The sequence below is a fragment of the Equus quagga genome, chromosome 19, assembly GCF_021613505.1.
Source record: "Equus quagga isolate Etosha38 chromosome 19, UCLA_HA_Equagga_1.0, whole genome shotgun sequence".
Taxonomy (NCBI): domain Eukaryota; kingdom Metazoa; phylum Chordata; class Mammalia; order Perissodactyla; family Equidae; genus Equus; species Equus quagga.
In genome coordinates, this window is record NC_060285.1 from 101,414 (window position 1) to 169,306 (window position 67,893).

At 51.5% G+C, this 67,893-nt stretch overlaps 5 protein-coding genes and 1 long non-coding RNA gene across 16 annotated transcripts in view; 4 read left to right on the forward strand and 2 right to left on the reverse strand.

Annotated features, from left to right (window-relative positions):
* The first annotated feature begins 1,661 nt into the window (after positions 1-1,661).
* Positions 1,662-6,364, forward strand: ARSA (arylsulfatase A). 2 transcript variants are annotated; one of them, XM_046646915.1, is made up of 9 exons: positions 1,662-1,926; positions 2,159-2,409; positions 2,643-2,883; positions 2,987-3,205; positions 3,279-3,448; positions 3,752-3,876; positions 3,962-4,089; positions 4,357-4,459; positions 4,557-6,364. In XM_046646915.1, exons 2-9 carry the CDS (start codon positions 2,192-2,194, stop codon positions 4,874-4,876), a joined length of 1,524 nt encoding a protein of 507 aa, XP_046502871.1. In that variant the 5' UTR covers positions 1,662-1,926; positions 2,159-2,191; the 3' UTR covers positions 4,877-6,364. The 2 variants fall into 2 exon arrangements, with proteins under 2 accessions (XP_046502871.1, XP_046502870.1); XM_046646914.1 differs by having other exon boundaries at positions 1,662-1,860.
* An 8,000-nt stretch (positions 6,365-14,364) lies between these two features.
* MAPK8IP2 (mitogen-activated protein kinase 8 interacting protein 2) lies at positions 14,365-25,374 on the reverse strand. 2 transcript variants are annotated; one of them, XM_046646227.1, is made up of 13 exons: positions 25,097-25,374; positions 24,037-24,142; positions 22,401-22,700; positions 22,167-22,260; positions 20,864-22,084; positions 20,441-20,516; positions 20,143-20,315; positions 19,947-20,056; positions 19,169-19,273; positions 18,953-19,023; positions 16,092-16,190; positions 15,571-15,667; positions 14,365-15,498 (listed from the first exon to the last, which is right to left on the reverse strand). In XM_046646227.1, exons 1-12 carry the CDS (start codon positions 25,159-25,161, stop codon positions 15,595-15,597), a joined length of 2,493 nt encoding a protein of 830 aa, XP_046502183.1. In that variant the 5' UTR covers positions 25,162-25,374; the 3' UTR covers positions 14,365-15,498; positions 15,571-15,594. The 2 variants fall into 2 exon arrangements, with proteins under 2 accessions (XP_046502183.1, XP_046502182.1); XM_046646226.1 differs by having other exon boundaries at positions 14,365-15,667.
* A 14,540-nt stretch (positions 25,375-39,914) lies between these two features.
* On the reverse strand, positions 39,915-46,049 carry LOC124230307 (uncharacterized). Of its 2 annotated transcripts, none has more exons than XR_006886136.1 (3): positions 45,918-46,049; positions 45,186-45,433; positions 39,915-44,311 (listed from the first exon to the last, which is right to left on the reverse strand). It is a non-coding gene; the product is annotated as an uncharacterized LOC124230307 (long non-coding RNA). The 2 variants fall into 2 exon arrangements; XR_006886135.1 differs by lacking the exon at positions 45,918-46,049 and adding an exon at positions 45,820-45,898.
* A 206-nt stretch (positions 46,050-46,255) lies between these two features.
* CHKB (choline kinase beta) lies at positions 46,256-49,392 on the forward strand. Of its 4 annotated transcripts, XM_046646236.1 has the most exons (11): positions 46,256-46,526; positions 46,621-46,729; positions 46,907-47,020; positions 47,216-47,349; positions 47,635-47,730; positions 47,867-47,925; positions 48,011-48,092; positions 48,221-48,329; positions 48,473-48,576; positions 48,841-48,922; positions 49,091-49,392. In XM_046646236.1, exons 1-11 carry the CDS (start codon positions 46,303-46,305, stop codon positions 49,163-49,165), a joined length of 1,188 nt encoding a protein of 395 aa, XP_046502192.1. In that variant the 5' UTR covers positions 46,256-46,302; the 3' UTR covers positions 49,166-49,392. The 4 variants fall into 4 exon arrangements, with proteins under 4 accessions (XP_046502192.1, XP_046502190.1, XP_046502191.1 ...); XM_046646234.1 differs by having other exon boundaries at positions 46,621-47,020; XM_046646235.1 differs by lacking the exon at positions 48,473-48,576.
* A 141-nt stretch (positions 49,393-49,533) lies between these two features.
* CPT1B (carnitine palmitoyltransferase 1B) lies at positions 49,534-58,449 on the forward strand. 5 transcript variants are annotated; one of them, XM_046646228.1, is made up of 20 exons: positions 49,534-50,104; positions 50,424-50,583; positions 50,988-51,127; positions 51,420-51,597; positions 51,822-51,923; positions 52,109-52,246; positions 52,343-52,420; positions 53,384-53,491; positions 53,567-53,651; positions 54,316-54,511; positions 54,895-55,080; positions 55,162-55,267; positions 55,357-55,473; positions 55,916-56,080; positions 56,160-56,294; positions 56,433-56,585; positions 56,770-56,919; positions 57,221-57,334; positions 57,884-57,976; positions 58,118-58,449. In XM_046646228.1, the coding sequence occupies exons 2-20, from the start codon at positions 50,443-50,445 to the stop codon at positions 58,199-58,201; spliced, it is 2,469 nt and encodes an 822-aa protein (XP_046502184.1). In that variant the 5' UTR covers positions 49,534-50,104; positions 50,424-50,442; the 3' UTR covers positions 58,202-58,449. The 5 variants fall into 5 exon arrangements, with proteins under 5 accessions (XP_046502184.1, XP_046502185.1, XP_046502186.1 ...); XM_046646229.1 differs by having other exon boundaries at positions 49,534-50,034; XM_046646230.1 differs by lacking the exon at positions 56,770-56,919.
* A 3,686-nt stretch (positions 58,450-62,135) lies between these two features.
* The window catches only part of SYCE3 (synaptonemal complex central element protein 3), a 21,100-nt gene continuing 15,342 nt past the window's right edge, over positions 62,136-67,893 (forward strand). Inside the window, exon 1 of the mRNA XM_046645929.1 lies at positions 62,136-62,184. The gene's annotated coding sequence lies outside the window, so the exon portion shown is untranslated. The remainder of the gene's footprint in view (positions 62,185-67,893) is intronic.

Below are 67,893 nucleotides of genomic sequence, written 5' to 3' on the forward strand. Positions count from 1 at the left end.
CCGGGCTCTGTCCCAAGCTGACCCTCCTGCTGGCTCCCACAGCAATGCCAAAAAAGAACTCACATCTCCAAAAGACTCAGACACCTGCAGCGGCTTGGCTTTGAACAAACATAGCTGGCAGCACATGCACCCCCTCCCCCGTCCAGAGGTCAGGACTGGGCTGGCTCAGTTATCCCGTGTGCACACACCTGAGCAGCCTCCAGAAACCACAGGGGAAAGTGCCAGCTATTTGCATAACATTACAACCACAGGCAGCTCTTCCTGAGAAGAAGGGCAGGTCCTCCATCGCTTGCAGCTGAAAGGGAAGAAAGTGCTTTTGGTTGATTCCTTTTAAACTCCAATTCACAGCGCCAACCAGCTGTGATAGCTCCAATTACAGGTTCAAAGATTTCTGGGCCACAGAAAAACTTTCTGTCCTGGCCACCGACCCCATACCGCTCCTACGCACAGGCCCAGAAACCACACTGGAATGTGACGCCAAGGGGATGGCTCACTGGAGACTGGACCCTTCTCTTCCCCATGAGGTCAGCCTTGAGCACAGTCCCAGGCCCAGCCCCATCTCTGGGAGTCCCTGCCCTTCATATTTTGCTCCCCCATACTGCCCCTGTCTTGAGCTTTCATGTTTCATCAGGAAAATGCCAGCTCCCCAGCCAGGACTGGGCTTCAGTGGAAGCTGTGTCCTGGCCCCCACACCCTGCTCCCCAGAGGCCACTCTCCTACTGGCTCCAGGGTCAGTAATCATAGTTCCAATAATCGTGGCTCCCCAGTCAGGAGCCCAGGTTCTGCTCTTCCTGAGGTACCTGAGCTTGTGGGAGAACCTGAGGCCCTGGGCAGGGTTCCCTGGGCTGCAGGGAGTTGCCATAGGGTAGTGAGGGTATGAGGAGCTGCTCTGGGCAGCTAGTGACTGCACCCACCTTGGGGCACTCAGCCGCACTGAGTAAAATAACCACCGACCCACCCTCGGCCGACTCTCTCTTACTTGGAGATGGCTAAACAGACTAGGGCCCAGAAAGGTGGAGGCTATCCAAGGCTGTCCAGGGACGGAGCCAGGACCAGTCATCTCCTCTCCCAGTGGGTTCTTTCCATTGGTGTAACCCACACGCAGACCAGACCCCAGATACCTGACACATGCACCACACCACACACACGCACCACACACACATACCACACACATCACACCACATGACACACCACACCACACACACATTGACACACAAACCGACACACATGCACAGAGGGGAAAGGGTTTGAATTTGCTATCTCGTGTTTCACGAAAAGCACCAAAAGTAGTGCTGAAGGAAAACCTAGCAGTCCGTTGGCTGCAGGGTTTTCACTTCGACTTGCTCATTCACCGAGGGCGCATATGGCTCTCGGTGCTCAGGACCCCGCAGTCGGCCGTCCCCGGGACACACCCCGCGCGCCCCGCGCGGACTTCCGCGGAGCCCGCCCCCGCCCCCGCCCCCGCCCCCGCCCCCGCCCCAGTCAGGCCCCGCCCCGCGCTCCTGGCGCCAACGGCTCGGGGCGCAGAGCGAGTCCGCGCGCGCGCACGACCAAGACGGCGCCCCGCCCGGCCCGCGCAGGTCCCGCCCAACCCCGCCCCGCCCCTCCCTGCCCCTGGGCCGCCGCGCAGGGGTCACGGGACCACTGGGCGGGCCGGGGCGGGGCTGGGCCGAGGCGGAAGCGCCTGCGGAGGGCGCTGCTGCCAGGTCTTCGGCAGCGACGCCTGCTTGGCTGTATATAGCCTTCGTCCCACCGCGCTAGACCCGGTGGGTCAGTGTCATGTGACTTCTGCCCGTGACCAGGATCCTGGGCCGGGACCTCTAGGTGCAGCGGGTCAGATCTCCGCCCGAGAATCTGAAGGTGTTCTGGTCCCTGAGGGTCTCCGGGGAGTATATCCCAGGCCATGGTCTCCTGGGTTTTGTTGGGGTATGGGGTTTCTGGGTGCTGAGTCCGCTTGGACTTCAAGGAAGAGGGTTGTCGGGGTGGGCGGTATCTTTGAGTCTGGGGTCTGGGTTCTCAGGGGAGGGTAGCGCCCGGGTCTGAGTTTTCAGGGCAGGGTAAGTGCCTGCGTCTGGGGTCTCAAGAGAGGGTAGCGCCTGGCTCTGGGGTTTCAGGGTTAGGTAGAGCTTGCTGGAGCCAGTTTGCCTTGCCTCTCAAGGGTCTGGTGATAGGCCCATCTGTGCTGTGAGCCATGGTGGCGCCGTGGGCCCTCGCTCTGGCCTTGGCCTCAGGCCTGGCAGCTGCCAACCCACCTAACATCCTGCTGATCTTTGCCGATGACCTGGGCTACGGGGACCTGGGCTCCTATGGGCACCCTAGTTCCACCACCCCCAACCTAGACCAGCTGGCCGCAGGCGGGCTGCGGTTCACGGACTTCTATGTGCCAGTGTCTCTGTGCACGCCGTCCCGGTGAGTGAGAGTCAGGGGAGCTCGCACCTGCACCTCCACCCCACCCCACCCCACCCCACTCCACCCATCCAGTTCCTCCCAGAGTCACTCTGAGTGCAGTGGGGGAGGAAGAGGGTGTGTGTCCCTCTCTATGGAGAAGCTCGCCTTTCTGTCTTTCTCGCTGTCTCCTCTTCTTGTGTTCATCTCAGTCTTAGTTTCTCTCTGTCTCACGGACTCTGTGACTTGTCCTGTAGGGCTGCCCTCCTGACTGGCCGACTCCCAGTTCGGATGGGCCTGTACCCTGGAGTTCTGGAGCCCAGCTCCCGCGGGGGCCTGCCCCTGGAGGAGGTGACCCTCGCTGAGGTCTTGGCTGCCCGAGGCTACCTCACAGGGATGGCCGGCAAGTGGCACCTTGGGGTGGGGCCTGAAGGGGCCTTTCTGCCCCCCCACCAGGGCTTCCATCGATTCCTGGGCATCCCATACTCCCATGACCAGGTAGGAACTGCCAGGGCCCTCAGCTACCCTCCTGCCCACCTCCCATCAGTCCCCTTCCTCTTGGCCCCCCGGACCAGACACCTGAGTGGAGCTGCTCCCCCAGGGCCCTTGCCAGAACCTGACCTGCTTCCCACCGGCCACCCCCTGTGATGGCAGCTGTGACCAGGGCCTGGTCCCTATCCCACTGTTGGCCAACCTATCCGTGGAGGTGCAGCCCCCCTGGCTGCCTGGACTTGAGGCCCGCTACGTGGCTTTCGCCCGTGACCTCATGGCTGATGCCCAGCGCCAGGGCCGCCCGTTCTTCCTGTACTACGCCTCTCACGTGAGTGACCCTGGCCCCCTCTCTGGGCTGCCCATGACCCCTACCCAAGGCTAACTCCAGTCTCTGCCCTCAGCACACCCACTACCCCCAGTTCAGTGGGCAGAGCTTTGCAGGGCGCTCAGGCCGCGGGCCATTTGGGGACTCCCTGATGGAGCTGGATGCGGCTGTGGGGGCCCTGATGACGGCTGTGGGGGACCTGGGACTGCTTGGAGAGACACTGGTCATCTTCGCTGCAGACAACGGGTATGCCAGCCCAGGGCATGGGGATGCTGGTTGATCCCTCACAGACGTAGAAAGGATAAGAGGACATAGTGGGCTAAGGGGTCTTGGGAGATGCCAGAGATATGTTATGGTGACCCACAGGTGTGTGTGGGAGGCTGGGGGCCAGAGTATGTGGAAGTGCTGGTCTTGGTAGGACAGGGAAGGGACAGGCATATACTGGCCATTTCTGTGCACAGCATGTAACTTAGAAGTCTGGGGCTGGGGCTACCAGGTCCGATCAGAGTCCCTGGGCTCCTCATTGCTGACCACCTCCTTGTGTCCCAGACCTGAGACCATGCGGATGTCCCGCGGTGGCTGCTCTGGCCTCCTGCGATGCGGAAAGGGAACCACCTTCGAAGGGGGTGTCCGAGAGCCTGCCTTGGCCTTCTGGCCAGGCCACATCGCTCCCGGTCAGTCTTCAGGCCCTCTCCTTGTGGACTCCTGGCCCCACCTCCCCAACCCTGATGGAGTGACTGCACAGCCCTCTGCCCCCAGGTGTGACCCATGAACTGGCCAGCTCCCTGGATCTACTGCCCACCCTGGCAGCCCTGACAGGGGCCCCGCTACCCAACATCACCTTGGATGGCGTTGACCTCAGCCCCCTGTTACTGGGCACAGGCAAGGTAAGGCCAGCGACCCTGCGACCCTCCACCCTTGGCTCCCCCACCCCTGCTTACCCTTGCCAGTAGTGAGCCTGGGCAGCACCCGAGCCCCTAGGCCTGGGCAGACCCTCTGTTGAGTGGCATCCAGATGGTGCTGCCTCTGGGGTTCCTGAGTGGGCAGGGAGCAGCCACACATCCAGAGCTTCTCGCAGGCTGATGACTCTGGGTATGTGCAGATCAGTGCCTGGGGGCCCCTCCCCACCTCATGACCCCTGACCTTTTCCCAAGAGCCCCCGGCAGACTGTCTTCTTCTATCCGGCCAACCCAGATGAGGTCCGTGGGGTCTTTGCTGTGCGGAGTGGGAAGTACAAGGCTCACTTCTTCACCCAGGGTAACTGCCTCTCCCCAGCCCTGCCCACCCCCTCAGGGGCCAGGCCTGGCCCCTCTTCTCCCTCTTGCCCTGTGCACAGATGAGCCCCCCTCCCCAGGCTCTGCCCACAGTGACACCACAGCAGACCCTGCCTGCCACGCCTCCAGCCCTCTGACCGCCCATGAGCCCCCGCTGCTCTTTGACCTGTCTGAGGACCCCAGTGAGAACTACAACCTCTTGGAGGGTGTGGCCAAGGTCACCTCAGAGACACTGCAGGCACTGAAGCATCTTCAGCTGCTCAAGGCCCAGTTTGATGCTACCATGACCTTCAGCCCCAGCCAGATGGCCCGGGGCGAAGACCCTGCCCTGCAGATCTGCTGTCAGCCCAGCTGCACCCCCTGGCCATCCTGCTGCCACTGCCCGGAGCCCCATACCTGAGGGCACTGGCAGAGGCCAGCCCAGGGCCCCTTGCTCTGCCCAGAGACATGGTTCATTGCTGTGGCTTGGGTGTGTGGAGGTGGTTTGTACCTGATAATGTGAATAACACCAGCTGACACCTGTAGGTCTAATAATTCATCTAATTCTTGTGATAGCCCCGAGGTGGGGACTGTTCTCTGCCTGTGTTACAAATGAGGAAACTGAGGCACAGAGAGGTCCAGCGACTTGTCACACAGCCAGTAAGAGGTTGGGCTGGGATCTGAACCCAGGCGTCCTGACTCTGGAGCTGCCCCCCACCTAGGTGCTCACATACGTCAGTGCATGCAAGCCTGGGGCATGAGCATGAGCATATCCATTCACAAGAGCAGGACTGGTGCTTTTATGTGCCAGGAACAGGGTGGGAGGGCACGTGAGCATGGTGGACAGAAGGCCCTACAGATACAAGACGTGAGAGCCAGGTTTCTCCTGAAAGAAGCGTTCCTAGAGGCACAGGCTCCAGCCCGTCCCGGCTCTTACCAGAGACCTGTCTGAAGGCCAGCACCTTCCAGGTGGGGAGCTGAGCTGGGGGCTCCTGCCAGCTCCCAGGAAGGCACATTAGCAGCACCTGAAACAGCCCCCAACCCCACCCCACCCCCCCCACCTCTCCCACTTCCACAGCTCTGCATTTCCCACCTGCACACACATTTCCTGTCTCCTGGCTTCAGCTTTGACCCTTTATGAGCTATTCTCCACCCAGCAGACAAAGTGATGTCTTAAAAACATATGTCAGGTTTGGTGGCATTCCTACTGAAAACTCTGCAGCCTTCCCATCATGCTCAGAGTAAAATCCAAACTCCTTAGAGTGGCCTGCCCTACCCCCTGACCCGACACCCCTTGCTCCTCAGCCCTAGTGTCTTAGCCTGGCTGTAGCTTCATCCAGTCAACGTGCTCACCATTGGCTCTGCCTGGGGCCTCCTCTGCAGAGAGGACCTCCTGGCTGCCCGCCCACATCTGCATGGTGTGTTTAGCCCTTGTGGGGTTGTCTTCTATGTGTGCTCCCAGAGCGGTGGTCCTACACTACATGCTCCTTCACATGGTTGAATGAGAAGAGCACTGTCTGGGTGCTCTTGGCCTCAAAGTGGGTAGTCTTCATCATGGCAGACCAAACAGCCATCTCCTTCCTTACTAATGGACCCCCACTTTCCACTGGTAGGCAGTGGCCTCTTAACCTCAGGGGTGTAGCCTCTTCCTTCCCGAGGAGGGTAGTGGCCAGTCTGAACCAGTTACAATCCAATTAGTCCTGGAATGGCATGTGACCGAGAATCATGGTCAGTAAAAGGTCAGGGGCAGTTCACTGGGATCCCTGGGTCCCCTCCAGCATTTGTCCTCTGGGAACAGTGAGGATGGTGCTGTGGCATTGCTGGCCATGGTCATGCAGCTGCTAAACCAGTGTCTCTAGCCATCTGTCTCCAGAGCTCACAATTAGGAAAATAAATGCTACCTGTCTCAGCCACTCCTGGTGGGTTTTCTGTTACTTGCAGGCGAAAGCACTCTTGCTGGAATGACCTGTGAATGGGATACACGTGGGGGGGGGGGGGGGGCACATGCACAGACGCAGGTGGCCTCCTGAGTCAGACTGTACAGCATGCTGAAGGCCTCTTTGTGTTTTCCGTGTGACTCTCCCATCACTTCTAGTCTGGTTTGGGGGCTGCACTGACTATGCCTCCCAATCCTGCTGTGCCTTGGGGCTGCTCCCATAGGGGAGTGGTTTCCTTGGGAGGGGTCCAGTAGTCACTGACGCTGGCATAAGGAGGACCCACGTGCAAGTCTGGTCCTAGTGGAGGCACTGGCCCCAGATGGGCTGGGCATGCCCCCGCCCCCCGCTGCAGGCTGCAACTTCTCTTCCAGTGGGGCCTGCAGTCACCTAAGGGTGCCTTGATTTCAGATTTCTTGAGGACAGAGAGGAACTGATGCAGGCACACATTCTGTGCATCACATCCAAAGACCAACACTCCACAAGAACTGAATGAGTGCTGATACCCAGGCACAACCTGCAGGCACCTTCTCCAGGTCTGCCGCCCCACCTGGGTGGTGAGCATCACTTGTTAGTTCAACAGATGTTTATTCACCACCCTATGCTGTGCATTGTGCTGGGGCCCAGATCATCAGAGGGGACCCATCCCTGCTCCCACGCCTGCTTACTGTCTAGCAAAGGAGATGAGCATCGACCCTGGGATCTCAGACACGTGTGGAATTCCAGTGTGCTAGAAGCCTCTACCTCTTATGAGGTGGGACATGTGGATATTGCCTGGGAGGGGACACTAGGGAACCTTTGGGTGCTACAAATGTTCTCGGTCTTGATTGGGGGTAGGAACGTAGTACATACATATGTGCAAAGCAATCATGCTACACAAAATTTGTGCACTTGATGTCATGTGTATTTTATGCGTGAATAGAAATAGAAGTTTAACCATGATAAATGCCACAGAGGAAGAGCACTTGGTCCCACAAAAGCATAATCATTGGGGTGGGGGCAGATAACTAAACTGGCCAGGGATGCTGAGGACTGAGGAGGCTGTTCAGACCTACCCTCTGCACCCCCACTGGAGAGAGAACCAGGTTCTCCCACTCTCCCATTCCACTTTTGGTTTTGCTGTGATGCTTTTATGTGCAGAAATGCTTGTTTCTCATTGTTTTGGCTGCTTTAGTGTGATACACCCTCATACAGGCAGTCGTGTGCACACACTTTCCTGTATTCATACAGACCCAATCGCAAACACACAGGCACAGAGACATGCACACACTCACTCACATATGTGTGTGCACACTAGCACACATACACATGCAGCCACATTCAGACACACACTTCTCATGGCCCCAAATGCTGTCTGTAATGTCCCTGCACCTCCCCTTCTCTCTCCTGTGAGCCTGAGATCATCAATCCAGCAGGCTGACAGCTTTCCCTTCCACAGAGCAGCTTCCTCAGGGAGCCTGGAATCCTCTGGAAGGAACTAAGTGTGTTTGGAACGGATGGAACAAACACGGTGCTATGGTTTCCCCTCAGGTGCACTAGGAAGGAAGAGGAGATATTGGAGCCCAAATGACCAGCAGGCAGAGGGACTGCACCAGCAGGAAGACCATCCTCCCCTCCCCATCACCCCCTCCTTGCTCACGTGCTCCCCTGTCCCCCAAGTGACCAGAAGAGGGAGGGAGTAAAGGGGATGTTTCCATGGGACAATATTTAAATTCAGCTCTTCTCTGAATGTTTTTAGTTACAAAAGTAACATATACTCATCAGAGCACCCCAGGCAGTGCCTGTAACCTCAGTCCGAAGTAGGCAACGCCGTCCGCTGGGTGTGTGTACCTCACACCACTCTCTGTGCTCATGCAAATCATGTGTTTTAAGCATGAGCCTTCAACTCAATTCTCATCTCCCCTGAGACGCTCGCTGCCTTTCAGATGCTTGGTAAGTCCCGTCACCTCCTTTGCCTGATGTAGAGGCAGCAATCACAGAGGGAGGGTGCACATTTTTAGGCACCCCCAGCCTCCTTGGCTTTTTTGTGTGAAGACCCTTCCTCAGGGTGGTCACAGCTGTGGGGTCGGAGGCATGACCCCCCTCCAGCACAACCTGCATCCTCCTGGACAGCCCAGCACCCTGTTCAGCAAGGAGGGAGAACTGAGTCCCTCTCCTCAGGCTGTGCCCGGGATTCCACGGCAAGAGCAGAAACACTTCCTCATCATTTTGCAAACACAAAAATATGGAACAAGCGGCCACGTTAGACATTGGGTGCTTGGAGCCTGCCCCTCCCAGGGAGCACCCAATTCCCTGTTGAGGACTACAGCCCCGCTCCAGCCTGGAGAGGCTGTCAGTCCAGCTGCCCGCCCCTGCCCAGAAGTGGATCTCCAGGTGGGGGGGACCCACAGGGTCGGGGAAGAGGGTCAGTTCATCAGCCCACAGCAGAGCTGGGCCAGGCTGGAGGCAGGAGCTGCTACCCACTCATCCCCAAGGTGGCCACTTGCCCCCTATAGTGTCCCTGGTCTTGCCTTCTTTTCCAAGCTAGGAATCCTCAACACCCTCCCAATAAATTCTCTTTTGGTTAAGTTACCCAGAGTCAGTTTCTATGGATTGGTTGTGACCATGGAATGCCAAGTGATACAGAAGGAAATTAAATACTAATCCTCACCCCACTAATCTCAGCAAATGGGCTAGGGTGAGAGGAGTGGGACATGGTTCCTGCCATCCATGGGGATGGATGCTACCACAGCTGGGTTCAGTGTAATGTGCTGATTTGGGGGAGGTGGAGGATGGGGGACTGCTTCCAGGAGACACTGAGGCGGAAACCTGGGGGTCCGCCTGTGCCCACCCTGCCATCCCCTCCCAGGGACGTGCCCTCCTGGGGGAGGAGCCTCATCTGAACGGGTTCCTCCCCCTCTTTTGCCACCCGTGACTGGACAGGTCACCTGCCCTGAGACACCTTCCTGTGTGAATAGACAGTCCAGTCCCTCACTGGGGGTCCCTGAGAAGGACGGGGCGAGGTTCCAGTGGTGGTGGGGCTGAGGCAGCTCACTCCATTCCCCTTCCCAGGAGCTTCTTCCATGCCCCTCAGCTGATGTAAGAGTAATGCTGCCGACACCTGTGGGGGCATCAGCCTACTCTCCATGAAATCTCATGCAGGACGCCCCAGAAGAGAGCAGGTGTGTCATGCACTCTGGGGAGCAGGTTCTGTCCAGACAAAGGCCATGGAGTAAGGGGCCCACAGAGCAATGAGCAGGGTTCTGCAGAGGTGGAGGTTTGCACAGGGCAGGCACCAGGCCTGTACATGCCAGGTAAATGCCAGGGACCAGCTGCTCTTATCTGCTCCAATGTGCACAAAGGAAGTGAGAAATCAAATCAAAGTTGTCCTTTTGTCAGCAATTCAAATGATAGCTGAGATAGTTTTTAGGGCTAGATTGTTTTATCCTCCTCTTTGCAGAGCTCCATGTATAAGAGGACTTCTCATTCACAGGTGCGAGGGTGCAGTACTCAGTGCAGCTGACTTTGGATTCTGTGGGTGCTGCCACAGGACAGGAACCAGGACATGTATGCTGGGTTTTATGCCAATTCCATAAAACATGACCCAGGCTTGGGGGAGCCACATTCAGGGAGAGACCCCATGCTGAGTATCAACTCCCATCCCACACATCCCTCCACTCCTGTGTCCACAACTGCAACAAGGTGAGCCAGCTCATAAGGTGGCCTCAGGGGTGAGGAGCCTACACTTCTGCTCTGCTCAGCACCAAGGCTTAATGAGCTCTCTCCGGGGGGTGCCACTTACTTCTCCATCACCCTGACCCTGTCGGGGCCTTTCGACCTCCCCTTGGTGGGCGGAGGTGGGTCTTCCACCAGGCTCCCCGGTCACAGGTTATGCTCTCTGTGCCTCTTTCCAGATCAGAACCACCACTCAGCTCTAAAGGATCAGAAGCCAGGGTGGATCTCGCTCCTTCACTGTGCTCTCAGCCTGCACGTGAGCTGCTCTGAAGGGGTGAACACACCTGGGGTGGCTCTCAACCCGTGGGGGCCAGGAGTCAGCAGTAAATGTTCCTGCGTCCCATCCTTGGGTGGACGGTTCAGGGAGGAACTCTCATGCTTCTCGGAGGAGCACCCAGCCTTGAGGATGGGCTGTGCCTGCCTCCTGCCCACTCCTCACTACAGTACTCAGTGGGGCTTTTGCAAAATCAGCCAGCTGCCCCTTTGCCCTTGCACTTCCTCCTGCCTGGAACTGAACACAATGCTTGGAGATACCGCAACCTTCAGGCAGTCATGAGGACAAAGGCCTCAGGACCAGGGAGGAGCCTTCTAGCAGCCACGCCAGCCTCCAAAACTCCTGCTGCACAAGAATTGCCCTGACTGATTCCACTCTCCTCCTGGGTTTTCTCTTGGAGGTGAGTGCTTTGCCTCACACCTGTTACATGATCCATGGTTGAAATATCTCCATTAACATCCAAAAAGCATATTGTTCTCTATATGTAGAATATAAAATCCAGAGTGTACATGTATTCGTTTTACCTTATTAATTATATTTTTAGCTCTACATTTCTTTCTTGTGAACTGATCAAGAGAAATTCAAATCCATTGCCATGATTATGTGTTTCTCCTTTTTCTTGCCACACATTTTTTATTTTGCTGAGGAAGATTGGCTCTGAGCTAATATCTGTTGCCAATCTTCCTCTTTTTGCTTGAGGAAGATAGTTGCTGAGCTAACATCTGTGCCAATCTCCCTCTATTTTATGTGAGATGCTGCCACAGCATGGCCACCAATCAGTGGTGTAGCTCCACACCCAGGAACCGAACCCGGGGCACTGAAGCAGAGCACACCAAACTTAACCACTAGGCCACAGGGCTGGCCCCCAACCACACAGACATTTTGAATCAAGTATTTGTTAGTCTGTAGTTTCATAACTAGAGACTCAGGTGCTAAGATCATCATTCTTCATTGCACCTGTGTCATTTCAGCCTTGGCTACTTTGCTTTAATCTTTTTGCCTTAAATTCTTCCTTGATTCCCCTGATCTTCCTCTTGCCTCAAACAAAATCAAATAAAACCCATATATAGAAGAGAGGCTGAAAAAAAATACACCAAAATATTAGCAAATAGTTGTCTTTGAGTTGAAAAGATATAAAGATTTTTTACCTTCTGTTTTCTGCAGTTTCCAAAATTTCTATAATGACCATGTGCTACTCTTTATAATGGATAAATAATACTTAAAAAAATAAAACAGAGAAATCGTACTGTCTGGCGTTTATAAAACAGTGATGAGCACTAATTCAATAGGGCACTGCTCCAGGCCTGTCTGACAGGTAAACTTGTCTAAGCCTCTTAACAATGCTTTGAGATGGGTACTTTTATTGTGACCAAAACAACTTTTTTGGTTTGAGTTTAGTTAATATATGTTTACTTATTTTATTTTTAGTTTTTCTGTGGATGTTTCTATTTGTATTTGGAGGTCTCTAATAAGCCACATATAATACTTGAAACAATTAAGACATGTTCAGAAAAAGAGGAAGACACCCTCTGACTGACCCCCAGTGACAATGACTGCTAGCCTTCTTTGTATTTCCTTTCAGTTTTTCAACATGTAGTTTCCAGCATAGATTCTGTTTATGTATTTTCCCTTAGCAGCAAAACAAATATTTTCTGTATTATTACTAAATGTAGTAAGCACATTTTTTAACATCTGCCCAATATTTCAATTAGGTAAATATATCTTAATTTAGTTAACCCTACTTGATGGTCAATATTTAGACTATTTTTATGCTTTCAATATTTTAAACAAGAATGTGTACAAAGCTTTTTATTTAGGATGCTACCCATGACTAGATTTCCAGAAGTCAGTCCCGGTGCTGGAGGTTAACTTGCTCATCACACAGGGTTCTGCAGGCCCCCAGCATGTGTGCCAGGCTGCTCCAGGCTCTGGGAGGACAGGGAGCATCAGCCATACACCTGCTCTCTCGGACTCACAGTCAGCAGCCTCTGCCAGGGGAGCAAGGGGGAGTGACACCTCACCCAACTCCAGGGCCCAGAACCCCCCAGGACCCAGAAGAAGAGGAGGTCACCCAGCCATGTACAGTGAAGGGCAGCAGATGCCCATAGGAAGCTCAGAGGTTCCAAGGGCAGAGGTGGGGTGGAGGGAAGAGGGGACTGGAGAAGGGCAGGGACAGGGCAGGCTGAGGCTCGACAGGGAGCCACTGCAGAGTTTGAGGGAGAGTGGCCTGCTCATGTTTCTGTTTAAAAGCCTCAGTCTGGTTGCAGGTGCAGGTGAATTCCCAGATGTAGGTGGAGGCAGGGAGCCTGGAGGAGGCTGTTTGATGCACAAAGATCCAGGAGGAAACTCAGGGTAGTTTGATCAGGTAGAGGAGGGGGGATGGAAGGACAGACTTAGGGGCGGGGGTGTAGCAGGGAGTCTACGGTGACTTCCGGACTCCAACTCAGGTGACTGAGAAAAATGTAAAACACAGAACACAGATGAATAGGGCAGGTGGGGAAAAGGCTCATGTAAGTTTGAAGTGTCTGCAGCACCCACTAGGCAGTGTAGGCTCTCTGCATCTCAGTGCCCCTTGTTAGGGTCATTATATTTACAGAATCCTGCAAAGCACCAGCCCAGTGACTGGCCGAGGGAGTGCCCCTGGTGGTCAGCTGGGGTTGGTGAGTTAATACACAAGGCACAGAGCTGAGCCAAGCCGTGCTGAGGCAGAACACTGGGGCCCTTGGCACAAGGAAGGCATCCAGTCTGAGGAAGGGAGGAAGCCAGAGAGGGAGAACCCAGGACTGAGCCAGGGACAGGGTCTGGAGCATAGCTGAGCTAGAGGAGACCGTGAGATCTGAGAAGGAACAGCTGGAGAGGGGAAGGAAAGTAGGCAGGTGCAGCTGACCAGGTGCAGGAAAGGAGGCTAGAGAGGTGGAAGGAAGGTGGGCAGTTGCGGGAAGGGCCCTACCAAGAGGCAGCTGTTCCAGGTAAAGGATGCCCCGCATGTCCAACCGCTGTCCTAAAGGGCCAGCCAGGAGGGAAAGATTAACAATAGAGAAAAATGGGGAGACGAGTTGGAGGCAGGGGCCAGGCCCAACAGGGATAGGGGGGTGCCTTCCCTGAGATGGACAAGGGTAGCGGGAGGGCAGCGCGTGAATTCCCACCTGCCTGAGAGTGAAGGAAGTGCAGAGGCAGCAGGTGGGTGGGTGGTGGGTCCCCGTGGTGGTGCAGCGGTAGGGGTCTGGGGGCCATGCCCCTCATGCCCAGGTGCAGAGGGGGTGCAGGTTTCAAAGATACACATCCAGGAGCTCTCTGCCTCTTTGCGACTTTAATTAGTGAGAGTTTTCTCAGAGATGTTCTACTTTGTCTTCTTGACGGCTGGAGTTGGAATGTTCCATGTGCTGGTTAACAAGCTGTTTCCACCATGCCAGGGTCTGGTCCCTGGTCTGTTAGTGGGGCTGTCTGCATGCTAAAGGGCTGGGTCATTTACTGACTCTTAACATCACGACTATATTTCTCTGTTTGCTGGCTGCCCTTAATTTGAGTAGAGGAGTGTGATTTTTATAGTTTTAAACTTTTATGTAGTGAATTTGTCTGTACTCACTCTCATTTGATATCCTTCACCTTGTCTTCCTGGTGTTGTACTAGTCCCCAAGTCAGAAGAGGCACCCAGGTCACCCTCAGGAACGTGCTGACTGCCATGCTTACCTCAGCACCTGAGAGCAGGGCTCACCCCAGGGAAGCCTGGGAAGCCCTTTCTCTGGGAGATCATGTCTACACTCACCTAAGGACATGGTGAAAACAGTTACCTCTTCTTCTGGCTTCTGTGGAGAAGGTTTTTTTTTTAAGATTAGCCCTGAGCTAACATCTGCTACCAATCCTCCTCTTTTTTTGTTGAGGAAGACTGGCCCTGAGCTAACATCGTGCCCACCTTCCCCTACTTTATATGTGGGATGCCCGCCACAGCATGGCTTGATAAGCGGTGCGTAGGTCCAGACCCAGGATCCTAACCGGTGAACCCCGGGCCGCCAAAGTGGAACATGCAAACTTAACTGCTGCACGACCGGGCCGGCTCCTTCTGTGAAGAATTTTTTAAATACTAATTTTAAGATCTAAGCAGATTGACCCTTGCTGTCTCACACACACACACATGCTCACTCAGACACAGTATGCACACACTGATCTGAGCCATGCCAACTTCCCTTGCACACCTGCTCCACTGTGGGTGGAAGGAACACACATCGCATGGCAGGGCCCTCCCTCTCCAGCCTCAGCTTCCTCGCTGGCCAAGTAAGTGTATTTGGGGAGAATCCCCAGGGGCCCCAGAGGGCACCACTGGGCACCTGGTGTGATTTTGGAGAGTACTGAAGGGGTGAAACTTCTCTCAGTTCCATCACTCTGGGGTCTTGGTCCCCATGGCCCCTGGCCTCGTATCTGTCCCCAACCACCACCACCCAGAGACAGCCAGGGTCACACCAAGCAGAGAGTTTATTGAGGTGCTAGACTGCGGGGAGTGTTTGCAGCGGCAAAGCGGATGCTGGTGTGGCCGGGACCCGGGGCAGGGTGCCCTCCTCCTAGCAGCATCTGGGGGCTTGGGGTGAGCATCAAGAACTACTCCTAGTCTCCCCCAAGGCCCTTCTGGGGAACCCCTCCCTGCTTCCCCCTGAGCTCCGTGCAGGACGGTATGGGGGATCCCTCTCTTTGTCCTTGTGGTCAAGGATGGGATGATCCCTTGAGGTTCACTATAAAAATTAAAATTCCTTTATAAATCACAGGAGGGGCAGGAGGGGATCACCCAGGAGCCTGATGTCACTGGCCACCTACAGCCTCGCCATCCTCCAAACCCCCCTCCCAGTTCTGACCCCAAAGTAAAGAGCAGAGGGTGAGAGTTTGCAGGCACAGAGAGGGGCAGAGACAGACACGAGGAGAAAGGAGGGAAGTCAAGGGGCAGAGGAAGAAGGGATCAGAGGGGAAGTGGGGAGGGGCAGGCTCCATTCTCCCGCAGCCCCTGGGAATGAGGAGGAGAGTCCTCAGCACAGCCCCGGAGACTCCCTGGACAGCAGGTCCACGTGCCCCCAATCCAGTCCTTGCCAAAGCCGCACGCAGTGGCCTGTTGAGACACCCCCAGCCCAGCTGCACCTGGAGCAGGAGAGCGGCGGGCGGCTACTCCAGGTAGATGTCCTCTGTGGGGCAGGCGAACTCCAGGTGCACCTGGAGCAGGAGAGCGGCGGGCGGCTACTCCAGGTAGATGTCCTCTGTGGGGCAGGCGTACTCCAGGTGTTCCTGGTAGTACTCCAGGAAGGCGCGGCTGGGAGAGAGAGCACCATTCACCAGCCATTTAGGGTGTGGCTTCAACGTCTGAGCCACCCATGCTCACACTCCTCCCTCCCCACCCACCTGGGCCAGCCCATGTGCCCCTAGACTTCACTCCTCAGCTCTCCTGGCCAGTGACCTGCCCTTTTCCTCGCTCTCTGGCCTCCAGGCTCCATTCCCACCCCCACCCCCTAGCTGGGCAATGTGCCTGCACCACTTCCACCCCTAGTATCCTCCTCCAACGTAGCTTTCCAGCCCACATCTTCCTGACTCCCTACCTCCACTGCTTCCCACCTGACCTTCCCTCTCACTCCTGCCCAAACTCTCCACCCCTTCCCTGTTCCCAAGTCTCCCCACCATCATCCCATCCATCTCCACACCGTCCACCCTAATTCTCCATCACCCTGCCAACCACTCACCCCACACTCTGGGCCACAGGCCTCATGGACTCCTGGGAGACGAAGACGTGGCAGGCGAAGCGGCTCAGCAGAGGGTGTTTGGTGATGAAGCCGAAATAGCTGCAGCGGGAGTCGGTGTGGAGGGTGTCAGAGCATGGACCCACACCGCAGCCCCCCAGCACCTGGAGAGAAGAAGCAGGGCTCGGGGCGGGAGTGGGACAGGAGAAATGTGTGTGTCACACGATTTCAAGGTTTGAGGGAGCCTTTTTGGGTCCCAGTCCAAACTCAGTGCTGGGCACCTCTGAGGAGACAGTGATCTGGGTTGACTCCTCCATGGCAATGGCGTCCAGCTGCATCCTCCATCTCCAGAGCCAGCACCACAGGCCTCTGTGCTGCGCCCACCTCCCCCCAGTCTGCCCCTGCACCACAGAGCAAGGCCTCTTCCCTGCCTTCTGGGTGCCATGTCTCGACTGACTCACGCCTTGCTCGTGTCTCCTGGTACCCTGAGCCTGCCTGGTCCCACCTCTGGTCCTGCAAACTCACAGCTATTTTCCGAGCTCTGATGTGGATCTTAACATCCCCGCTGGATCTGCACAATCCTCTTCCCGGAGAAGAACCTCACACCCTGGCTCTGTCACTCATTTAGTCCCTGCTCCAACTCTGCTTCATATGTGCCTTTCCTGAATTCGCCCTTCTTGTTCTCATCCATTAATAAAAATTAGTGTCCAGAGGGATGGTCTGTTGGAGTCGTGCAGCACTGAGACTCGAGACTCCCCAGCTGTGGCCCATCTGATCCACCTCGGGTCAGATTAGGGTTTCATGGCTCCACCAAAGTGGAATCCACGTGATAGTATTGCTGCCAGGGCCACGTGTTCATGTTGTCTGTGAACACGTCACAGCCTTGTCTTAAATGCTGTGTTCAAATAATCACACTCGGTCACTGATACTTAGATGCTGCTCACCAACCGCAAGCACCAGCCTAAGCAGCTGACATTAATTCACACAAACCTCAAGCAGTGCTCTCAGGGAGGTGTCCCTATCTATCATCTCTAGATGAGGGAGCTAAGGCACAGAGGAGTCGGAAACTTGCCCAAGGATACACAGCCAGTCTGCAGCAGTGCTAGGAGCACTTGTGGCATCTGTAATCTTAAACGTCACAGGCTCCACCTCATGCAAACACAGCACCTCAGCATATTGCTGACCCACTATTACTTCACAAAGAAAAGAGTTAACCATCTGCCTAACACCGTGAGGGATTGGGCTGAGTTCTGGAGGAACAAATATTAGGAAGGAATGGGCCAGGACAGCAGCTCCTCGGTCCCATCCCCCTCCCCTGCCATGTCGTGGTCCTGAACCAGTGGCCTGACCATCCTTCTCCCATAGAATTGCTCCCAGGTCAGTGTCCAGCTCAGGAGGCCTGAGCTTGTGACATCCAGTTTTCCTCTTCCCCTCTCGACAGTGCTCTCCTCAGCCCAGGTCAATATGGCCTGTGGGCTGCCATGCAGACGGGTCCTCATGGTTTCCGAGTGGCCCCGCTGTCTGGTCTGAGCCCTGGTGTTCTATCCCATCTCTTCAGCCCTCAGAGCAGCATCTAGACAGGGGATTCCATCAACCATCTCCCTCTTCGATGGAGAAGCAGCCACACTAGGCTCTGACTCTACTGAAGGGCAACACCATCCCCCAGCCAGCAGATAGAGCCCTCCTCATTCTCTTTGCCACAAAAGTGTCCAATGACATACATGGCAGCCTCAACGTCTGTCACGAGCCTCAGCCCCAGCTGCACTGTGCCCTTCTTACATCTCACCTGCCTTTGAGGACCTGCTTCTTCCAACACTCCATCGAGTCCTTTTGAGCCTCTGGTTGGCCCTGTCTGCTCTCTGGTTACCTCCTCCTATCTCCTTCATTCAGGATACTGGGATCCAGTGGGCAGGAGTCTGGCTGGGCAGGAAGACTACAGCCCCCCTACAAACCCGCGGGTTACAATGCCAGTACTATCGCTCCCCTCTCACTCCTGTCTCTTCTTGCCCCATCTTGTGCCTGCAGGGATCTACCTGCTCCAAACGTATTCCTTTCCTCCAGGTCTCCCTCCTACACTCCAGACCGATGTTAACAAATGGCCATTCTAATCTCCTGCCTCTGCAGTTGAATGCCGCATCTCCAGGCTGTCAGGCCCTTTCACACTGTGCCCCTTCTCTTGGTGTGTGGGTTACTATCTGCCCATCACCCAGGTGGCATGTCACCCTTGATTCTCCCTCCACGCCAGCCTCTACATCCAATCAACCCACGTGCTGCCTGTTCCACCTCCTAAATGCACCGAGATAACCTCAGTGGCCACTTGACCTCCTGCCAGCAGCACCTGAGTCCATCCACTCCGCACAGCAGCCAAAGCCAGTGTGTCAACCTGACTGTGCCACACCACGGCTCCATCGCCAACTGGATTAAGCACAAGCTCCTTGGCATAGTCAGAAGGGCACAGGTACCCCTAGTGTCCCTCCAGCCTCATCCCAGCTGCTCTGGAGACCCCCAGTACCCCTTGCCCACAGCCTTGGCTCACCTGGTTTCCTGCCAAGAAGATCTACCCTGGCACCTACTTGTCTTTTCAGGTTGCAGTTGCCTCCTGAATCCCAGAACTCACCCGCCTGCCTCCCTGCTGGAACTGCTCGCTGGGGCCACAGAGAGCCATCCACCAGACCTCTCACAGATGTTTCTAGCACTTACTTGTCTGTGTGTCTGTCTCCCCACCCAGACCAGATGGGAGCCTGTTTGATCCGTGTCTCCTGAGCCCAGTGGGTGCAGGTGGGGGTCTGGGGGGTGGAAGGTAGGGATTGTGTATGGGCAGCCCTCAGGGTTTGTGGGGACTCTGAAGAGGGTAAGGCTCTCACCAGCTGTTACGGGGGTGGCAGCCGCAGAAGGAGATGTTCTTCATCTGGAAGAAGTGGCTGCAGTGCTGGAACTAGAGCACAGGGGAAGAAGCATGCCGAGTTAGACGGAGATGACCTGGGCTACTCCTGCCACCCCTGTGGACGTCCTTTGGTCAGACCTTCTTGCTTTACCCCACACCCAGCCTTCCCTGTGCCTCAGGCCCCCCACACCCCCACCTCTGGTCCTCCGCTTAGACTCAGCTTGACACCCCGAAGAGAAATCTCCAGGTCACAAGAGGCAGGAGGACGCAGGTGGACGGTCAGTTTCCGAGCAGTGGCAATCTGGGGAAGAAGTCAGGGTCTGAGAAGAGGGTCTCAAGGGCCTTGTAGGGCGTCTTTCTCTCCTCTTGGAGGAATATTTTAGATAATGTTTAGAGACTCTTGGCACTGATTCTGGAAGATGGGAGCCGGTGGTCTTGGCCATTCCTCAGTCTCAGGACCAGCGGTCACCTCTCGCACTCAGCGTGCCTCATCTTCCTTCCATTCCTCCAGCCAGGACCACAGCCCCTGCCACCCCCGGCCTCCTCACTGCCCATGCCCACAAGCTGGTGAAGCTCTCAGGTGCAAAGCTGTCCTGCGCCCCTGCTGCTCTCCAACTCAGTCACAGGACCAGCAGATGGCAGGCGCTCACGAAATGTCTGCTGAGTGAATGAGTGAGCAAATGAGTCCCAAGAAAGGGACTCTGTGAAAGTTGGTCTTGATTTTCAGACAAGAGGAGGATGTGCTGAAGGGGAGGAGGGGCCAGTGGGAAGGTTGGGACCCCACTGAACCAGCTGAGAGAGCCCAAGGGGTGTAGGACGGCTGCTGAGTTCTGCCCTAAGCACGTCTGCACAGGCCTCTGAAACAGGCTCCAGGGGGCCTGCCCCCTGAAGCCCCTGAGATACCCTCTGAACCCTCCATGGAGGAGGTGGGAGGCCTGGGGCCTCCAGGGACTGTGCCACACCTCCAGACTGACCTTCTGCATGGCTGCACACAGGATGCCATTGCCCTGGTGACAGGGCACCTCCACAGAGCCCAGGAACTGCACATCAAATCGCTCCACCCAGCAGGGACTCCGCTTGCTCCCTGGGGGTGGGGGTCACAAGGGGATGGGGTCAGAGGAGTGAGGGGGGTCAGGAGTAACAAGACGTCCCTTGGGAAGGGGGACTCACCCAGCAGGTCCTTGGCAGGACCGGGCACTGCGTGGGCGTAGAAGGCAGGGAAGACCCCACGCTCGCCTGTGCGCATGTTGAAGCCACGGAACCAGAAGTCATCCTCCTCGGCTTCCACCAGCACGGGATCATCCACATCCAGCTCCAGCTCATCGGGATGGCGAGGGATGAACCTGAGATCAAGTCACAGGAGGGAGGTCATTGGGGAGGGGTGGGACTGCCCAGACTGTGTCCAGCAGTGTTCTGTAACGTCTGTAGACTGAGGCTCGGGGCACCTATGGCAAGGGGAAGGCTGTACCTGAAGACAGCCCGATGGGTTTGCTCTCTCTCCTCGCCATTGACCAGGCAGGAAAAGAGGCCAAAGGACTCGGTGCCTGAAACACAGAGACAGGAGAGACACAGACTCAGAAAGAAAGGAAGGAAAGTCCTGCAAGGCCTGGCCAAGTTCCCCTCCCCTCAGCAGCCCGGTGTGGGTGGTCCTGAGTCAGGGAGGGAGCAAGAACCCACCCATGAGGCACTGGAGGCAGAGCAGCCCTCCCCACCACACTCCTCCCCGACTGGGGGTCTAGGGAAAGCCCCAGGCCCATGTCCTGGGTAAGACAGCAGTGCCCAGCCCTGACCACCGGCCCCCCCTCCCCCAGATCCTTAGGCTGCCCTGGGCACTCTGCCTGGGAGCCTGTTGTTCCCTGGGACCATCCCCCTTTCCCTACCGCCCACTCACTGGAAGATCGAGATGTGCTGTTGACAAAGACATTGAGGAACTTCTTGGAGAAGGTGAGGTCTGGGCTGTCTGGGGAGGCGTCCCCAGGGCCATGACCACCACCTAGCAGTGCAGCCCCAGTCTCTTCTTCGCTTGTCTCACCACCACTGTCCTCGCTGTCGTCGCCCAGGCCTGCACAGCGCCGCAGGCTCACCAGCTCCAGCTGCGTGTGCTCATCCACCACCAGCGTGTACTTGACCGCATCGTACACCAGCGAGGCGTCCAGTGGCGCGGCAGGGCCCGCACCCATGCTCCCAGGGGGCCCAGCCTTGTCCGCGGCTTCATCCTCCTCTTCTTCGTCCTCATCATCCTCCTCTGAGCAGGCGGCGGAGCAGGCGCGGCCAGGGCGGGTGGCGCGGCCCGGAGCAGCCCACAGCGGTGTGATGGTGTCGCGTGTAGGGTTGCTTAGGAAGAGGCAGGGCCCGGGCTGCGCGGGGCCAGGCCGGGGTGCGGAGGGCGCGGGGGGCGGCGGCCCGCACAGCGTCTCCATGTCCACCAGCTCCACGCCGCCTGGCCCCACATCTGCCTCTGGTGTCTCGGGGACCCCGCCGGCCGGCGACGCAGGCTCCCCCGAAGGACGCGGCGTGGGAGACAGGCACTGGCCGGGGCAGCGGATGGGCGAGGAGCCCTCGGAGATCATGCGGCTCACCAGGTTGCTGAGCAGCCAGGGCGAGTCCGCGTCCTCGCTGAGGTCTGGCTCCGACTCGGACCCCGATTCGTACTCACTGTTGCTGTCGTCGGGGCCCACGGGCAGAAAGGCAGGGCGGCGAGGGGGCTCGCGCGGGGGCTCGGGCTCAGGCTCGGGCTCCGAGGCAGGAGATGAGGCCTCCTCGATGGAGTTGGTGAGGTGGGAGGAGCGGCCGCTGCTGCTGCTGCCACCGTCACTACTCAGCTCCAGCTCCGTCTCCGAGATGGAGGAAATCATGCGCCCCAGGCGCGCGCCCGCCGCGTCCTCCGAGTCGGAGCCCGGGGACGATAGCTCCTGGCTGCTGCGCCGGTCCCCGCGGCCCCCGCTGGAGCGGCTCCCCAGGTCTGCCTCGATGCCGGGATCCGAGGAGGGCGAGGCCCCATCTGGCGCTGGGGGACCCGCGGGCTGGTTCCCTTCGCAGTCGCAACCTGGGGGCACAGACGACTGTGCCCCGCTGGAGCTCCCGTCTGTGGGTGGGAGGGGTGCTGGCGGCTCTGCGGAGCAGGGAGATGCGTCAGCCAGCCTACCCCCTCTACTCCTCCCCCTCCGCTCGTGTGCCCCTAGCCTCCCGCTCACCTCTGAGGGGCTCCTGGGGGGGTGAGCGCAGCACTGTCTCCTGCCAGGAGGCTGGAGGCGCTGGAGCAAAGCCTCCATTGTTGTTCAGGGAGTCCTGGGGGAGGGACAAGAAACCAGCGCTGAAGACAGGCTCCAGCTCTCAGGGGTACGAGGGGCAGGCTGTCATGAGAAGAAGAGTCCCGGATGCTGGGAACCCAAGTTTAGCTCCAGAATGCTGTGGGTCTGGGAGCTCACCTGGGGTCCCAGCGTGGTCAGGTGGAGCGTGGTGGGCCGGTGCTTGTGGGGCTCCTCCAGGGAGGGGGAGGGGATCAGGGGCTCCCGGGCAGGGGCCTCTGGACTAGGGCCGCCTCCCTCCTTTCCCTCTCCTTCTCCTTCCTCCTCTTCTTCCTCTTCTTCCTCCTCCTCCTCTTCCTCCTCCTCCTCCTCCTCCTCCTCCTCTTCTTCATTGTCATCAATCATCTCAAACTCCTGGAAGTCATCCTGGAAGGAGCAGATGGGGTGCGGCTGCTCCGAGCGCCCCAGGGAGAGGCTGTCCTGCAGGAAGGAGGGACAGGGCAGAGCTAGGGCAGAGCTGGGCCAGAGTGTGACAGTGACTCGTGGTCCCAGGTGGCAGGAAAGGGGAGAACAGGAAGCAATAAGTCAAGGGAGAGAAGCCCCCAGTTCACTCTGCTCCCCACCAACAGCAGTTTTTAAAAAAATCTGGTTAAGATTCATAAGGATCACCCCAGTTCTTGGTAAGAGACCAAACTCCTAAGCCTTGGTGATAGATTCTCAGAGTGGCCCCAACCCAACTGCCAGCCTCATCTCACCCCCAAATCCTTTCCTTCACAGCATTTTAATGCAATTCACGATTACTGCACAGTCTTTGGTCTGTCTCCCCCACCAAGCTGCAAGCCCCACCAGTGCAGGGCCATCTCCATAATGGGTACTGGTGTACCCCACCCCTGAGAACAGGACCTAGCCATGTGGATGCTCAGTAAATACCAAATAAATGTATGAAGGGAGAGACGGCCAGCACCCAGGATTCAACAAGCTTGCATCAACCTCAGGGCCTTTGACACAGTTAATTCCTTTGCCGGCAATTCCTCTCCTCCATTCCCTCCTACCTCCCTCATCTGCCCAGCTCCAGCTAGTCTTCCCTAAGGGCAGGGTTGTGTGCCATTTCCACTGGGAAGTCTCCCTAAAGGCTCAGTCTCAGTCTCGGTGGGGTTCCTAGTGTCCTCCTATTGGAATCCAGTCCCCCGACACTCAGGCAGCCATTCCCTCTTAGTGTCTTTCCCCCCCATTAGGTTATAAGCTCCCGAGGGCAAAGGCCACATCTGTCCTGTTCTCCTCCCAAGCACCAGGAAGCCCCCAGCACTTGCCACATGGCAGTCGCTCAGAAATATTCTTAAATGAATGAAAAGAGAAACATGGACAGGCAGCGAGGAGGAGAAGCAGCAGGAGATGGGGGAGAAAAGATTTCAGGGGTGGAGACACGAGGCGGACAGAGGGAGGCTTGAGAGGTGGGGACAGAGCTGGGGAGGAGACGAGGTGAGATGGCAGCTGGAAGGGGTTAGATCTTTCTGGGAAGTGATCTGAGGACAGAGGGCACCCAAAGCAGAGGCACAGCTCCCCTCCCCCAAGCTAGCCAGGTGATAGGGGTCAGGCGAGGACTGCTGGGGAAGGCCCTCTGTGGAGGGCCTACAGTCTGTTAGAAAAAGAGGTTTGATATCAAAGAAGACCCCAGGCCAAGAGGCCAAGAGAAAGGAGGCAAATTAGAGGATTCCATGTTTCAAAGGTGAGCGCAGACCCACCCTATAACCCCAAGTGAATGCTAAGCAGAGCCAAAGTGAGGCTCTCCCTTGAGAGCCCCCAGCCCCTGCCCCACCTTCTCGCAGTGGTCCGAGTCATAGCTGAGGCCCAGGCCACAGTCATCGGTGATTTCAGACAGGTCTTCATCGTCAAATTCTTCCAGGCTTATGTCCTGGGGAGGCCTGGAGGAGACCAGGGTCAGAGAGCAAGGGCAGGGCTCCTGAGAGAGCCACCAACCCTGAACTCCCCGCCAGGGAGCTTGTCCTGAGGAGGAGCCAAGGGAGACCCCCAGCTCCTGGGCCCCATGGTGTCCAGAGCCCCCAACTCCCAGACCCGCATCCTGCTGTCATCTTGAACCACAAGATCTGCTCTCCAAAGGATCCCCCCACAATCTGAGCCATGACCAGCCCAGAGGAGCCACTTGTCCCCCCAACCCTTCTCCTAGTCCTCCTCCCTCACAGAGCCAGCAGCCTCTCCTCCCTCCACACTCAGCTCCAAGCCCCTCTGGGTCACAGCCTCAGCCTCAGGGGAGTCAGGCTGAGCAGAGCAGGGGGAGGGGTGAGCAGAAGCTGCAGCAGCAGGAGAGGGAGGAGTGTTCTAGGAGCAGAGTCTGGCCACTTTGTCTCCCTCCTCCAGCCCAAGGCAGGCCTACACCCAGAGGTCCAGCCCTCTCCCCACCCCAGCCCCTTCCCCCAGGCTCCAGGCTTGATTTCAGCTCTCTCCCTCTCTGAGCCCTACAGGCCAGGCCAGGCCGCCACTGAGAAGAGACCAAAAGGACACTGCCAAGCACAGAGGATGTGCTTCTTGTCCTGCCAGGCAGGCTGTCCCTCAGAGGCTCTGGCCCAGGACCTCCACCCTTGGAGGGGTCAGTTGCCCAGGCCGGGTGCGGCAATGGATCCCAGCGGGAAACGGGGGGAGACAAGGGGAGGACAAGACTGGAGAGACCCTGAACCGAGGCTGGGGGATGGGGAGCAGGAGTCAGAGGCCTCAGGACCAGAGAGGGGCCTGGGGCTTGGGTCCCCAAAGGTGATGGGGGAGGGGTGGCAGGGTGGGTCGGAGGGGTCTGGGGACAGGGTCAGAGAGGGGGCTGCAGGAAGGAAAGGGCATGCCAAGGCCCAGAGCGCCAAAGTGCGTACCTGCAGCCTGGCGGCGACAGCGAGTGGAAGGTGGAGAGAGAGAACATGTCCGCGCGGTCCGCCATCTTCTCGGGGAGCCCTGCCGACCGCGGGGGGGGCCGAGAGACGGCTCCTCCCTCGTCCTCGCCTCCCGACGCACCTCGTGACACGCCCTGCGACACCCGCCCGCCGGCACCTCGACGCCCCGCAGACTCCGCGCAGCGCGAGTGGCAACGCCGCAGGGACAGGAGGGAGGAGGAGGGACAGAAGGGAGGAGGGACAGGAGGGAGGGGCTGGGACGGGGGAGGGGGAGGAACAGGAGGGAGGGACCGGGAAACGGGGGAGGGGACAGGGCAGGGCAGGGGACGCTGGTTGGAGGAGAGAAAGTGGTTTGACTGACAGGTTTTGGTTGGCGAAGCACGGGGTTTGTGTGGTTTGGTCTCTTTCAGGTGATCAGGTTCGCGTACAGGAGGATCTGCGGGTGGGGAGACATGAGCGTGAGAGCCTTAAATGAGGAATCTGCGGTCGGGAAGTCGGAGGAAGGCAGCGGTCTGGGTCCGCAGATCTCTGGTTAACTGGTTTTTCTGGAGGGGGAGGGACTCATGGAGGGGTGGGTGCGGCCCCAGGAGCTGCACAGACGTCCCAAGGAATCAGAACGGAAGAGTTGGGGTCCCAAGCCTGGAGCAAAGATGGTTAGGGCTGAGCCTGGCACGCATCGAAATAGGCTGGCGGAGCTGTCCGCCTGTAGGTGCTGATCAGGGATGGTCGGAGCTGTCCCACACAGCGTGCTGATTGGGCCGACGGAGATTTCTCCCTAGAACGTGCTGACTGGGGCTGGAGGAGCTGTTCCCCCAAAGGGTGCTGATCGGTGCAGGACGGAGACATCTGCCCAAGGAATGCTGATCCAGGCTGGATTTCGGAGTTGACCGTACAGAGGATGCTGACGGGCTAACACTGGACTTTCAGCACACAATACAGACTACGCAGGCTGGACAGAGGTACTGGTGGGCATTGGGTGAAGACTACGTTCATTCAATTGGAAAAACTGTTTCTTGAGCACCAAGTGACTGGCACTGTTTAGGGCACTGGCATGTTCTGGCTTGATATGGAGCCATGTAGGAGAACGAGGGTTGAAATTGAGCTCAAGGAGTCAGATTAGGTCAGTGTCAGCTGGCGCTAGAGTTGGGGAAGGGCAGATCAAGGTTGTGAGTACAGTGGATAAAGACAGGTTGGAGGAGCAGGTTAGGGGACTTTGTGGATAAGATTTGGCTAAGGAAGGGGGTTGGAGTTTCAACCAGAGTGCAGTGAAATTATCCTTTTTCCCCCTTGATCAAAATGATGTGCCCTGACATTTGTCTAAATTATTTCTGTGGAAAACTATTTCTGAGGGAAGAATGAGGCACTTGAGTGATTAATGCCTGGAAACCGCAGGGCAGAAGGAGTGTGTGTAAGTTGCAAAGGGCAACATCATTCTTTGGGTGGTGATCATTTCAGCTCGGAGAGAAGGCCTATGGCCAGGGGGCAGATCATGCCCTCTTTTGTGCCCCAACTACAATTTACATTTTATCTCAATTATAGTGTTTTCCCAAGAATGGCATTTACTAGTTTATGTTTCCCTCCCTAATGACTGAGAGCTGCAGAATGGAGACACTATCCTATCTCTCTTTGAACTTCCAAGCTCCAAGCACAGGGCCTGGCACACACTAGGTGCTCAGTAAACATGCAAATGAAGGAACGAACGAGTGAGAGGGCTTAGGGGCTCTACCAGGTCTGGGCTATTAAGTCCTTGTTGTCATGTTGTCTTTTCCATTTTAGGAGCATTAAGAACATTCCCCATTTCTGAGGTTCAAGGAAGCTGGACATATCAACCACTTCCTGGCTTTTACCACAAAATTCCACATCTCTTCCCAGAATTCATGAAAAGTTTTGACCCCCAACTTCCCAGACTTCCTTTCAATCCTGAGTCTTGTCACTGAACTGGTTAACTTGGACATCCACATAAATGAGGCATCCAACACCTTGGTCAGTCAGCTCCTTGACTTCTGACCAGACAACAGTATTTGACTCTCTCAACTCTAGTGACCTCTCCCATTAGAAGCCTCCAGATTTACTTCCACCTGGAATTGCACCAACCTGAAGCCTTATATTCCTAAATCCCATCTCAGATCATCACTGCCACAACCCTCCTCAAGCCTCTCCCCTTCCTTCCCTCTCTCTTATCGGAGGATTCACCCTCAGATTCCAGGAGTACAAAAGTCATGAACTGTGGGGGCTTCCACCTCCAATTTTATCTGTGAAGTCTTCCATCTGTCCCCAGAGCACAGATGGAAGGTCACCAGTCTTAGAGTCTGAGAGACTGTGGTACCAATCTTTACTTTTCCATCAAGTTTCTGAACGTGGGCACGCTACTCAATTTTATGGACCTCAGTTTCTTCATCTGTACACTGATGCTATGAGGATCACATGAGATATACGTGTAAAGCCTCAGGCACAGGCCCTAGCTCTTATTCATGAACATTCAATGTTCCTCTTCCCCCTGCTCCTCATACTGGGGCCCATCTCTTCCCAACCCCTCAGGACTCTGCTCTTTCCAGCTCAGGGATACATTGATGAAAAGACAAAATCTTTTTCCTGAAGAGGTTTATGCTCCTTACATCTTGCACATTTTATCAAATTTATATGTGTTACATCATGTGATCCTCACACCATCCTTGTATGGATGAAAGAACTGGGATCCACTGGGAGCTGACCAATTCCTCCTTGAAGTTCTTTCTTCCCTCAGCTTGTGGGCCCCATGCTGTTTTTCCTCCTACCTTCTTAACCACGCATTGCCAATGTCCTTCCAGACTCCTTTTCCTTCCCTTATATGACAAATCAAGATGTTTTGAATCTACCATCTTAATACTTTGGTTTGCTCTATGGTCCACTAATGGTACCGATAGTACAAAAAATAAAATTGACTGGACTTATATGGGAAAATTAGAGTAGCAACAGTTTCAGCGATTCTGACCACAGACAAATCCTTAAAAGTCAAAGGTCATTTTCCTGACAATTTTCTCATAGATAAGAAAATAAGTAAATGCAAACTATCAGTCTTTTATTCTACTCAAATAGCACAGAAATCACAAACACAAAGTAAAAATGCCAATGGCTAAAACTGTGAACAGAAATATATAATAAAGATGAAAAGCTTAACAGCCATAATTTGTTGGGAATGCTGTCATAATCAATAACTTCACCACTTCCTGAATCTTGATATTAAGCATCCAACTTTCTGACCATCACCTCCTATTTTTCTTGTTTTCTTACTGTATTACCATGACGTCCACAATTCTCTGACTCCATAAGAAAATTGTTCCAGTTACTATGGCTGTGTAGCAAATTACCACCAAATTTAATGAATTAAAACTACCTTTTTACTCTGCTTACAGTTTTAGGGTCATAAATTTGGGAAGGACTCCAGTAGGAAGTTCTTGTCTGGGGTTTCTCATTTGGTTTGGCCAGAGGTCAGCTGGGCTGGATGTCCAAGATGGCTCACTCGCAAGGTTGGCAATTGACACTGACTGTTGATGGAAGCTCAGCGGGGCTGTCAACCAGCACCTACACCTGGCCTCTCCAGCATGATGGTCTCAGGGTAGTGGGACCTCTTACATGATGGCTGGCTTCGTCACAGTGAGTGTCCTAGGAAGGACAGTTGGAAGCTGCATGGCCTTTTCTGATCTAGCCTTGGAAGTCATATGCATACCTATTGGTCAAAGCAGTCACAAGCCCATCCAGATTCAATAGAGAGGTCAGAGACCCCACCTCTCAATGAGAAGAGTATCAAAAAATTTGGGGGCTGTGTTACAAACCACCACAGGCCTCCAGTCCTCCCATTTTTCTCATCACCAATTCAAGTCCTTTGCTTGAAATTAACCCTCTCTCTTGCATCATCAGCTTTTCCTTCTCTTCTGGATCACTTCCATCAGCAAATTAGCATAATCTAGTGTTAAAATAAATGGTATATTCTCATCCCTGTCCATATAAGGAATCCAAATTCATGGGGTTTACAATACCGTTATGTCTTAAAGGAAAGGGCAGTAAAAAAAAAAAAAAATCCTTCTGGTTTAAGAAAGAAATCTCACAAATAGTTATACCTTTCAGAAAACAGATTTCTACCAATGAGGAAAAATATTATGACAATTAATGGGAATTTGAGTTTTTTAAAGGGATTGTTACTATTAGGAAAGACCAACAATCTCTGAAATCTAAACATCTTAAAAAAACTCCTTCATGCCATGTACATGCCCAAAGACAGTTATATAATAATCAAATACAGAACAGGATTATACATTTTCACACAAGTCTTTGCACTGGACCAATGTCATAGTCCCATATAGGACTGCATTGGAGCCTTGACAAAAATTCTCTCTCTGACATATGAATCAGAGAATTTCCTGTTTACTGTGATACGGGCAAAGAGAACACCCTGGGTAAAGCATTCCAGGAAATGTCAGGCTGGGGAATGTTTGGTAAGAATGGCTTCCCAAGTTTGCCCAGTTCCTCCCAAAGATGCACTAAAGTTGATGGCAATGGTGGTCTGCCTGACCAGGGAGAGGTCCTAATAGGTTGTGGAAGGCCCTGAGTAGGGACTTACCAGGCCTGTTATACCCACAAATTTGTCACCCTGGAATTCCAGCATAACTACCTTATTTGGTTAACAAAAACTCCCTTTATCAAGCTATGTCTCCCCACCCTAACATCTAGGTTCTAGGTAAAATATTACTACATAGACCACAGATTAGATAATAATGAGCAGGCAGCTGGCACTTCTTCCCTTCCCTGCCTCACTTTCTCACCCACCCACCTGTATTTCCTGCATCTCTAAATAAAGTACTTGCACTTGAATGCTTGTCCCAGCCACTACTTCCCAAAGAATCCAATCTAAGGCACCCTCTTAATTATGAAACCCACATTGAACTTAACAAACCCTAAAGGCAACCAATATCTTTACCTTCTTCCTGAACGATACAGGACCCTAGAAGACTCTGACTCTATTTACTCCAGTCCCAACTTAAATTCTATTATTATGTACTTAAATTTTTCTCAAGGTCCCAAAAGGAATCGTTTATTTTGCTTTAAACAGTCAATGTTTACTCAGACTTACCTAAATACTTACCTCTTTCTGTGTTCTTCATTCTTTTTTGAATCTCAGACCTTCCTGTGATACCACTTTCCTTTTGCCTGAAGTATGTTCTTTAAAATTTTATTTATTGAGAGCTTTGGGTGGTAAACTCTCAGTTTATATAAAAAATGTCTTTATTTTGCCCTGACTCCTAAAGAATATTTTTACTGGATATAGAATTCTATGTTGGGTAGTTTCCATCATCATCTCAGAGGCGTCAGTCATTCCACTGTCTTCCTCTGAATTCTCTTGTTGCTATGAGAAGTCACCTCTCAGCTGCCACTCCCCTGAAGGTCGTTTCTCTTTCCTTCCCAGCTGCATTTAGGGCTTCTTTCTTTGTCTTTGGTGTTCTGAAGTTTCAATACAGTGTATCTAGGTGTATATTTATTTTACATATTTTTTTCCACCTGAGGTTCACTCAGCTTCTTAACTATATGGATTTTTCTCTTATCAGTTTAGAAATTTTATAGCCATTCTCTCTTCAAATATTGCCTCTGCTCCCTTGCGTCTCTTCCCCTTCTGGAACTCCGATTAGACTCATGTTGGAGTTCCTCATTCTAGCCTCCATACCTCTTAACCTCTTTCATGTTTTCCATCTCTGTGTCTTTCCAGGCAATATTCAAGACAATTTATTCACATTTCTCTTTTAGTTCACTAATTCTCTTTTCAGTTGTTTATAATCTGCTGTTAAAACTATGTACTGAGTTTTAGGGGCCAGCCCAGTGGCACAGTGGTTAAGTACACACATTCCACTTCAGCGACCAGTTCGGATCCCAGGTGTGGACATGACACCGCTTGGCATACCATGCTGTGGTAGGCATCCCACATACAAAAAAAGTAGAGGATGATGGGGATGGATGTTAGCTCAGGGCCTGTCTTCCTCAGTGAAAAGAGGAGGATTGGCAGCAGTTAGCTCAGGGCTAAGCTTTCTCAAAAACAAACAAACAAACAAACAATGTACTGAGTTTTAAATTTAGTTGAAATTAAAATTCAACCACAATTTCAACTAAATTAAAACTTTCATTTTAGAACTTCCATTTGGAATTTTTCAAACTGCTTGATTAGTCTTTATAGTTTCTTAGTTTCTGCACATATTTGCAACCTTGCCTTTTATTACTTTAATTATATTGAACACAGGCATTTTATAATCTGCTTGATAATTCCATTATCTGAAATGTGCTGTCTGTGGTTACTGCTGGCTTGCTCTCATGATTGCTCGCTATCTTGCTGCTTAATGACTTTATATTTTTTAACTTAGAGATACTTGTTAGCCTTGGGATTGTCTTTATGAGAAACTCTGAGGCCTAGGAACAAGGTAGGTACCTTCAGAGAGAATTCATATTTGCTTCTACCAGGCACCTATAGGCATTACCAACCTGAGATCACTCTATATTCAATATTCCACCAACGGTTTCTTGGACCACCCTGACTGTATGAATTTGATCTGCCCACCCATGTGAGAGCCAGCTTCTTATCCTAAATTTTCAGCATCTATCTCACTCACTCACTCACACGCGCGCACACACACACACACACACACACACACACCACTTTGCCCTCAAATTTGAAATAGTCAATTTTCTTTGCAGTTGCCAAAGGAGGCTAGAAGTCCAAAATCAAGGTGTCAGCAGGGCCACGCTCTCCCCAAAGGCTCTAGGAGAGGATCCTTCCTTGCCTCTTCCAGCTTCTGGTGGTTGCTGGCAGTCCTTAACTTGTAGATGCATCACTCTGATCTCTGCCTCCATCATCATGTGAACTTCTCCCCTATGTTTCCACGTCTGTGTCCAAATTTCCCTCTTCTTATAAGGACACCAGTCATTGGATTAGGACCCACCCTAATCCAGTGTGACCTTATCTTAACTAATGTCATCCGCAATGAATAAGGTCACATTCTGAGGTCCTGGGTGGATGTGAATTTTATAGCCTATTCAACCCAGCATAAGCTTAAAACCCCAAATCCAAGTTCTCTTGGTTCACCAAACGCCTCTGATCAAAAGCAGTGTGCAGTGCTCCACTGGCTCCTCGGGGCTCACATTTTACTTAGTCCCTTATTCTCTTACTAGATCATTAATGATTTTAGAAAACACTTTTTTAGAAAGTAGCTTATCCTGGACTTTTAACTGTTTTTAGCAGAAAGTTCTATTTAGGAATCTAGTTTGCCATATTACATCTCCATTTATTTTATGAAGCTACAATGCGATAAGAATAGCTCAAGAAAATTAATGAATTATATGTCTATTTCACTTATAAGCATATATACAAAAGCCGCAACAAAATATTAGCTAACGAAATTCAACAGTTTAATTTTGTAAATGCATTCTGATCACATGGGGTTTAACCCAGAAATCCAAGGATGGCTCAACATCTCACTTTCACTTTCAATGGTAATCCAACATATTCACAGACTAGGAAAGAAAAACTGCATGATCATGTCAATAGATGTGAACTTAAAAACATTCAACAATTACAATTTTTAATGGCTTACAGCCGTTATGGAATAACAGTTATTGAACCTGCCCTCCTGCCAAGGGGGGAAAAAACCCCAGGACACTGAACAAAATATAGGAAGAAACTATTTTCAGACATTTGGACAAAGGACAGTACAGGACTGTGATCCCTGAGAGAAGGGAAACAACTGACAAAAGCCTACAATTGTCTTGGTTTTCCATATGGAGGCATTTCCAGACTGCAGTGCAGGGAAGAGGGTGCACTTAGAGGCAGTCTTGATGAGTTTAGAAGATAGAAGTCAGAGTTTGGGGAGACCGAGTTATTTGGAATCTCCAGATAAAAGTACTACAGAGAAGGGATCTACTCAGAGAAAGAGTTTCAGAAATCTACAATAGGATCCCCCTAAGTTTTGGTAAATACTGAATTGTGCTTGTGTAGAATAAAATTCCATAAGGCGGGATAGAGAAAAACTATTGGGGGAACTGTAAGGTGGGAATTCCAGAGCTCGTGTAGGACTCGGAGATATTCAAGATCCAACAGCTAGATGGTGAGACCATATTGAACACCTGGCACATTCAGTAGAGCTAAACCAGCCCCAGAGTAAAGGCCACTTTAGACCGCCGCTAACAAAGTTTTAAAACAAGCCTCAAAAGAATCAAGCTGATCCAGAAGAAACTTAACTGCCAAAAGCAACTTCAATACTCTTTAAAGGAAGATAATGAAACGCAGGCACTCATGTCCTGCATCCAATAAAAAGACCTGCAATGAAGCAGGAAAAACTTGGAGGGAAAAAATCAGTAAAAACAGATTCATAAAGAATAGAAACAATGGAATTAACAGACATAGACTTTAGAACAGCTATTATGAATATACCCATGGACTTAAAGAAAACATGAATACAGTGAGCAAACAAATGGAAGATGTAAAAAAAAAAGAACCAAATGGAACTTTGAGAGATGAAAAGTGCAGCATATGAAATGAAAAATTTACTGGATGGGATTAGCAGTGCATTAGACACGCAGGAAGAAAAGATCAGTGAACATGAAAACAGAGTAATAAAAACTATGCAAACTGAAGCAGAGAGAAAAAGAGACTGAAAAAAATAACAAAGCTTCATTGACATTTGGGAAAATATCAAGCAGTCTAACAACTGGATAATTGGAGAAACAAAGGGCCAGCAAAAAAAAAAAAAAAAGTATTTGAAGAAATAATGGCTTGAAAAATTTCCAAACTTTTTCAAAACTATAAACCCACAGGTCCAAAGTACTCAACAAATCCCAAGTAGGATAAACACAAAATAAACTACTTCAAAGCACATAATGATCAAATTGCTGAAAATTAGCAATAACAAGAAAATATTAAAAACAGAAAAAGAAGACACACATATCAGGAAACAAAGACAAAAATTCTTTCTGATTTCTCATCGGAAACAATGCAAACCATAATAAATGAAACGGCATCCTTAAAGTGCTGAAAGAGAAAGAATATCAATGTGCAGTGGAAATGTCCTCCAAAAGTGCATGTGAAATAAAGACAACTTCAGACAAACTCTGAGATAATTTTTCACTAGCATATCTGCAATGCGAAGAATATTAATGTAAGTTCTGCAGAATGAAAGAGTGCACCTGAGGAGAACCTGGGTCTACAAAAAGTAATAAAGAGGACTGAGGGAAATCCTAAAAGGCTTTTTTCTCATGTTTGAATTTCTTTAAAATACAATTGACTGTATAAATTTTAAAAATCAGCAATGTATGATAGAGTTTAAAACATATGTGTAAGTAAAACATATAAGAAGAATAGCAAAAGATGGGAGGGAGAAATGGAACTACACTGCTGTAAGGTTCTTACATTATATGTGAGACAGTATACTGTTACTTGAGGGTAGACTATGATAAGCTAAAAATGCATAGTACAAACCCTAGAGAAAACATTTTTAAAAGTCACAAAGAGATACAGCTAATTAGCTAAGAGTGGAGATAGAATGGAATTCTAAAACATATTTGGTTAATACAAAAGAAAGCAAAGAGGGAAAATAGACAAAACTAAGATGGGACAAATATAAAACAAGTAGTGAGATGGTAGCCCAACAATGTCAATAGTTACATTAAATGGAAATGTTCTAAATACTTAAATTAAAAGGCAGAGACCGTCAGATTGTATAAAAAAGTGAGACTCATCTACAGGCTGTCTCAAGAAATGAACTTTAATATGAAAACAAAGGTAGGCTAAAAGTAAAAACTGGGAAGAAAAGAAAAGAACCAATGCATTAGAAGGAAAGAACAGAAATCAATGAAATAGAAAACATACAAACAATTGAGGTAAATCTATAAAACCAAAAGCTGGTTCTTTGAAAAAAATCAATAAATTTGCTAAGCCTCTAATTAATCAAGAAAAAAGTGAGTAGCTAGACATAAATTACCAGTATCAGGAACATTACTATAGATTCAACAGATACTAAAAGGATAATTAAAAATACTATGAACAACTTTCTGCCAATAAATTTGACAACTTAGATTAAATGAATAAATTCCCTGAAAGACACAAATTACAAGAACAAAGAGAAAAATCTGAATGGCCCCATAGGTATTAAAGAAATCGAATTCCCAATTAAAAACTTCCCACAAAGAAAACTCCAGACCCAGATTGCTTTACTGGTGAATTCTAAAAAACACTTAAGGAAGAAATAACACCAACTTTACATAAAACATTTCAGAAAACAGGAGGAAGGAATCCTTCCCATCTCATGTTACAGATCTAGAATTAGTCATTACAGAAATTTTGGGGAAAACTGTATTACCAAAGAAACTATGATCCTGGTTTGCCAAAGTCTGTGACCATTGACTCCTAGAATAATCCCTACAAACGCTAGTAAGCATCCGACCCCACAGAAAAAGCTGTGCAGACTCCAAGTAGGGTATGCTCTTCAGTGCCCTCCTCAGATGTGGACATGATGCATAACACAGGAGGAACATCCCAGAGGACAGAGCCAGGGGCTGTCAAAACAAGGAACTTCTTCTCCTGCCAGGGAAGGGGTCTTCACTGTTCATGCTCAATAGGATTTGGAAATTGCCATAGACCAGAGACTGCTATGTGTTTCCCTTGTTGCCTTTTCTGAATAGCAGTTTTCATTGTATTTATCTTTTTCTTACTCTCTCATTGTATGTTTAGGACACATAAAATATCTTTGTTTATAAATCACTGAATTTGTAAACTATAGTTCATGGATTATGTTGGGGGGACAAATAATCTATCTCCATTTTTAATTCACCAGACCACAAGGATCTACATCTGGACCTTTTGGAAGAAACAGCATAAAACTCAGAGAATCTAAACTTTGACCTGGATGCTGCAACTTTTACAAATGGTGTCCCTCAGGGATAAGATGGGTGTGTTCCATATATGGGAAAAAGAGGGTGCATAGATATATAAATGGCCAAGGGAGTGGAGTGTAGCAGAAACTGCTAATTGCGTCCCCCCCCCCAATATCTATTCGCTTGTTCTCCTATAATTTTAGAATCCTTGTTTTTTTTTTTTGAGGAAGATTATCCCTGAGCTAACTACCGCCAATCCTCCTCTTTTTGCTGAGGAAGACTGGCCCTGAGCTAACATCCATGCCCATCTTCCTCTACTTTATATGTGGGACGCCTACCACAGCATGGCATTTGCCAAGCGGTGTCATGTCCACAACCGGGATCTGAACCGGCGAACCCTGGGCCGCAGAAAAGCGGAACGTGCGAACTTAACCACTGTGCCACCAGGCCAGCCCCAGAATCCCTGATTTTCAATTGGCCATTTAGCCCTCTAAAATAAATATATTTTTCAATCTCCCTTGCAGCTAGTGGCATGTGGCAGCTTCCAGGTATTTCCCTTAAGAGACTGCTGGCACAAGACATTTGATCTTCTTACTCAGCCCATCCTTATCCAACTGCTGGCTAAAAATCAGAAGCACTTGTTAGAGCAGTCACATTGGATCATAAAGTAACCTTGGGAATGGAGGACATAAAGGCAGAACAAGATAAAAGAAACCTGGATCCTTAAGGACTTCATGGAATAGAGCCACCATTCAAGCCCTTATCTCATGTAAACTGCATAGGATTGCACAGGCTGTGCACTGTGTAATTCCAGGGACCCCATTTAGTGTATTCTATGTGTTCAACCACACACAGCATCACTAAAATTTCCCTTTAAGTCACTGTTATCTTGGGCCTTTGTGATTAATGGCCAAATATTATCCTAATTGCTACAGAGTACAAATTGCGATCACCAGTTTAGAGAGAAATTTAGCAATATTTAATAAAACTGAAAATACACATATCCTATGATCGCTACAATATATTATAGCATTGGTTCTCAAAATATAGTCTGTCTCCAAAGACAGTGGAGTCTCCAAAGGTCAGCGAAGTCAAAATTATTTGTGTAATACTAAGATGTTATTTGCCTTCCCACTGTGTGGACCTTTGCACTGACAGTGCAAAAGCAATGGTGGGAAAAACTGCTGGCTCCTTAGCACAAGTCAAGGTGGTGGCGCCAAACTGTACCAATAATCCTCACATTCTTCACTGCCACATGCCTACAGTGTAGGGGGCGCAGTTTCACTTACGAATTTTCTTGATGAAGCAATAAAAATTAATTTTTAATTACTTAACAATTCTTCATATTCAGAGTGATGACTAAACCCCTGCACACTAAGATACTGTGGTTGTCACCACCACTTACACAACTGTTTAAGTTGGCAGCTGAACTAACCACTTTTTTCATGAAACACTTTTTTACTTGAAACAAAACTGACAAACTATGGTTATTCGCACTTGGGTATGTGGCAGACACTTTCTCAAAAATGAATAAAGTGGGGCCAGCCCCGTGGCCAAGTGGTTAAGTTCATGCTCCACTTTGGTGGCCCAGGGTTTCACTGGTTCGGATCCTGGGCGCAGACCTAGCACGGCTCATCAAGCCACACTGAGGTGGCGTCCCACACAGCACTAGAAGGACCTACACTAGAATATACAGTATGTACTGGGGGACTTTGGGGAGAAGAAGAAAGAAAAAGAGAAGGTTGGTCACAGATGTTAGCTCAGGTGCCGATCTTTAAAAAGAAAAAAATGCACAGAGTGAGCATATCACTTCAAGGAAAATAACTGATGGTATTTGTTGCCAATGATAAAATTTGAGTTTTAAGTAAAAATTAGAATTTTGGAAAACCTGTGTCCATCACCATGAGCTTTAAGTTTCCCAATATTTAAATATTTTCCTGATGAACTTGGTGGTAACATTAACAAGTATGATTTTTGGGTATTACATAATAAAGTCAGTCAAAATTTGGAGGAGCTACACAATTCAGTGAACTGATGTTTTCCAAATGACCAATGAATGCATGCTGTTTCAAAATTATGCATGAGTAAAAGACCTATTCAGCGTGCAAGACAGACCAATGGATTTACATGTAACAGAAGACAAAAATTCATTGATAAGGTTTCAAATTCCAAATTGCAACTAACCTTTAAGAAACCACCCCTTGTCAAGTCTTGGTGTAGTTATCAACAAAGATCCACAAGTACCTGAAAAAGCTATTGAAAATGTTTCCAACTACACGTCTATGTGAAACTGGATTTTCTGTGTATATTTCAACCAAAACAACATATAGCAAGCGACTGACTGCAGAAACAGATATGGGGAACCAGCTATCTTCAACTAAGCCAAATATTAAAGAAACTTACAAAAACGTAAAAACAATGCCATTATTCTCATTAGATTTTTACTTTATAAAAGTTATTTTTATAAGATTATTTATGTTAACATGTAAGGATTTATCATTTTTTTTCAGCAAATTGATGTAATTACTTATTTTTATTTTCAGATGTACATCATATTTCCAATTCTGTGTACATCATGTTCACCACCTGAAAACTAATTATAGTCCATCCCCTCACATGAGAACCTGATCACCCCTTTTACCCTCCCCACCTCCCCCATGGTAACCACCAATCCAATCTCCAATGCTATTTTTTGTTGTTGTTGTTTTTATCTTCTACTTATGATTGAGATCATATGGTATCTGACTTTCTCCCTCTGACTTATTTCACTCAGCACAATACCCTCAAGGTTCATCCATGTTGTCACAAATGGCCGGATTTCGTCATTTCTTATGGCTGGGTAGTAGTCCATCGTGTAGAAATACCACATCTTCTTTATCCTTTCATCCCTTGATGGGCACCTAGGTTGCTTCCATGTCTTGGCTATTGTGTATAATGCTGCAATGAACATAGGGGTGCAAGTATCTTTATGCCTTTGTGTTTTCAAGTTCTTTGGATAAATACCCAGCAGTGGAACAGCTGGATCATATGGTAGATCTATCCTTAATTTTCTGAGGATACTCCCTACTGCTTTCCATAGTGGCTGCACCAGTTTGCACTCCCACCAGCAGTGAACAAGGGTTCCCTTCTCTCCACATCCTTGCCAGCAATTGTTGTTTCCTGTCTTGTTAATTATAGCCATTCTGACCAGAGTGAGGTGATACCTCATTGAAGTTTTGATTTGCATTTCCCTGATAGCAAATGATGTTGAGCATCTTTTCATATGACTGTTGGCCATCCATATATCTTCTTTGGAGAAATCTCTGTTCAGATCTTTTGCCCATTTTCTAACTGGATTGTTGGTTTTTTTGTTGTTGAGCTGTATTAGTTCTTTCTATATTTTGGATATTAATCCCTTATCTGATATATGGTTTGCAAATATCTTCTCCCAATTGTTACATTGTCTTTTCGTTGTGTTGATGGCTTCCTTTGCTGTGCAGAAACTTTTTGGTTTGATGTAGTCCCATTTGTTCATTTTTTCTTTTGTTTCCCTTGCCTGGTCAGACATGGGACTTGAAAAAATGCTACTCAGACCAATGTCAAAGAGCGTACTGCCTATGTTTTCTTCCAGAAGTCTCATGGTTTCAGGTCTTACATTCGAGTCTTTAATTCATTTTGAGGTTTTTTTTGTGCATGGTGTAAGGGAATTGTCTACTTTCATTCTTCGGCATGTGGCTGTCCAGTTCTCCCAACACCATTTATTGAAGAGACTCTCCTTTCTCCATCGTATGCTTTTGGCTCCCTTGTCGAATATTAGCTGTTCATAAACGTGTGGGTTTACTTCTGGGCTCTCAGTTCTGTTCCATTGATCTGTGTGTCTGTTTTTGTGCCAGTACCATGCTGTTTTGGTTACTATGGCTTTGTAGTATAACTTGAAATCAGGGAGTGTGATACCTCCAGCTTTGTTCTTTTTCCTCAGGAATCCTTTGGCTATTTGGGGTCTTTTGTTGCTCCATGGATTTATCATCATTTTAAATGAATAAACAAATTACCATACTTCTTCAAGGATTCAGGCAGAAAAATCAGGCTGGACTCAGAACTTTTCAACTGCAATATTCAAGGACTAGGACACAGTGGCATGATGAACTGAAAGCTGTGAGGGAAAGCAACAGTGACTGTGGTAGGCTGAAAAATGGTCCCCCCAAAAGATATCCAAGTACTAACACCTGGAACCTGTAGATGCTACCTTGTTTGGAAAAAGGATCTTTGCAGAGGTGATTAAATTAAGGATTTTGAGATGAGGAGATTATCCTGGATTATCCAGGTTGGCCCAAAATGTGATCACAAGTGTGCTTACAAGAGAGGCAGAAGGAGATTACACAGACAGAAGAGGAAGCAATATTGACCATGGAGGCAGAGACTGGAGTGATGCAGCCACACACCAAGGAATGGGTGCAGCCATCAGAATCTGGAGGAGGCCAGGAATGGATTCTCCCTTCGAGTCTCCAGAGAGAATGCAGCCCACACCTTGATTTTGGCCCAGTGATACTGATTTTGAACTTCTGGTCTCCAGGACTGAGAGAGAATAAATTTGTTGTTTTAAGTTACCAAGCTTGTGGTAATTTGTTACAGTGGCAATAGGCAACTGACAGTGACCCAAGAATATTCTACCTAGTCAAGTTGTTATCCAATCACAAGCATATGGATACTAATTGAAGTCGTGGGCATAAATGAGACCAATCAGGGTTTACAACCCCAACAGACCCAACACATATCAAATACTTTACAACCCTTCACCTCCTGGAAAAGAAATTCAAGACATAATCTATCAAATATATTTTTTAAATCAACATAACGGACTAACCAAGAAAAATATAGAGACTGGGGCCAGGTCATATACATGACAAGTCTATTCCAGTACATTCTTATCTTCTCATCAGAGTAAGATGCCAATGAGTCCAGGCTTCATTCAGCCAAGAAAGCACAGTTACAACTATTTCCAGCACTTTAACCAAAACACTGAGTCCAGAATCCCTTTGGAGCACACCCTAGTCGATAAATTTGAAGTACAGTTAATTCTTGGCTTTCTCGCCTCATAATCCATTCCCACACACATTCCCCCACATTTTTTTGCCGATATAAACTGGAAATAACCTTTCTTTTAGTGTGTCTTTTTTGGGTTCTTCTGAAAGCAGAGCCTAAGACAAAGACTTGGGTATAAGTGGTTTGTTCAGGATATGATCCCATGAAACAGAAGTGACAGAGGGGGACAGTGAGACAGGATAGGAGGTATCAAAACATAGCAGTGTGTTCCTGAGGTTACTACTCTGGGTAACAGCACTTTGACTTCACCAGGACCTCCTGAGAAATATACAGGATGCCTCCTAGGGTTGTCCAACTATTCATCCACTGACTCCTGTCTCCAGTCCCTGAGGTTGCCCCCAGAGACCTAAGCTGTGTTGGTAAGCAGGCCAAGTGGGCTCCTGTGGCATCAGAGAAGCCATGGGGCAGATGGTGCAGAGACACACAGCAGGTGCCAGAGAGGCAGCTCTGTAAGTCCACTGCAATTAAAGGTGTGATGAGGGCATCAGTCAAGACACCAGCACTTGCACCCCTCAGATCTACTTGGGCACCATATTAAGTCCGTTCTGTCATGATTCTTTGAGGTGAAGGCTGGTTACAACCTTTACAAAAGACTTAATATAAGAGGGTTAAAACAAATACAGTCCCCACTGCTGCAGCTGCTCTTGAGGCTGTAATTGCTATTTAGTATCTCCCTTCTCCTCCACCTGTCCTAGACTTCCCTCATCCTCAGCCAACATCACAGCTAGCTTACATGGCTTGCCTGATGGCCTTACCCAGATCTCCATCCCTGAGGGGTCTGAGCCCTTGGCTGCCTTGCCCTTGGCAGGCTGTGGCTGCTGAAAATGCCTTTTCACTGTTGTCACTTGGCATGGAAGCAAGCAGACAGACCCAGGGGAAGCCTCCAAGTGCCAGACCAAATCCTGATTGCCCCATTAATTAGCAGCAACCCTATCTCCTCGTAATAATCAGGATCAATTATCCCCTCCTTCTCTGCCTGCTGGTCCACCAGCATGAGGAGTTCAAAGTGGGTGGAATTCGCAGATTCAGGTTCAGCAGAGGTGTCCTTCCCTGGAAGCAGTGGAAGACCCCTCATGGAAGTGTTCCCTACCTGGAAACCAGGGGCTTTAATCCAGCAGACCTTAATGCTATAGAGACACAATGTGCAAATAATACAAGTGGAGCACAGAGAATGATGGTGACAGAGAGCTAATCTCAACCCCTGGATTCTTGGACCTGTGTCTTTGTTCCTGGATCCACATATTCTGTCCACTGGAGGCACAGCACCATATACTGGGCTTTGATTCAGGTTATATACCCCAACTCCTCAGATACATCCTAGAGCTAGGACTTAGCTAAGTCTTTAAGAGGTCATTACATCTTTCAGTTAGACTGACTGCTTGTAGACAAGGCAGGATATTAGAGAAGCAGTGGATCCCTTGGCAATCCATACACCATTGTACCTCTTTCACTGTAAAATGAGTTTCTTGGCCCAAAGTGATGTTATACATGAACTCATGTTGGTAAATCGAGCATTCTCTAAGCTCCTGAATAGTGATGCCACTCAGACATCGTGGATCAGAAAGGCAAACCCGTACCCAGAGCATGTGTCAATTCCAGTAAGATGAATTAATGCTCCCTCCTGGGTGGAAAGGATCTGCTGTAACCACCCCATCGCCAACTCATCCAGGGATGGTACCATATCAGGAGCTCAGCACTAATCTTGGCTGCTAACAGGTCAGAAATTCAGCAGCAATAATAATTAGATAAGCCCTGATAAGAGACCCTGTGTTGGTGGGCATAAACTGCAGTCCTACCACGATGGCACTCCAGTCATGGGCCTGATGCACAAGCACAAAAGGACAGAAGCTGGCTGAGCTTTATCTAGCCCCCTTTGTTGCTCAGTGACCCCTCTGCAGTGAGTATTAACATGAGGCACAAAGATTCACAGCCTTGTGATCACTCGCAGAGATCCATCTTCTTTCCCAGACCTCCTTGTCTCCAATATGCCCCTCCTGCTTTTTCCAGGTGCCTGACCAACTAGCAAGACATCTGTCACAACCCAGATGTTCATGTGCATCTCTTCCTTACGCCACTACAGTGTCCACTCCACTCCCTCCCTCCAAAGTGGATATCCAAGCATACTGCTCGAAGCTCCGCCCTCTGGAGGATTTCTCTTCATTACTGTCATTTAGAGCCACCCTGAGAGGGACTGCAATGCAGCAATGGTTCATCTTCAGCTCATACCAACACATCAAGCTGATCCATCTCTGAACCAGACCTGAATTTTTCTTCCTGTCTGCTAAAAAAGAGGCATCGGTGCAACAAGGTAGGAGATGTGGAGGCCACAGCCACCTCTTCCTATAAACGACTTGTGCCCTCTATACAAGCTTGGGTCCAATCCTTTTTCATTGTGCCATGAGTTGCTACTGAGCCTGCCTAACCTATTGGTTTGGTGGGTCTGTCAGTATCTGGCTCAGGTCACATGGTCATTTGATGCCCCATAATCAGGCACTCAGTCTCTACTTGGGTCCAGCAGTGTACCAGGAGCTGCTTTCAATTGCTGAGTAGTTCTCCACTGCAGTAGGCATCGTCTTGCTTCAGAATCCTAGGAGTGTGCACTGCAAATCTCCTGTTACAGCCTGCCAAAGGTACCATGCAGGGTCCCTACCTACCACAAATAAGCCCAACCCTAACCCATTGCTAAGTGGCAAGGGAACTCACCCTCCAATATGGATCTTCAACAGAGCCCTCCTTTACTCTGGGCCCCACTCAAAACTAGCAGTCTTCCAAGTTACCCAATAAATAGGTCAGAACAGTATTCCCAAGTGTGGTACACACTAACTCCAAAATCCCAACATGCGTCAAGCGCTATGCCTCCTTCTTTGTGATAGGGATACCAAATGCAAAACTTGTCCTTATCTAAGAGGTGATGCCCTGATCTGCCCTACAATGCTGCACCCCTGAAAACTTCACTGATGACAGGCTCCAGAACTTCTGAGGGTTTCTCTCTCACCCCCTGACATGCATTGTCTTACCAAGGACAGAGCACTTGTCACTTTCTTCTTCATGGTGTCCAACTAGCATGATGTCATCAATGTTATGTGGAACATCCAGATGATCAAGGTCTCAATGGATTATGTTGTGACAGAGAGCAGGAGTGTCAAAACAGCCTTGAAGCAAGACAACGAATATGTTTGGCTGTCCTTCCCATATAAATGTGAACTGCTGTTGGAAATTTACTCTTTATTACTGGAAATTGAAAAGAATGTTAACCACATCAATAATTGCATTATTAAGTGCCAGAGATGCATTAATTGGTTCCAGTAAAGATACCTCATCTGACACAGCTGCTGTGATTGGAGATACTACTTGGCTAAGTCTGTGGTACACCACCATTATTTACTTGAATCCATCTGGATTTTGCAGAGACCATTCAGGTGAATTGAAGGGGATGTAAAGGGGACAACCACTTTTTTGTCTTCAAGAGTGACACAACCTCTGCAATCCCACCTGAAATGCAGCATTGTTTCTGATTTAGTATCCTAGAGGGGGTGGCAGAGGGATGGGGAGTTTCAGGGGCTTCCACTTTGCTCTTCCTACCATAATCTTTCTTATTCCACAGATAAGAGATCAATGTACAGGCTCTTCCTACTGCTACATGTAATCATCCCAAGTGTGCACTGGGACCAGAGAAGTAACCACAGGATATGGGTCAGGATTCCATTTATCACCTGACTTCCATAGCCCCTATTCTAACCAGTGGCTCACGATGCTTCAGGTACCCTGGCATAAGTGTCAGCTCAGATCCTGTATCTAACAGTCCTTGAAAGACCTGGAGAGTCGCTTTTGCAAAGTCAATTAGTTGCTTTGTTAAGTGGCTCTAGATCCCTTTGGGGAAGGACTGGAGGAGTATGTTTTGTATATACTTATCGTGGCATTGTAGAATCCTTCCTGGAAGGGACCAAGGTCCTTTTCGACCAGTGAGCTCTAGGTGTCAAAACTAGATTTAAATAGAGTGAGGGATCATGATTTTCCACTGCAGCAACTGACATTCGCCTTCTGATCAACAACTCTTGATGTCTTTCTGGTTACTCAAATCAAACAGCTCTAGTCAGCTGCCTACCTATTTCACCCCAAAGAACACCATGGTCCAACAGGCACTGCCACAGATCCCTGTGGGTCAGGTCATGCTGGCTGCCACTCCAGTCTGGGGCAGAAGCAGAAATGCAGAAGACGAACCTCAGGCGGGACCCCATCAACGTGAGTCTGAGCGCTCTTCGGTGAACCAAGGAGACGCGGTGCGGCCCCGGGTGTCTGCTCTAAGGTGTGAGCCTACTCCTCCTGGGAGTGATTCTGTAATTGGTTCTAGGTCTAGAGGCAAGAAGGGGAGTAGAGTGGGGTATGGAGATGTTAGTGTCACTCAGGGCAACAAGACCCACCTCCCAGAGTTGCGCTCCAATCCACCCGGGAGTCTCGGCGGTGACTAGGGATTTAAGGGTTTTGGAGCCATCGGGATTGTCCCAAGGGTCCCGATCTTTCATTCACTCATCAGCAGATATTTACTCGGCACCGACCGTGTGCCCCACACTCTCCAGCCCTAGAGGTGAGTCACACACACGTTCTCCTCCCCTTGGTGTGATACGCACTCAGGGCTGGCCACACTCAGTGGCTCAACTCCTTGCTCCACTGTCCCGCCCACTCCCCTACCCAGGCGAAGGCCCATCTTCCCTCACCGGCAGTTTCCGGGGCACACCTACCCTTAAGCACTCTGCCCGCTCCACTCCCGCGGAGAGACCAATTCGCACGCTAGCCGCGGACACGCCAGCTGCCCATGTGATTTGCCCACGTGACTTACCCACGTGACACGCTGCAGGGCGGCAGGCCCAACCCCTCATGGCGCTTCTGATTGGCCCACGCTGTTTCTTAGTTCCGGGTCACAATCCAACAGCAGCCTGCCTTTCGAGCGGCCCCGCCCAGAGAGAGAGGCCATTGGTCTTAGCCCTGAGCAGGGGCGGGGAATGGCGGAGACGCGCGGAATCTGGCCTTCGGAAAGGGCCCCCGGACCAGGCACACGGAGAGAGCCGAGCGGCGCCGCAAAGAGCCGAATAGAGCCGGAGAGACCCGAGTGTGACCGGAAGCTCAGGTTAGCCGGAAGCAGAGCCGAGCGCAGCCGGAAGAAGCCGAACCCGTCCGAAGTGGGCTGAGCTCGGCTGGGCGTTGGGCCCGGCCAAGCCCGCGCTATGGCGGCCGAAGGGACAGCTGCGGCCGGAGGCGGGGCTGTCGCCGGCCGCTTGGCCAAGGACAGCTTGCTGCGGTCTAAGTGCCCCGACGCGGCCCCGAACGCGCGGCGCGGCTCAGCGCGGTCGCGTGACGCCGAGCGCCGAGCCTACCAGTGGTGCCGCGAGTACTTGGGCGGCGCCTGGCGCCGAGCGCGGCCGGAGGAGCTGAGGGTTGACCCCGTGAGGTGGGAGTTCAGAGGTCAGGGGGCGTGTGCGGGCGGGAGCGCCGAGGGTCCCAGGCGGCTGGCCGGGGGCTGAACGCGCTGCCGTGGCCTGCAGCGGGGGCCTCAGCAACCTGCTGTTCCGCTGCGCGCTGCCGGACCACCTGCCCAGCGTGGGCGCGGAGCCGCGCGAGGTGCTGTTGCGGCTGTACGGGGCCATCCTGCAGGTGAGGGCCGGCGCCGGCCCGGGGGGCAGGACCCCAAGGCTCGGGCGGGGCCTTGTCCGCTCCCGGGACGGCGTTCCAGGCAGAGGACGCGCCGGCTGCCGTGGGAGGAGAAGGCAGCCCCTCCTGTGTGTCGGTGCCGCTTTGCCTCCGGCCCCTTTGCTGTCCGTCTTCCTTCAGGGCGTGGATTCCTTGGTCCTCGAAAGCGTGATGTTCGCCATCCTCGCAGAGCGGTCATTGGGGCCCCAGCTCTACGGAGTCTTTCCAGAGGGCCGGCTGGAGCAGTACATCCCAGTACGAGCCCAGCCCGGCCCTGACCTCCCCAAGGCACCTCCTTCCCCAGCCCCCAGCCCCCTTCCCAGTGTCTGCCTTCACATCCCTCGCCCCAGGTAGGGAATTTTCCCCAAGACCCTGACCTCCCCCCATTCCGCCACCCCGCTCCCCTCCTGCCCCAGCCCCCTCACCACCCTGATAGGTTCCTGGGTGCAGAGTCGGCCCTTGACAACGCGTGAGCTTCGAGATCCGGTGTTGTCAGCCGCCATTGCCACGAAGATGGCCCGCTTCCACGGCATGGAGATGCCTTTCACTAAGGAGCCCCACTGGCTGTTTGGGACCATGGAGCGGTGAGTCAGGGGCCTCCTCAAGGCTCCTGCACACCCTGGCTGAACCCTCATGCTGGCAGTTACCACCCTGGGCTGTGACTGGCTGCGTACATGACTCTGTCCAGCCCTCCACTTGTGTGGATCAGGTGTCCCCGGGTCTAGCATGGTCTCACAGAACAGGCTTCCAGACGTTTGCCAGACAAGTCATAGTGACAGGAAAACGGGTAGGATAGCCTGGCCTGGGGTAGATAGGAAAGGGGTGGGGAGGGATAGTAGGATGACTATATCCTATTCTTTGGGCTTCAGGTACTTAAAGCAGATCCAGGATCTGCCCCCGACTGGCCTCCCCCAGATGAACCTGCTGGAGATGTACAGACTGAAGGATGAGATGGGCAGCCTCAGGTGAGGGCAGGCAGGATGGCGAGCAGAAGAGCACAGGGTCCTCCCCAAGATTTGGTGAAGGCTGGGGTCAGGGAGGGTGGCTCTGACCCTCCTCTAGTCACTGTTGCTCAGGACCCATGCCCCTGTTTCCCTGCAGGAAGTTGCTAGATTCTACCCCATCACCAGTGGTCTTCTGCCATAACGACATTCAGGAAGGTAAAACATGTCTTGAGTTTCCCAGCCTAAGGTGAGGAGGCCCAGAGGGCCCTGGAGTGACCAGAATCCTACCACATTCTCCTAGGGAACATCTTACTGCTCTCAGAGCCAGAAGATGTCGACAGTCTCATGCTGGTCGACTTTGAGTACAGCAGTTATAACTACAGGTGAGGGTGAGAGGACGGCTTCCCATAGGTCTGTTCCCTCAGTACCCTGGAAAACAGACCTAGCTTTCATCTGTGCATCCCAGCCACCCAGGGTATTTAGGGACTGAGTATCCACCTTATTCCTTCAGGGGCTTTGACATCGCGAACCATTTTTGTGAGTGGGTTTATGATTATACTCACGAGGAGTGGCCTTTCTACAAAGCACAGGCTGCAGACTACCCCACCCGGGGACAGCAGGTATGTGGGCTAGAGGCTGGGGAGCAGGACCTGGCCTATAAGGGATGAGGAAGGTGAAGTTTGAACGAAATGATGAGAAGGGGTGTTAACTGGGAAATGCTCCACAGTCTGCTTATTTCCTGACTCTCATCTGTTGATGTCAGCTTCATTTTATTCGCCATTACCTGGCGGAGGTAAAAAAAGGTGAGACCATCTCCCGAGAGGAGCAGAAGAAACTGGAAGAAGATTTGCTGGTAGAGGTCAATCGGTGAGGAAAGATGGGTGGGGTGGGGGTGGAGCAGGGGGCAGAGGAAGATGCAGACAGTCAGACTCACGGGGCTACAGGTAAGGGTGCAGTGCAAAGTGGGGGCAGGGAGCAAGGATGAGGTATGAGGCTGACAGGGAGGGACAGTTTGAGAGTGGTAAGAGTCAGGACAGGGTAGGGGTTAGGGCAGCGGGGCTTGACCAGCCTCGAGGAGGGGATCCAGGCAATGCCAGATGTGCTGTGAACTCTACTTTTCTGTACCTTCAGGTATGCTCTGGCATCCCATTTCTTTTGGGGTCTTTGGTCCATCCTCCAGGCATCCATGTCCACCATAGAATTTGGTTACTTGGTAAATAACCTGGGGTGGGGGGGCTAAGTCGGGGGAGGGGAAGCAGCAGGGGCATCTGTTCTCCAGAAAATCTGGGCAGTCCTGGGTGGCCTATGGGCAGGCTGAGTGGGGTTGGAGTGCTAGTCCCATGCCTTCTCACTGACGTATGTGATGGGCTTCCTTCCCTAGGAGTATGCCCAGTCTCGGTTCCAGTTCTACTTCCAGCAGAAGGGGCAGCTGACCAGCTTCCATCCCTCGTCCTGACTCTCTACCTCCCAACTCCTTGGATTTCTCCCGGAGCCTCCAGGGCAGGACCTTGGAGGGAGGGGCAAAGAGCAGGAAGCCCTGGGGACTGGGCTGAGCCCCCCGGAGTCAGACTGGGGTTGAGGAGGCTGACCTCACCCCAGGTTTGAGCAGGTCCTCACTGCAGGCGAGCGGGCGGGAGCCCCTGGGCTGTGTACCTAAAGACAATAAACAAGCTTGTTCCCTCACACTCTGTCTTAGCCCTGCTGGAGTGCAGCAGAAAGTACCAACCAAGAAATGCACATAGATTGACAAAGTGACCACTGCTCTGAGCCTCAGTTTCCCCTCCTGAAAAGTGTGGCTGCTTAGTGCTTCTGGGCTTGAAAGTGGTTAAGGGTCCTCTCTGCTCATTGGAACCAGCTGCCCTCCTCACTCCCTGGCTCCAGCTTAGAAGTGATAAATATTAAGAGGACTTGGGTGGGGGACTGGGGAGCAATGGGGGTACAAAGAGGGCCTGGGGTGAGACTGCCCAACCCGGAGCACTGGAGATCAAGGGACCGACAGCACAGCTGACACACTGATGACCTTTCCCCTACATTTGGCTATTTTTAGCTCTAATGCCGCCACCCTCACGTGAGACCCTTTGGCCCCCCCCCAGGTTCCCAGACCTTTGAACAATCTTGGGCTTGCAGAAACCCGACCCCCCCCCCATTTCCACCACCGAGGGGAGGGGATTCTGGTTGCCGCCCCCCATCTGTTTTCTCAACCCAAATTTGGGAGTGGGTGTCAGGTTCCCAGTGAGGGCGGGGCGGGGTTGGTCAGTCCTGAAGGACGTGGGGACACGGGCCAGAGCGACTGGCCCCAGACGCGGACAGGAGCAAACCCAAGCCGTGAGTGGAGTGGGGGGCAGCACAAGGCTACCTACCTTTCTCGGAGTCCTGGGACGGTGCACGGGGCGAGGTGCGCGCCGGGATCCCATTTGGTCGGGGTTGGGTGGGGGGTCCTGGATGGACTCCGCTTCCCGGGGCGCCTCTTGCCCCCACCCCAAGGCCGCCCTTTAGTGTCCTCCGGGCTCGTGAGGTTTTCAAGGCCCCGATCCTTGCATCACTGCGGCGGAGCCTCCCTGCAACGCCGGCACGGCGGTTCAGCGGCCGGCCGTTGGCGGGGGGCTGGGGGACGGGGTGGTGGGGGGCGGAGGGCCTGGGCGGGGCAGGCGGCCGAGGGCCAGCTGACCTGAGCCGCCCCGCGCACCCTCCTGCACCCTCCTGCTCCCTCCCAGGTGCCAGCCAACCCCCAGGATGGCGGAAGCACACCAAGCCGTGGCCTTTCAGTTCACGGTGACCCCAGATGGGGTCGACTTCCAGCTCAGTCGGGAGGCCCTGAAACACGTTTATCTGTCCGGGATCAACTCCTGGAAAAAACGTCTGATTCGCATCAAGGTGGGCGCAGGGGGTTCTCCTGGCCCCTTCTTCCCAGCAGGTGCAGAATAGAGCCTCCCAGGGAGGCAGAGGCCAGGTGTCAGCTGCTACCCCATAGTCAAGGTCCTTCACTCACACCTTAGCTGGCAGTTCCGCTGGGTGATAGGCTCTACCAGTGCAGAAACCAGAGGGGTGCTCAAGGTGTGGAGGGGAGAGGGGTGTGCAAGAAGTGACAGTGCAACACAGTGAGTAATTGGGCACTGCAGGTGTGGCAGTGTGGAAGAGGGAAGACCAGGCATGAAGGAGGAATAAGAACACAGCAGGTGAGGAAGGGAGAAAGCCTCCCAGGCGAAGACCAGGACCTCATGTGCCTGCTTACCACAGTCCTTCCTGCTCCATAAGTGTGCCTGTTTCTGCCCCCACAGAATGGCATCCTTAGGGGTGTATACCCTGGCAGCCCTACCAGCTGGCTGGTTGTCATCATGGCAACAGTGGGTTCCTCCTACTGCAACGTGGACATCTCTATGGGGCTAGTCTCTCATATCCAGAGATGCCTCCCTGAGGGGTAAGAAGCGGGGCCAGGAGAGAGGGTTGGGTGGGCTGCAAGGCCAGGGTTCCTGAGCTGGGCTGATACAGGACAATAGCCATTGGAGGTCATAGGGGCAGCCTTCCTTGGGGACCACCATCATCTCAATCCCACGTTCGTAAGTGGTATACTCAGATGTGAGTGTGCCCAGGGAGGTTCTTCTTTGACGCCTCCCCCAAGATGGCTCACAACCACCAAGACTGCAGAGTCAGAATTTCCCCAAGGCTGGCTTTGCGTGGACCCCCTGCAGCTCTCTCCCTTTCTGTGACAGATGTGGCCCCTACCAGACACCGCAGACCCGGGCACTTCTCAGCATGGCCATCTTCTCCACGGGGGTCTGGATGACGGGTATCTTTTTCTTCCGCCAAACCCTGAAACTGCTTCTTTCCTACCACGGTTGGATGTTTGAGATGCATGGCCAGACCAGCCACTTTACCAAAGTCTGGGCTGTGAGTAGAAGCCAGTGAAGGGGTTTAGGCATCTGGTTTGAGACCCCGGGGGAGCCTCATTTGGAGTTCTGAGCTGAAGGGGAGGGGCATTTGGGGCACTGGTCCCTGGCACGTGGTTTGTCCTGATTCTGAGGATCTGGGGCCCAGCTCCACAAGTGTTTGCTAATTTGTTTCCATTCTTTCCTCTGGCTCCCACTCCAACACTCTCTGCTCTGTACCCCCAGATCTGTGTCCGCCTTCTGTCCAGCCGGCGGCCCATGCTCTACAGCTTCCAGACATCTCTGCCCAAGCTTCCCGTGCCTAGTGTGCCGGCCACAATTCAGCGGGTGAGGCCTGGGTTGGGCATCCCAGTGGGCAGAGTAGGCTGGACTCAGAGAACTTGTCCAAACATAAGGGTCTATCCCCTGCAAAGAGTGGGCTTGAGAGCAATGGGCCTGGGGTTGGAAGAGGGTCAGGACAGAGGTAGCCATCACTGTCTGGCCCCCACACTGACGATAACCTGGCTGGACAGTACCTGGAATCTGTGCGGCCCTTGCTGGATAACGAGGAATATTACCGCATGGAGATGCTGGCCAAGGAATTCCAGGACAAGACTGCCCCTCGGCTGCAGAAGTATCTGGTACTCAAGTCGTGGTGGGCAACTAACTATGTGAGTTTCCCTTCCTTGACTTACTCTCGCCAACCTGTATCCTGGCTGCCCACACCCTACCCTTCCCCCCAGCACTAACTTCCCTCTCGCCCATAGGTGAGTGATTGGTGGGAAGAGTACATCTACCTCCGAGGCAGGACCCCCCTCGTGGTGAATAGCAACTATTATGTCATGGTAAGAGCCAGAGCCATGGGCGCTCTTGTGTGCTCAGCTTTGTCCCCAGCTCCAGGTCTCAGGGCAAAGGACCTGGAGAACAGCCCAGAGTCCTGGTGACAGTTTCCACCTGCAAGTGGGGGTTCTGGAGTGAGGTCTGAGGGAAAGGGAAGATGAGGGAGATCCTGGAAGAATCTCCAGGAGTCTTAGCAGCTTAGGGATGATGGGGATACTGAGGATCGGAGAATCTAGTAGATCCATCACCTGACACTGTCCACTCTTGAAGTCCCTGAGGCTCACTGCCCTGCTCAGCTCAGGCTCCGTCACATCCTTCCTTGGTTCCCTCACTGGCCTCCCAGCCATGGGTTCCAACTGTCTTGACACCATTACCAGGGAGCTTCCTTAAACATGCCTTCCTTGGTGTCACTCTTTGGATCCAGAGCTGCTTCTGTTAGAGTCAGGTGGTCACTGTCTGCCCCTGTCCCATGTGACTGGCCTTCTCCTGCTCCCAGTACAAACCATGCCTAGCCAACTGGGTCTTCCTGCCACCCAGCCATGGTCTACACCATGCACCTCTCCCCTTTCCCACGGTCCAAAGCACACTCTGAGTAAGATGCTGGAATCCTCCTCCTCCACAAAACTGTCCCTCTAGAAACTTATATACAACTTGTCTGTACCAGAGGTTTTAAGCTGCTTTTTAGTGGTGGGAACCACTTTCTTAAAGCAAAATAAACAAAACAGGAGCAAGTGAAATAGGTTATGGAAAAGCAGCTCAGGCCAAATCTGGAGCAGAGGAGTGACTTGATCAGTTATGCATTTCATGTCTGGCAGTTCACTCTGACAACATATGCAGGATGGACTGGGGGGTGGGGACAAGACACCTCAAGTCCTCTGGCAGGGAGACCCAGGTGACACCCTGGACAGAGAGGTGCTGCTCTGCACACCTGTCATAGCCACCCTGAAGGCTCTGCTCTCTCTCTGTAGGACTTTGTGCTCGTCAAGAACACAGATGTGCAGGCAGCCCGCCTGGGAAACATCGTCCATGCCATGATCATGTATCGCCGTAAACTGGACCGTGAAGAGATCAAGCCTGTGAGTTGTGTTAGGATTGAGGGCACAACAGGGAGAGGAGGCCTGCCTCTGAGCCCTGCTGGGCATTCCCTCCAGGTGATGGCCCTGGGCATGGTGCCTATGTGCTCCTACCAGATGGAGAGGATGTTCAACACCACCCGCATCCCAGGCAAGAAGACAGGTACTGGGCACCCATCATGGGGCCATTGGGATGGAGCCCCCTCCCTCCCAGCTGTGGGCCCACCATGGCTAGACGCCCTACTATGTGCTCATCAGCAAGTGTCCTTGGTGACTCAGAGTTGTGTAACTGTGGAAAATAGTCAGTTTGTGACACCTGCTATTTACAGGCACAATGCTAGTGCTGGGACCCTGCGGGGCCCCTCCCTTCCAGGAGCTCACAGTGCAGGGGAAGGTAGTCTCCTTATAAAGAGCTGCAGGAGGTGTGCTGCTGCCCTGTGGCGCTTACAAGACGCCCTTCAAGGAGCCCATAGAGGAGGTCGGGTGGGCTCAGCGAGGGATCTGGCAGGGGCAGCAGCCTGCGTTTCTGACACTGGGACAGTTTGTGTAATTTTCTTGAGCTTCAGTTTCCTCTTCTATGAAATGCCTCATAGGACTGTTGCTGCCATTAAACGAGAGGTATGGAAGCGCCCAGCACAGGGCCTGGCTTAGTGCAAATGATCCTGCCCCCCATACTGGGCAAGGAAGGCCCAGGCAGAGGCCTGGCAAAGCAGGGTCCTCATGGGTCATCGAGTGTGCAGTTGGTGAACCCGTACCAGGGTGGAGTCGGGGGAAGGGCGGTGCTCCCTGCTGCCCTGCCTTGGCCTGCCCACTGGCCTCTGTCGCAGACGTGCTGCAGCACCTCTCGGACAGCAGACATGTGGCCGTCTACCACAAGGGCCGCTTCTTCAAGGTGTGGCTCTATGAGGGCTCCCGCCTGCTCAAGCCCCGAGACCTGGAGATGCAGTTCCAGAGGATCCTGGATGACCCCTCCCTGCCTCAGCCCGGGGAGGAGAGGCTGGCGGCCCTCACTGCGGGGGGAAGGTATTGGGGCCTGTGGGCATGGGCTGTCCTGGCTGAGGTTCATGGCCCCATGAAGAGAGGAGCTCGGCCCTGCATGCTGCCCTAGAACTTGAGGCCGGAGGCATGAGCAAGGGAGGGGCATGCCGGGCATGGAGTCCTCTGTCCAAACCTGGACCCCCGGTAGTGAGGGGCACTGATGGCAACTTCAGTGGGGTAGCTGCCAGAACCCGCTGCACCTCTGCCCATCTCTAACAGGGTAGTGGTTACGTGGGGGTGAACAGAGGATGGGAACACCTTCCACGATCACTTGGCAATCCCCCCTCACCCCAACTCCAGTCCCTGGGAGGTACCTTGGCCCACAGCCCACATTGACCCCGCTGCTCACCCTGCTCTTGTGCCCCTAGAGTGGAGTGGGCGCAGGCACGCCAGGCCTTCTTTGGCTCTGGCAAGAACAAGGCTTCTCTGGATGCCATCGAACGTGCTGCTTTCTTCGTGGCCCTGGATGAGGAGTCTCACCACTACGACCCTGAAGACGAGGCCAGCCTCAGCCTCTATGGCAAGGCCCTGCTGCATGGCAACTGCTACAACAGGTACAGCACCAGCCCTGCACACGGCCCCGCTGGGCTTCTCCACCTGCCCTTACATCATTGTTCCCTCTTCTGCTCCTGCAGGTGGTTCGACAAGTCTTTCACTCTCATCTCCTTCAAGAATGGCCACGTGGGCCTCAACACAGAACATGCGTGGGCAGACGCCCCTATCATAGGGCATCTCTGGGAGGTAACAGGCCCAGAGAGGGTTCCTGCAGGGCAGGCTCAGGGGGCAGAGGGTAACGAGGACAGCATCTCAGTGTGACCTTCTCCCTGCAGTTTGTCCTAGGCACTGACACCTTCCACCTGGGCTACACGGAGGCTGGGCACTGCATAGGCAAATCGAACTCCATGCTGGCACCTCCTCAGCGGCTGCAGTGGGACATTCCTGACCAGGTATGCAGGACAAGAAGGGGCAGGGACAGGCATGTGAGAGTGACAATTACCTAAGACGCTCTGCCGCCTCCTCCACTCTGGCCCAGCCCCACTCTCAGGGGGAAGGAAAGGAGCTTCTGAAGGGACAGGTCCAGACTGGCCACAGGATGAACAGAGATCCCAGGGCCATCTGGTGGTTAGAGAGAGATGTGAGGTGGGAGCCTCATGACCACGCAGCCCCTGTCAGCACCTCCCTCCTCCCCACAAAGCCCAGCCTGGCCTTTGGTGGCTGATGCCCTTCAGGTTGTCCTTTGTGTCCCCTCCTCCTGAAGTGTTGAGGGTACACTGAGGCTCCCCAGCCTTGCCCTTCATCCGTTACCCAAACCTCAGGCCTCCTAGACATGACCCTGAAGTCCTGCTTGGAGAGCTCTGCCCCTAGCTGACCCTTTCCATGTCTGAACAGTGCCAGGCAGTCATCGAGAGTTCCTACCAGGTGGCCAAGGCACTGGCAGACGACGTGGAGTTGTACTGCTTCCAGTTCTTGCCCTTTGGCAAGGGCCTCATCAAGAAGTGCCGGACCAGCCCTGACGCCTTTGTGCAGATCGCCCTGCAGCTGGCTCACTTCCGGGTAGGAGCCCTGCCAGGCTGCTGAGCGGGCAGGCAGCACCAGGGCCCACCTGCCAGATTCACCCCTCTGTGTTCCCCAGGACAGGGGCAGGTTCTGCCTGACCTATGAAGCCTCGATGACTAGAATGTTCCGGGAGGGACGGACCGAGACCGTACGTTCCTGTACTAGCGAGTCCACAGCCTTTGTTCAGGCCATGGTGGAAGGGACCCACATGGTGAGCCCCCCATGGCCACATGGTGAGGTGACACCTCCACCCCTAGGGGGTCACGGCCACACTGTGAGGTGATCCCTCCACCTCCTGCCCGCCTTGAGGGTCGGGGCTACTCTTTACTGCTCCACTTCTGCCCCCTAGAAAGCACACCTCCAAAATCTCTTCCGGAAAGCTTCTGAAAAGCACCAGAATATGTACCGCCTGGCCATGACGGGGGCTGGGATTGACAGGCACCTCTTCTGCCTCTACGTGGTCTCCAAGTACCTGGGGGTCAGCTCTCCTTTCCTGGCTGAGGTCAGTGTTGTTGACAGGCATGTCTTCTGTTCCCGTACCCTCTCCTAATGGATCTCGACCTGTTTACTGTCTGGCTGGCTGGCTGGCTCCCCTGAAGTTGCCCTGGAGGGCTGGGGCCAGCTTTTCTGCTCCACACCGCACCCAGGCCTGTGGTCCTAGCACTGAACAGGAGCCTTCCCTGTAGAGCTGGTGTTCTTGTGAGTGGAGAGGTACAGAAACGTGTGATATGTCAGGTGGTGACAGCGCTCCTGAGAAAAGTGAAGAGGCTGCAGGGAATCAGGCTGGGCAGAGTCCAGGTAGAGGGAACCTCCAGTATCCAGACCCTGAGGCAAGGGTATGTGGTGTGTGAGGAACAGCAGGGATGGAGGGGGCAGAGCCGAGGGAGGGACAGGGTTGAAGGAGGGGAGGTCAGAGGGACTGGCAGGTCACATGGGCCTTGAGACTCAATGGAGGGTTTTGTGCAGATGCTGTGGTAGTGAAAACAGACCCTGGGGACCAGGGGCAGCAGTCAGGAAAGTCCTGCACTCCATTCATTCCTGCATCCTTGGCCGGGACAGTGCCTGGCTCAGGCACCACCTGTGAGCAGGTGTGCGCTGAGTGCATGGCATCTGACCACTGCGGCCTCCCTGTTGCAGGTGCTCTCAGAACCCTGGCGCCTCTCCACCAGCCAGATTGCTCAATTCCAGATCCGCATGTTTGACCCAGACCAGTACCCCAATCACCTGGGCCCCGGCGGTGGCTTTGGCCCTGTAAGTGCCCTTGAAGAGGGCAAGCAGGCAGGACCAGGGCCCAGGGGTTTCAGTGGAAAGTGCAGGGCATTGAGGAGGTCAGACCAGAGGCAGGAACACAGCCCTGGACCTGCCCTATGTGAAAACAGAGGGTAGTTGTCGACCCCGGCGGACAGGTGCCTGGGACCCCACCCATGCTAACCCCTGCTGGAGTGTGACCATGTCCTGTGCTGGTCTCCCTTCTGAAGTGTGCTTCTGGGAGAGTCCAGCCCGCCCACCAAGACATTCATGTGGGCTAGTATGTCAGGGAGCTAGAGATGCCCTGGCAGTGATCTTGATTCTCCCGAGGGAAACATGAGGTCCTAGATCCCCAGGTGGGGTATGGAACAGACCTCTTTGATGTTCAAACTGTTTCCTGGGGGTGGTCCTGACCTCAGGAAAAATGCAGCGTCTGGGGGTGGGGCCCCTTGCTGCAAATCTTGTGAGGAGAGCATGGATAACATCAGCTTGCCTCATAGATCTTCCAGGTTTGGTTTACCTGTTCTTCTTCACCCCTTGTGCTGCCCTCAGGTAGCAGATGATGGCTATGGGGTTTCCTACATGATTGCAGGAGAGAACACCATCTTCTTCCACGTTTCAAGCAAGTTCTCAAGCTCAGAGACGGTAAGTCTCTCCTGCTCCCACTCAGGCCTGAGGAGGGGGCGCCGCCCATGGCCCTGTCTGGCTGGGATAGAGTCCTTGCTTGTGGGGACAGAGGGGTGGGGGGCTCACCTGGAGGCTGGTCTTAGCTCTTGGCTCCCACAGAATGCTCAGCGCTTTGGGAACCACATCCGCCAAGCTCTGCTGGACATCGCTGATCTTTTCCAAGTTCCCAAGGCTGACAGCTGAGGGCTGGAAAAAACACCAGCTGCCCTTTCATCCCCAAGTTGTGGAGGAAGGGGCCTGTGGTCACCTTGCAGGCACAAGGAGTGGCCGTGCACAGGTGCCCAGGTTCCAAGGACAGCTCTGGCAGCAGGATCTCCCCAGGCAGACACTGCTCCCTGTGGGCCAAGGTGGTGGAGGTGGGGTTGGAGCAAGTAGGGAATTTTGATTTTTTTTTTTTTTTGCTAGATACCAATAAAAATAAGGCTGTGTAATTCTCTCTTAGCACTTAGGTACCTGTGTTTTGCTTGAGAACTAGGAGCCCCTCTCCCTGACCCAGCTCAGGCCAGAAAGGGAAGGGAAGGGCTCGGCTGGGAGACTGAGAGAGGCTTGTGACCTGCTTTGAAATGTACGTCTCTGCTGAGGTCACTGTCCACACCCACATATGCACTTGGAACAAATTCTTGCTTCAGAACCTTCACCTGTTCCCTGGGGCCACTTCTATTTGTTTGTCTGCCAGAGAGTGGGGCCCACCTTGCCTCCTCCACGCACAGGCATGCCCTCTGCACCCCTCTGCGCTGGAGCACAGCCCTGTGAAGGCTCCTCTCAGGAATAAGGAGGAGCTGCAAAAGTAAACACAAAATAATTTTTATAGAAAGTATACACAAGTACTCAATTACTATTGCTGCATGCTTGAATGAACTAGAGCCAAAGCTTCAAGGTGGGAGGTGCCCGCCGCGATGGAGGAACGGTACTGTGGCTGGCATGGAGTCAGGGAGGGAAGAGCAGGAGGGGACAGGTGGAGTGGGGTGGGTGGCACGGGCCAGACTCTGGCTTCTCTGAATGATGGGGGAAGCCATTGGAGTTTAAGCAGAGGGTGACATAATCTGTCCTAAATTTTAATGGGATCACTCTGGGCATAGTAAGGACAGAAGTAAGGAGACCTATCAGAGGGTACAGCTCATGATGGTGGCAGAGTTGGGAGAAATGATGGGACTTAAACTAAGGAAAGGAAAATCGGGAAGCTAAGAACATCAGAGGTAGGACTGACAAACGTGACAGTGAGGCATCAAAGATAACTCACATCTTCTCTTTTGGGTGATTGGGTGATTAAATGAGATTTTTAGGGGCCAGCCACGTGGTGTAGTGGTTAAAGTTCGGCATGTTCCACTTTGGCATCCCAGGTTTGCCTGTTTTGGATCCCAGGCGCAGACCTACACGATTCGTCAGCCATGCTGTGGCGGCAACCCGCATATAAAGTGGAGGAAGACTGGCACAGATGTTAGCTCAGGGGTAATCTTCCTCAGCAAAAGAAAAAAAAGATTTTTAAAATGTTGAGTTTGATGTGCCTATAAGACATATTCATGAAAATGTCTCATAGACTTTTGAAAGTATAAATTGAAAGTCAAGGAGACCTAGGCTCCTGATAACAGCTTTGAAGGTAGGTAAAACCCTGAGAGCACATGAGAAGATTCCCAGGGCAGAGGTTCCTAACCTCTTTTGGGTCTCCATGAGAAGCTTATAAAAGTATGTCTATGCTCACAAAATGTTACATCAGAGTTTTCTTGGGCTTCCAAAAGAGTCTTCATAGACCTCTGCCTCTTGGGGTGCCTTCCCAAGGTAACCTACCCTGGGAAAGTGTCTGGGTTTTGGTAGGCTTTTGGGCACATCAGCTCGCCCAGCCATGGGAGAGCAGTGGGCAGAGTTTCCGACAAGCTGGCTTTTAATTAATGTTGAAATTCAGTCAAAGTTCTTTTATCTGATTATTCTTGGTTAAAATAAGAGGAGAAACCAGAGTGCTGAACCAGGATATAACCCTCTGGTGACAACCACTGGACCCAGATAAGCTCCTTGTGCCCTATGGGTTTGCAGATCTGCACTAGTTAAGGCTAGCAGCCATAACAGATAAGTCCTGAAATCTCAATGGCTTAACCCAATAGAATTCTTGCTCAGTTGGCTGAGACAGAGACTCTGCTCCATAACATTATTCAAAGACTTAGACTGACAGGGGCCCTGTCTTCCTCAGATAGCTCAGAAGTTGCCTTAGGCATCAACATCCATCAGGTACATGGGGGAAGAGAGAGACATAGGGTCACTCGTGGGAGGCTTTTATGGACCTGACCTGGTAGTGATACACAGCACTTGCATCCACATCCCACTGGCCAGGACTCATACTGCAACTGGACTGGGAAATGTAGTCTGGCTGTATGCCCAATATATAAAGGAAGCATTTGGTGAACAATTAGCTGGTTTGGGATGCACAAGGGCATGGGCAGACCAGACTGACATTCCCTGGCTCCCTGAGAGCCCATCCTTCCTGCCCTGGGCTCTGCAGGGTGCTTCAGATATCCCACCTCCATCTGCTGGGCAGAGTCCCCTCACATACCACCCCAGCTCATCTCCTCTGAGTCTCCTCTGCCCCTCACCAAGAACCCTGAGCCCCAACCACACTCTCTTTTCCCTAAAGGAGGCAGGCTCATCCGTACCCTTGCCTTTGCCTTCACTGAACCTTCTGCCTGGAATGCTGGGCCCTTTCTTAGCCTCTCAAATTCCTACTCTTCCCTGAAGCTGCCTTCATTACCCATCAGAGTTATTCCTGAGTCATGTTTTTTTGGGCACTATAACTGAAATCAGTTCTCGGAAGTCTAGAAGAAATTATTGGAAGTATGCAGGGTGACTCACAGGTGGCAAGGGACAGCCAGAGAACCAGGTTGGGAAGGGGCAGGAACCCGGAAGCTTGGGGAAGGGGTGTGGTCCAGGCAGCAGACTCCTCAGTAGATAAGCAGCTACTCACTCTGTGCCCAGAACTATCTGGCTGATCTCTAGCTGTTTCTCCTGGTGTGCAATCAGTCTGCTAAAGATCAAAATCCCTGAGAGAAAATTCAGTGGGTCCTAGGTTTGTCAGGAATCACAAACAAAAGGTGTTCAAGGTCTGAACTTAACAACCTTCCAAATTGGTTTTGCTCCCACTTTCCCCATCTCAACCAGTAGTATCATCCTCCAGCCACTAACCCATTCCCTCTTTCTCCCTCACTTCCCACATTACCAAGCCCTGTCAACTCTTCTAAATGGCTTGACTCTGTGTACTTCCCTCCTCCATGACCACCACCTCCCTGTCCACACCTCCATCATCACACACCCAAACAACAGCAATAGTCTGCTCCATTGCTGTCCTCCATCCAGCAGCCAGAGATACCTCTTCACCATGTCATTCCTCTGCTTATCACCCTTCTAAGGTGCCCCTCACCCTCTAAATGAAGACTGAGCCCCTTGGACTGGCCTGTTGAGGTGAGAGGACCAGAGCTTTATGTGCAGCCCCTCTAGAGTTGAGCGCCTCCCTCACCTGTCCTTGCTTGGTAATTTGTGCTTCCACTGCTGGAGGCCAGCAGCACCTGGCAGACCTGGCCTGGACCAGCGTTCACACTTCCCAGCTCAGCACTTGGGCCCTTACCTCATCTTCCTGAAACTCTGCTTCCTCCCCTGTAAGACAGATGTAATCATGTCAGCAGCGCATGGTGGTTGTGAAGGCTGCAAATATTGGGGCACTTGGCTACTCATTCAACAAATGGTTAATAGCACCTGCTATTAACCATTAACAAGTGTTGTCCTGCACACTGGGGACACAAGGGTCAAACAGACAGACAGGGCCCTCTGTGTATGGCCTTACGCCCATGGAGCCAAGGAGAGGAACAAAACTGTCACAACTGGAGGTGCCCTCTCATCTCAGCCCTATTCTCCCACAACTTAGGCCCCTCCTCAACCCGGGCCTTTGGCCTATCAGAGACCACAGGCCCACGTGCGGACCAGCAGGGGGCAGGTGCGGTCACGTGCTTTCAGCCCGCCCCTTCCGCTCCACAAGCCTAGCCAATGAGGACGAGAGGCCAGCTCCGGGGGCGGGTCTGGTAACGGAAAGGGGCGGGGCGTCCATCTGACCAGCCACCTCCTCACGCCACCCGGCGAGGGGGCGGGGGGCGGCCCCGGAGCAGGACACGGTGCAGGCGGAGTAGGAGGTGAGCTCCCTGCGCCCCTGCCCGGGGAGACAGCGTCCCCGGGCTGCACCCACCGCCTCACGCTAGACCCTTCACTCCGCTTCCTCACCCCTCACTCCGACCGGTCACCCTGGTCCCCTCACCCCGCACACCCCACACCCCATTCTCCTCACCTCACACACCCTGACCCCTCACCCCACACCTCATCCAGACCCCTCCTGCACATCCTGGACTCTACACTCCCTGGACCCCCTGTCCCACACACCCTGAGCCTCTCACCGGTCACCTCCTACACCTGAGACCCCTGGACTCCACACTCTACGCCCCTCGAATTCCTTCACATCCGCACAGCGGAAGTGTCCCCGAGCCTCACAGCCCTCCAACCCCACACATCACACACTCACACACACCCCTCCCAAAGGATCTCTGATCCGCGGGCCCCTCATCCACTCACCTTTCTCTTTCCAAGAGAGATCCCAGACTGTTAATCTCTTCACACCAGGCAAGCCCCTCAGATCACAAGCGGACCCCAGGCCCTGCATTCTGTACGCCTCCTGATTCCTCAGTCCCCATGACCCCCGGTCCCTCAAGCCCTTCACACCCAGAGTGACCCCCAACCCAGTCCCTCCCACCTCACACCCCCTCTGCCCTCGCAACCCCCTTGGTCTGTCCTCACCCCCATTCCCCTGGGTGTGGGCGCTGGCCCAGGCCTTCTCCCAGTCCTAGTTCTGCCGTCATCCTAGGCAAGCTTATCAGGAGGGAACGATTGTGCTCTAATCCCAGGTCTTCCTCGCCTCAGCTCTACCCTCTCCCTGGATCTGCTTTCCAGACACATCCCTCCTCTGAGACCAGCCTGGCCACAGCCGACACCCCACCAGCCGTCTCATGCTCTGCCCCCCCGCCTCCCTGCCGCTCAACTACATGTCCCTCTGCACCTCTGCTTTGTCCCCACCCGTCGTCTTACACACCGCTTAAACCTTTCTTACTTGTGCTCTCACCTTGTTGGTCCACCACATGCACATTTCAAACTCCCAGGCCAGTTACACTGCATCACCCTAGGGTCTTGAAGATACACGCTCAGCCACGCTGCACGGCTTCTCTGCTGCATGTCTGAGCCCCTCTAGGGGGGCACGCAGCTTGCCAAGCCTTTATCATTCTCTTCAAACCAAGAATGTCTATTCTTAGGAGAAAAACTTTTCATTGCCATTCGTGGGCAAGCTAGAGACCTAAGGCCTGAATTTGGACCACCTGGAGCCTGACCTACCTTCCCCTTCCCCTTCCTCCTCCCCTCACCTTCCCTTCCCTTCTTAGGGTAAAGTGACCTTTTTTTTCCTCCTGATTCTTCAGCCTTTTCTGTTCAACTACCCCTTTCCACACAGCCTAAAGTCAGGCAAGTCTCTGCCTTTGTAAATTCAAAAAACAAAAAGCCTTCACTCTCTATCACCTTCTCATTGTCTCCTGTTTTTCCTACCCTCCTCATCTAAATCTACGTGTTCTATTTTGTCTAATGATCCATTGTCTTTATTCATTGAAATCTTGTTGCTACTTTTACTGCTCCCCGAAACAGGTCTCACTGAGATGACCAGTGACACCCAAATCAAATGTCCTGAATTCACTGGGCCCTTTTGTAAGATTTGACAGTGGTGTAACATCTCCCAACTTAAAAGACACCCGTGACTCTACATAAGGTTCCAGCTACTGGCCCCCCCTACTGCTTCCCCTTGCACCAAAACACACAGGTTTCTACTTCTCCTCCTCCCTTCTCTTTAAACACATTTCAGTCAGGTTTTGTCCCTGCCACTCCATGAAAACAGCTCCTGTCAAGGTCACCAGTGACCTCTAGATTGTCAAATCCAATGGCCGCTTTTTATTCCTTATGGTCTTTGATATGAGACACAATTGATCACTCTTTGCTTGCCTTCTTCACTTGATTTCCAAGACACTGAACTCTCCTGGTTCTCCTTCTACCTCACTGACTGCTGCTTTCAGTTGTCTTTTCCTCTTCATCTTCCCGAACTCTAAACGTTGGAGAGCTCAGACCTCTCTTCCATCTATCCTCACTTCCTAGGTGATTTCAACTACTCCCATGACTTTAAATGTCATCCAAACTTCAATGGCTCCCAAATATGGATGTTCAGCCAGACTTTTCATCATGCTCCAGATTCATATTTCCACTTGGATGTCAGCAAATACTGTTGGCTCCATTTTCACAACATACCTGGAGTTCAGTCTCTTCTCACTCTTTCACCACTAACACTCTGGTGCAAGCCCCATCATCCGCTACCTGGAGTTTTGCAGCGGCCTCTTCTCTCCTCGACCCTCTCCACCCCTGTCTATTCTCGACATTGCAGCCAGAGTGATCCTTTTAAATCATAATTCAAGTCATGTCACCTCTGTCAAATTCCTCTAGTATCTCCTCATCTCACTCAGAATAAAAGCCAAAGCCCTGTGTAAACTGCAGTATCCTCCCCAACTTCTCTGCCTCATCTTCTGACATCCTACCCTCTTTCACTCCATTCCAGCATTGCTAGCCTTCCTACTCTTCCTCAACCACACCCAAGCACACTTACCCTCAAGGCCTTTGTTTCTTCTGATCCCTCTGCACAGAACTCTTCCCCAAGATAACCACAGGGGTCGCATGCTCACTTTTTTTGAGTCTGTTTCAAGTTTCACCTTCTCAGAGGGTATTTCTGCAGTTCACCAGATATGGAGTGGCTTCTCCCACTCCATTGCTTTATGGCCTCCCTTACCCTGCTTTATTTTCTCTATAGCAGTTATTACCACCTGACATTTTATTTATTTATGTGTTTATTGCCTGTCTTCCTTGACTAGAATGTAAACTCCACAAGGGCAGGGCTTATTGTGTGTTTTGTTGCTGATATACTCCCAGCACCTAAAATAGTGCCTGACATTCAATAAATATTTGTAAACTAAGTGAATTAGTTGGTCAGTCCCTCCCCTCTTCCATTGGCTTCAAGTACACCCTCCGCATTTCCCTATATTTCTGACTGCCTATCAGTGCTTTTTATGGGCTTGTTTTCTTCTCCTCTTAAGTGCTGTTGTTTTTAAGAGCTTCTTCCTGGTCCCATTTTCTCTTTTCCTTTTATACATTCACTGTGAATAATTTCATCTCTTCCCATAGTTTAAACCACCATCAACTCTTTATTTTCAGCTTAGCCTCTATCTAGGGCTATACTCCTGTATTTCAACAGAATGTTGAATAGCTCTGCCTGGATATCCCATAAGCACCACACACTCAAGCTGCCCCAAATTGAGCTCATTAGCCTCCCTATCTCATCCCTCCACCCCCATTCTTTCTCCTCCTTTGCTCCATCCATCCTGACACTCAGGCTCAAAACCACCCACTGTATTGTTTGAGGCAATTGTGAGAAAATGTAGTGCTGAAGAGCTCCATTTCTAGAATCAGAGAGGACTGGGTTTGAATCTAGCTTTGCTACTGTTTAGCTGTGTGACTTTGGTTAGATTCTTCTGTAATCCTGTTTCCTCATCTGTACAATGCAGAGAGTATTAGCACTTACTTTCATAGCATTGTTGTGAGGATGAATTCAGTCAATGCTTGTTGAGAATTAACACAGTTACTGGCACATATTAAGCATGAAATAAATGTTAGCTTATATATCTTTTGGATTCCTATCTCTTTCTCATCTAATTATCGTAAAATATTTTCTGAGCAACTACTCTGTCTATACCTAGTGTTTCACAGACAGTCATGCCAACTATTTAATTTGGTAAACTTAGGTGCCTACTGTGTGCATAGCTATATACATCTTCATAATAACCTGCAAAGGAGCTATCATTTCCATTTTACAGAAGAACAAACAGAGACTTAAAGAGATTGGCTAACTTTCCAGGGTCTCACAGCCAGTAAATGGCAGAGCCTGGATTCTATCCCAGGCTTTCAGGGTACCTAGAACCTTTCTCCAGTTGCTTACTACATTTTGTCAGTTCTGTTCATCGTATATTTATCAAGAATTTATTGAATACCAGTAGCGTAGTATGTGAGAGCACAGACTGGAGGCAGACTGCTGGGGTGCATTTCTCAGATCTGTGTGCATTTGCTGTCCAATCTTAAGCAACTTAGGTAACTTCTCTGAGCCTTGTTTTTCTCATCTGTAAATTGGAATCATAATAGGACTTACCTTATAGGGTTTTTATAAAGATTAAAATGCTTAGAACAGTGTCTGGCTGGAAGTAGATATAGAAGCTGTGGGAATGTAAAAAGAGGTGCAGACCAACCTTCAGAGCTGGCTGGTGGGAAATGTAAGGAAAGACTTCTGGAAGAAGTGACCCTTGAGCTGAGTCTTAAAAAACAAGAGAGAGCAGGGAAGGGCATTTCAGGCAGTATAATAATGATGTATGTAAAGGCATGGAGGCAAGAGAGAAGATGATGTTTTCAGAGTTCTCAGTGATGTGGCTATACGGGCCATTTTATGTCAGAAGGCTTTGGTTTGACTGAGCAAGGACTTTTGGATGAATGGCTATTGCTTTTCAAAGAATCTTGCTTTACAACAAGTTTCTTTTTACCAGACTGATTTCCTTGATGGCAGGGACTGTGTACTTAGTTATTTTTTAATCCTCAGTTTCTGTAGTACTGCTTGGCATATAGTAGATACCCAAATTTACCAAATTAAATATTTAATATGACTGAAGCTTAGGGTATATGTGAGGACATGGGTAGCTTTTGATAAACATGAGCTTTGATGCCTTTAAAGGCATTATTTAGGCAGAGAAAAGACTATTTGAATGTTTACTTTGGTCTTAAAAATTAATATTTTATTAAAGTTACAATTTAAAAATCCAGTCTTCCTTGAGCATTTGTTTAGTTTATAAATCTTATTCTAAATAAGATTATTTATTAGATTTTTTTTCTAAGTAAGATTATCTTATTCTAAACTCTTAATCTTATTCTAGGTCTAACAAATTTTAATAGTAACTTAATGTTTTTGATCTATTTACAAACTTAAACTCATTTAATTATAAATTACTATATTCCATTTCTTTGGTACCTCAATTGTCTTAATAACAAACCTTCCCACTTTCTTAAATAATTCTTATAAATATCCTAAGTCAGACTTATAAATATGATGAACCTCACCTTCTCTTACATGTCCTAAAACTCTTTATGAACTTACTAAGATTTTGATTTACAATTACAACCCATAATCAATTTAACATTTTAAACCAGAATGACAAAGCTGACCTGTTACTCTAATAGACCAAATTCTCTTAAACATACAAAAGCACAAAATACCAAATATTCCCAGTAATTCCAGTTTTTTATGCTCTTAAACATTTCCTATCTTAATTCTCTACCTTCCCAGCATGATAAGTTACTCACCCATTAAGGAAGTACTCATATTATCCCACACAATTTTTGGAGTTCCCTTCTCTTGTACTTTTTAAAGTTGTCTTCTCAGCTTGCTGAGATTTCATAATGATCAGAGGACATTGGCTGGGATCCAATGACTCTCTGGGAGTCTGGACTTGACTTCCAGAACATGACTCTCCTGATTTTCCTTCTACCTCTCTGGCCCCTCTTTCTCAGTCTCTTTGGCTGTTTCCTTGGAATCTCCCTGATCTTGATGTTTGGCCTCTTCTCCATTTGCATTCTGTCCTTTGATCTCACCCATTCTCATGTCTTTAAGTATCACCTGTATGCTGATGACTCCCAAATTTCTATCTCTAGCCTACCTTCTCCCCTGAATTCGT

Coding starts and splice junctions, on each gene's coding strand:
- ARSA (XM_046646915.1), top strand. CDS start 2,192: ATGGTGGCGCCGTGGGCCCTCGCTCTGGCCTTGGCCTCAGGCCTGGCA. Junction 3,449..3,751: donor ATCTTCGCTGCAGACAACGG/GTATGCCAGCCC, acceptor CTTGTGTCCCAG/ACCTGAGACCATGCGGATGT. Junction 4,460..4,556: donor GGCTCACTTCTTCACCCAGG/GTAACTGCCTCT, acceptor CCCCCTCCCCAG/GCTCTGCCCACAGTGACACC.
- MAPK8IP2 (XM_046646227.1), bottom strand. CDS start 25,161: ATGGCGGACCGCGCGGACATGTTCTCTCTCTCCACCTTCCACTCGCTG. Junction 20,316..20,440: donor ACCCATCGGGCTGTCTTCAG/GTACAGCCTTCC, acceptor ACTTGATCTCAG/GTTCATCCCTCGCCATCCCG. Junction 19,274..19,946: donor TGTGTGCAGCCATGCAGAAG/GTCAGTCTGGAG, acceptor CTTCTTCCCCAG/ATTGCCACTGCTCGGAAACT.
- CHKB (XM_046646233.1), top strand. CDS start 46,303: ATGGCGGCCGAAGGGACAGCTGCGGCCGGAGGCGGGGCTGTCGCCGGC. Junction 46,527..46,620: donor CTGAGGGTTGACCCCGTGAG/GTGGGAGTTCAG, acceptor CGTGGCCTGCAG/CGGGGGCCTCAGCAACCTGC. Junction 47,731..47,866: donor GATGAGATGGGCAGCCTCAG/GTGAGGGCAGGC, acceptor GTTTCCCTGCAG/GAAGTTGCTAGATTCTACCC.
- CPT1B (XM_046646228.1), top strand. CDS start 50,443: ATGGCGGAAGCACACCAAGCCGTGGCCTTTCAGTTCACGGTGACCCCA. Junction 52,247..52,342: donor CGTGGTGGGCAACTAACTAT/GTGAGTTTCCCT, acceptor TCTCGCCCATAG/GTGAGTGATTGGTGGGAAGA. Junction 56,081..56,159: donor TGCAGCTGGCTCACTTCCGG/GTAGGAGCCCTG, acceptor TGTGTTCCCCAG/GACAGGGGCAGGTTCTGCCT.